The sequence below is a fragment of the Pteronotus mesoamericanus genome, unplaced genomic scaffold (assembly GCF_021234165.1).
Source record: "Pteronotus mesoamericanus isolate MK-2021 breed Mesoamerican mustached bat unplaced genomic scaffold, CSHL_Meso_final scaffold_31, whole genome shotgun sequence".
NCBI lineage: Eukaryota > Metazoa > Chordata > Mammalia > Chiroptera > Mormoopidae > Pteronotus > Pteronotus mesoamericanus.
In genome coordinates, this window is record NW_026555312.1 from 5,765,889 (window position 1) to 5,837,977 (window position 72,089).

Here is a 72,089-nt window from a genome sequence, read left to right on the forward strand (position 1 = left end):
AACATAATAATTGAACCTGAATGTAATAATCTTTTTCATATTTCTAACGCTCTTTCTACCTGCCTGTCAGTATGCTGAGCCTCCTCCCCAGAAAGGCATTTCTCTGTCCTATTGGATTTAACCCTTATTAGATAAGATCTGAAGTCCTCCATTCTACTAATCTTCTTGACAGATTTGCCACCTGTATGATGCAGCAATCACTACTGGCACCTGGGACCTCAGCACCTGGGACCTCAGACTCTGGACATCTATCACAGGCCAATGGAAGAACACTTTCCTCCATCTCCTCTGACTGACATACAGCATCCCTGACAGTCTCAGAAATTCTTCACCAACTCCCAGATAGAATAGGGTAAGAGTTTCATGACTCTCAATAGGCAGGGTCTACTGACCCACCCAAGCCTGAAACAGCTACAGAAGACGGACCTTCACCCAACCCAAAAAGGGAATTAGGGAACTTCTCTGAGAACCGTCTCTCAAGGAGAAATGAGGCAGAAGATAGCATAGGAAGAGCTCTGAGACTGCACTGCTGTTACTGGCCAGTGTCTAGCATCCTAGTTGACAGGCAACGCCTTTTATCACTTAGGTGGAATGAATAGTAAAGCAAGGCAGGGAGGGGAAGAGAGACATGTCTCACCCACTAGCTTAGCAGTCCTGAGCCTAGTCCAAAAATACTGCCAGGTGTTCCAACATCACAAGAAACACTATGTTAGCAAGAAAGGAGGGAAGTCCTTGAAATTCTGTGCAGTGTTTCCACTACCTGGGAAACAAGGCCTTGAAACTAGCTTTTATCCCGAGGCCTGAAATGAGGGAGAGGGTCCAAGGTACCCAAAAAAGCAGCTCATAAATAACTTTAGGTAATTTCCCCAACTTTAATTAAATGCCCTCTGATCATTGTAATTTTCTGTGGCTTGAGCTATATTTACGAATTGTTTTCCAGAAATCGTGTACATGAAAAGCATGTAGCAAGCGTCATTGGACTTACTACTTTGTCCACTTTACAAAGAAAAAAAGGGGAGATGTTGGGGACATCCCTTTGTGTATTGGGAACTATAGCCCCACGAAAGAATGCATTGTATCCACTGAAGCTTGCTCTGCTTTGTGTTGCCCTGACAAGGAAAAACCAGGTGTTTTACTTCACCAAAAGGAGATAATTTCTGAGCCCTGAAAACTGTGCCTTAATGAGCATCTGGTGCCAACTTGTCTGACAGACCTTGATTTAAGACAAACCTCTGTATTTCTTCAATTTATTATCTAAAGCCTTTTTGATGTTGATTGATAGGCTTTGGATGTATGCTGTATACCCCTGTACATATCTTTCTCAATAAAAACCACTTCAAGAGAAGGACTTGGGGCATTCTCCTCTAGAGGGAATTGAGGCGGAGGTCTGATTCTGTTCCACAGAGTATGCTCTGGGTCATCACAGATGGGGGAAATAAAATAAGTCATCCCAGACATACCTCTGTCTGCCAGGAGACGGGGTGGCACTTCCCTTTAGTGGAGATGCCCCCAAGCCCCTGTGTCCAAAGGCTTTTATTGAAAGGGTGATCAATGGGGCTAGGTAGTAGGAATGTACAGGTGATCTCATTACAGCAGTATGTTAATGTATACAGAGAGTAGATGATGTTTTGAAGAAAACAAATGGCAGGAATACACCAATTTCCATGGATCTGAGAGGGTACGAGTAAACATGAAAGCATACACATAAGAGCACCAAAGAGTTTAGGGTCAGGGTCTGTGAATAATGTAAATTTCCTTCCCAGTATGAGCTGGTTATCATAATTTTTGAGGGGAAAACAAAGCATGCTTCAAAGAATTTACTTCTAGCCCTGATTTTCCCTGGGAACCACCCAATAAAGTTTAGGGCTGTCTCCAGTATTGTTTCAAACCTGAGCCAGGCAGGGGATCAGAGCCACCAAGAGAAAGGAGACTTCTTCCAGATAGAATGAGGACTCCAGCAATATCAAATCCGACGGTTGAGGGTCTTTTTGCCCTTTCTCGGTGTCCTCCAAGTTCTTCCCTGATGCCCATGCATCTGTGCCTGTCTTAGGTTGCCCCTTCCATCGAGGGGCCTTACCCATCATTGACTAAGCAGTCTTCTTCCGGGGCCAAGCAGGGTGATGTGAGGGAGGCAGGGACTGCACCCCTGCAGGGGGACACGTTCTGTCTCCTCAGTGGCCTATTTTCCCAAGGCCTCCTTGATTAGCTCCAGCCTTGGGGCCCTCTCGCTGGCTACAGTTCCTGAAACCAGATGGGATGTTTCCCAACAGGGAATTGCCACCCCCTTTTCCTGGCAGACCAAAAGTGTCTGGAGTGACTTATTTCCCCATCTGGGGCAGCTTGGGGGAACTCTGTGGGAAACAGGATACCCCCCCCATCACTCCAAGACTTTCTTTATATATTTAGGTGCTCTTATATCGGGTGCATGTATGTTTACAATAGTTAAATCCACTTGCTGGACTGCCACCTTAAGTATTAGGCTGTGACCTTCTTTGTCTCTTGTCATGCCTTTGTTTTGAAGTCTGTTTTGTCTGATATAAGTATTGCTACAACAGCTTTTTTTCATGTTCATTTGCATGGAATACTTTTTTTCCTTCACTTTCAGATTGTATAAATCGTTTGTTCTGAGGTCGGTTTCTTGTAAATAGTATATTTGTGGGTTGTGTTTTCTCATCCATTCAGCTGCCCTATGTATTTTGATTGGAGCATTTTCAACTGGTTCTTATTCAAGTTTTCTATGTCCTTTTTCATGCTGATGTAGTTCCCACTAAGTTTCTTATAGTTCTCACTGAGTTCCTTGAGCATCCCTATAACCATTACTTTGAACACTATGTCTGATAAATTGCTTGCCTCAATTTCATTTAGCTCTTTTTCTGGAGATTCCTTCTTTTTTTTCATTTGGAGTTTCTTTCTTTGTTTCCCCATTTTAGTTGTCTCTTTGTGTTTGTTTCTGTGTATTAGATATATCTGTTTTGACTCTCTCTCTTGTGGAGTGGCCTTGTGTATTAGGGGTCCAGTGGGACCCTGTGGTGCAGACTCCTTGATTTCCTTATCTGGATGTTCTAGGAATGTCCTTTGTGTGGGTTATGTGGACTCTCCTGTTGTATCTGGGTCTTGATTATTATTGGCCCATTTGTTGGTGGGAGCTGCTTTCCAGCTGGCTGACCAAAGGGCCTAATCCCCATCATGTCTTGTATACTGTTGAATAGGTGCTGGCAGAACAAAGCAAAATAACATAAAAACAAGCAAAAACTGCCCCCCCCCGACCACAACAGCAATATCAAAGACAAGAGAGCAAAGAATAATAAAAGTGGAAAGAGAAATGGAATAATAGAGAAAGGGGAAAAGGAAAAAGAATATGAAAGGACCAAAGGAAAGAATAGTGATTATGAGGCGAAAGGGGAAGAGAACTAATACTAGTAATGAATTAAAAGAGGTGAATGGGGAAAAGGGACACAGAAAAAGTAACAAAAATAATAAAAGGAGAGAAGGAAACAATGGAGTAATCAAAGGTAAGAGTAAAATAGGAGATATGAAAGATAAATTAGAGCACCAAAAATAAAAGAAAAAGAAAAAATAGATTAAAAATAATAAAAAGGCTCTGAAAAAGGAAAAATAGCAAAAATAATGAGAAAAGAACCAAGTGGATCTGTCTCAGCAGAGTTTAGTGCTTGCCTGCTGGTTTCTCCCTTTGGTTACCACTCTGATGACTGAGTCTGCTGTAAGCCAATGTCAGGTGCTATCCACGTCTGGCCCTCAGCAGCCTTTTCAAAGTTACAAGTGATCCATATTTTGTGGCTGATTTCTCTGGACTTGGTTGCTCCCAGTGTGGGCCAACTGGTTCTGCAAAGCTGGCTTTTACCAGCACTGTGTCCATGGGTGTGTCAGCAAACATCCCAAGTCACCGCAAGATCCCCCTCTGCCTGTCTTTGCCTGCTGGCCTGCTGTCAATCTTAGACTAGTCACTGACCCAGCTATTTCTGAGAGGGCTTCTGGAGGAAATGGGGGCTATGATTCCTGGCTCTCCAGTGGCAGGTGCCTTTCAGACGTCAGGGAAGATGGTGTGTTCTCCCTCCCCAAAGCAATTAGTCTCAGTCTGTCCAGGATTATTTCCTTGTACCTAGCAGCACGGGGCCCCTGGTAGGCTTCCACAGCCCAGATTTTGGGTCTGCCGGATGCTGGGAGCGTGTTTCTGTGGCTCTCTACTGAGGGGGAAGCACCAGTCTATTTCCCAGGAAAGTGTATGGATTGGCTGTGTCCTACAGCCTCTCTCTGACAACGCTGTCTGTGTATGTTGGTGTCTCCTCAGCAAGGGTTAAGATGCAGGATGGGAGAAAAGTAAAAAAAAAAACAAACCCCACCAAGACAGAGCAAAACTGAAAAAAGAACAAAAAAGGTGCAGGGTAGAGTGGAAAGGATTTCAGAGGGTGTGGTGAGTATTATTCCAGAGGGTAGTAGGAGCAGTATCCCATAAATTAAGGTAATTGATTTTCCCCTGGGAGGGGCTAGCTCTTTTCAAGAAAGATGGCTGCTGTGGAGTCCAGGTATATCTTGGCCCTGAAAATCCCACAGCCACTCCCCCGCCTCTCTTCCCAGTGTCTGGATCCCACTCGTGCCTCTCCTTGCACAACTCCAGTCCATGCCATCCTCCTTCAACTGGGGCCCAAGGTAAGTAAACTCAAACACAAACCTGTGCTTTGTCCCTTTAAGGAAAAAAGAGATGGTGGATTTTTCTCCAGCAGTTTTCATCTCTTCCCCAACAGAGAGAGCCCTCACAGCTTTTCACTGCTGGATGCTATATGGTGGGCTGATCTCGCCACTGGCTCTCTATGCTTGGGAGCACAGTCTGTGGTCCTAGCTTCACTCCTCTCAAGGGGTAGCTCCCACAGCCACACTGCGGCCTTGAACCCCTGCCCTACTGCCTCTGCCCACCATCCTGATGCTTCTGCCTGCTGCCTGTGTGTGTGGGGCAGACCCTTTTAAGATGTCCCTGTCCTTCCTACCAGTCTAGCAGTTGTTTATTTTGCCATCTTTAGTTAAAAGTCTCTTTTTCCAATAGCCTTTTATTTAACTCAGGTGATTGTTCTCCTTTTTAGTTTTATTTCCAGTCTGGTTCTGGGAGGTGGTGCGCAATATATTCTCCTGCTCCACCACCATCTTGCCAGCCCCAAAGTATGCTCTATTTGATGCAATACACCTACTGAGACATTTTTTCCACTGCTCAAAACAGTTTTTGAACCCATCTATTTTGATGCCTTTTAGTGCTTCTGCTGTTTTTTATTTCCCCTCTCCCACATCAACAAAATGTTTCCCTTTGAGGACATTTTTCATCTGGAGAAACAAACAAACAAAAAGTCACTCTGGGGGAGACTGGGTGAATGGGGAGGCTGGGCATGGGGGTCATGCTATTTTTGGTCAAAAACTGCTGAACACTCAACGTGGTGTGAGCAGCTGCACTCGTAAATCACCCATCATGAAATGGGCAAATGTGTTAAGTCTTAAAAAAAATTCACTGAAGCCAAACTCAACCTCTCATGATAGTGCCAGCTGGTACACTGACACAGGTGGGTTCCTAGAACACTCACCTAGAAGGGGAGGTCTGTGATACATATAATTCTGGGGTTTTTTGAGTCTCTTCCTTGTAGTGATTTCTCTGAGTTCTCTTGACCTTCCTGTTCCAATTCCAGTTCTCCTGATGCCAGGCTGCTTACATTCCTGCCCTTGGCTCAGTGAAATATCCCTACTTTCTTAAAATTTCCCCTTTTCTACTTAAAATAGCTCAAGATTGTGCCTCCTACTTGTAAACATAAACATCTTAATGAATACTGAGGGTTAGGCATTCTGTCCCCACAAACCTGTCCTGTGAGAGAGTTGTTCCTCCAGAGTTACCCTATAGTGTACACACTGTGCCTTCCTTAATGATGTGTTCCACTCAGCAGTCCTCTTGGGCAAATCAGATGAGAAAAATGCATGAAGCAGAGTGGGAAGAACTGGATAGAACTGAATTAAAATCTAACCACATCATTTATTTGCTGTTTGACTTTATACAAGTTCTTTAAGTTCTTTGAACCTCCATTTATTAATAAATTAATGCCTGCTTTGCAGGGTTGATTAAATAAAATCAAGTATGTAAAAATTCTAGAGCAGTGTGAGGCACAGAGTAGGCACTCAAAGTCTAATGGCTACAGATAAAGCATGAAATGGTGACCTATAAATATTATGGTTCTTGGCCGAGTCGCTCTGGTGATATTGTTACTCTTTACCCAGGGACATATAAAGCATTCCTCCAGAGTAAACAATGAGATACTTACATGGCGTTCAGTTTTTCTACTATTAACATTACTCTACAATGAGCATTCCTACAACTAAATCTTCATGCACATACTTACTTTTTTAGGATAAATCACTCTTAAGTCAAAGCCTAGGTATATTGCCCTGGCTCTTAATGCATATTGCCAAAATTCTTTCCAATAAACAAAACCAAATTACACCTCCACCTCTAGTGTATGCCTACATGTCATTTGTCTCAAATCCCTTTTTTCTATACTTGAGTTGTAACTGAGTACATGGCTTCCCAGGTTGTCTATGTTTACCAGTTTCCCTTGCCATCAAGTGCAGCCATGAAATTAAGTTCTTACCATTGCATCAGGAGATTTGCAACTACAACATCATTTACTTAAAAGGAAACTGCTTGCCCTCCAGTGCTTCTCTTTTTTCTTTCCCATAGGCTGGGATTCAAACCCAGTTAGGATCTGTAAATGAGAACATTACCCTAGAAGATAGTAGAGGAAAAACACTGAAGGACCTTGGGACCCTGAAGAACTTCATGGAGCAGAAACCTACACCATCAGTAGACTGGAACACTTACCTCCAACCTGTTACAGAACTGACACTTTGCTACAGAATCTCAGCCTGTATATTTTTTTTCCAGTTTCATTGAAAAATAATTGATGCCTTGGCTAATGTGGCTCAGTGTATTGAGTGCTGGCCTGCAAACCAAAAGGTCATTGGTTTGATTCCCAGTCAGGGCACATACCTGAGTTGTGGGCCAGGTCCCCAGATGGGGGTATGCAAGAAGCAACCAATTGATGTTTCTTTCCTTCTCTCTCTTCCTCCCTTCCTCTCTTCTCTAAACATAAATAAATAAACTCTTAAAAATTGTTCACAAAAAGAAAAGTAATTAATATACATGACTTCATAAGTTTAAAGTGTGCAGCATCATGATTTAATTTACATATATTATGAAATGATTGCCACAATAGGTTAACATTCATCATCTCATATAGATACAATTAAAAGAAAAGAACAATTTCATCTTGGGATGTGAACTCTTAGGATCTATTCTTAACAACTTTCATATACATCATGCAGCAGTGTTACCTATAGTCATCATGTTGTACATTACATCCTTAGTACTTATTTCATAACCAGAAGTTTGTACCTTTTGACAACCTTCCTCCAATTCCCTCTTCCCCAAATCCCTGCCTCTGACAATCACAAATCTGATCTCTTTTTCTATGGTTTGATAAGGGTTTTTTTTGTTTGTTTTGGGTTTTTTTTTAGATTCCATATTTAAGTAAAATCATATGGTATTAGTCTTTGGCTTATTTCACTTAGTGTAATATCTTCAAGGTTGTTGCAAATGGTAGGATTTCCTTGTTTTTTATAGCTGAATGATAATTTGTTGTGTGTGTGTATGTGCATATATACTCATATATGTGCCAAGAAACTCTGCACAAGACTTGACACAGGAGCAGGCACATTGTCATGATGAAGCTGACAATTAGCCATTGCTCATAGCTGAGGCCTTCTGAATCATCCAAACAGTTTCTGCAGAGGAATGTTCAGGCTTAATGCAAAACTTAACGTAGATTTGTTGCTCTACTCACTTAGTCCTTTTGAAAGCGATGGCCACACAGTACACGTACTCACTCAGTGATGTCTATTGCCCCCACTGACTAGTACAGTGAAGTTGTCGTTGTTCACGCATGCTCATTCCAGTCCACTCACCTTGGCTGCCAGGCTACATTGATGACACGCAGACCATTCTGGTTATATTAACAATGGCTGGGCTTTTTCCAGACAGACCTTGTATTACATTGATGCACTATCATAATACATTAGAGTTGGATTACATATGAGAGCTTCTGTATTATATATATATGGATGATTCTAGAAATAAAGTGAATATTAAAAGGATTCATGCAAACTATTCCTAAATAGGTGTTTAACATTTTCTTTGCAATTACTCTGTAATTAATACCTTTTTTGTCCCCCATCTCTCAAGGATTACAGCTCTGTGTTATCTAATGCCTAATATCTGAAAACAGTTCCTTCATTTATTTCATCCAGTTTTGTTGTTATTTATTGTGGGAAGGTAAGTGCATTATTCTGTCATGGCCAAAGTAGAAGTCCCTATGAAACTTTGAATCCTATTTTTTCTTCCTTAATGCCATATGCTAAGGATTGTCTTACATTAAAAAAAAAACCCAGAAAACAAGACAGCCCTAAAACCTGGGTCATAGCACTGGCCCTTCTTCAGCTGTAGTTCATTAATCCTTCACTATGGGGGTAACCACAATTCTCTCCATTGTTCCTCCCTCTCTTGCTGCTACCATTATCTCCCTCTGTATCTCCTCTGTATAGGTACTGCAAAACTTCTCTTTTTTCATAACTTTGGTCCACTGAAGGCTTATAGTGGTCTCTCTCTATGAATCCTTTCAGCTTCAACTTTAGCTCCTACAATTGACTACTAAATCACCCTCTGTATCTCATGTTGGAACTAAAAAAATAAATAAATAAATCTGACTGCTACCCTGGCCCTCTCTGGGAGGAACTTTTTGAGCCAAGTCTTTTTTTCTAACTAAGGCAGGGAAAGCAATTGACAAAAGGAAGTGAGTTGATTACTCTGTGAAGAACATGGTCACTCAGGGCCGTTCATTCATCAGGGGCTATGGCCAGAGTTTGTCTAGGGAGCAGTGGGTATGGCAATGGCTGAAATTGGCTTGATAGCAGAGATTTATTTACAAATCTAACTCTCCTTCTAAATGTGAGATTTTGCGGGTAAGAGGCATGTTTTAAGTATTTTTTTTAATGCTTAACACCCTGCACATTGCTAGGGACATATAAGTTCTCAATAAATTTTACTGAATGAATGAGTGAATTGATGAATAGTTATGTTGGCTTCCCCACTAGACTGTAGGATCCCTTGCTTGGCCCAGAATTTAACATAGATCCTTAAAATTAACAAATTACAAGACTTCCTTGGGGATTATTTTAATAAATATTGTTTTTAAAAAGTTAATGAGGTACTAATAGAAGCATTTTTGCAATTTTTACTTTAATGATTTTAATTAGTATCCATATCAATTCTTAAACTGTACATAACAGTTCTGGAGTGACCTGGGATAAGAATTTTTCCTCTTATGCATCTTAAATACTGCCCAATTATAATTTTTAAAGTACTAATTTAGATTGTTTTTCTTTAAGTTCCCTGAATAATATTTTACAGTTCTCTGGGTAATGAAAATCACTCTGCGCAGATAGTAGGTATGCACTTTGGTCGTGTTGACTTCCCTGTGAGCTAGTGAGTCACTGACCCTGAACCTGGAATCGGGTTGGTTTGTACCATTGAAAACCTAGTCATCCCCATGGCAACACAGAGCCTTTTGCTTTCTAGTTCTTCCCACATCTTTGTTATGGTTATAGGAGGAAATCATTATTTACTTCAGATTTGTTATTCTGGCATGTTTTTTGGGACACAAATTCCTAACCTCAGCCATTATATATATAAAACATTGCCATAGTAACAACAAAAATAGTGATTATAAATACCTTATGAAATGAAAAATGATCTGCCAATTCTATAGCATTTTAGGATTCAAAAATAAAAAGTTTCCCTCAATTTTATATCACAATTATCAAGATGCTGGAATTAAAGCATATGTCACCAACTCGCTAACTGATGATTCATATATATTTTGAAAAGGCAACCACTAAATAACTTGTATGATTAATTTTTTAAGTTTTACATATCAAAAAGTTAATTACTGTTCATTGTAATGAAATTAGGAAATGATGACAGGCAAAAAGAAGAACATTTAACAATCTGGTAATCTCCCTTCCCCAGTTATGTTTTTCTAATACCTTTCCAGTAAGCATATATATTTGTGAGTGTAGGTGTATAGGTGGAGGTCAGAAGTGGGGAGGGAGTGAGGGAAAGAAAGAAAAGACTCTCCCCCAGTATATTATGCTCGGTATTCTGATTTTCCTTATTAATATATTGTGAACATCTTTTCAAATACATTTATTGTGGTGTCATTTTTATTGGTTACATAGTGTGGGTGTTTTGTTGAATAAATTTACCATACTTAATTTAACCAGTCCCCCTTTTTTAGACATTTTAATTTTTTCCCTTTTTCACCAATATCAAACATAGAGAAGACAGAAAGGAGCGGGGAGGAAGGAACGAAATTGCAGTTCAATCTGCAGTTTCTTATGATGTGTGCCAAAACATCTTATGGCACACATCATTAATTATTTTCTAAGCATTATTCTGAAGTGGAATGGCTCGTTAAAAAGCATGTACTTTTCAGATACTTTGTCAAAGAGCAATGGAGAACAGATGTAGTATTCTAACACAGGATATTATCTTTTAAAATAATTCCTACCAATTAGATAGGAAAGGTGGTGTTTTAATTTGCATTTTTTATTACTGATGAAAATATTTATATTTATTGACCTTTTTTATTCCTTCTTTTTTGACTTACCTGCATTAAGTCCTTTGCCCATTTTTCTATTTGGCCATTAATTTTTTTTTTATTGATTTGTAAGTCTTCTTATCCCTTTATCCCTTTCCCCCTTCCAGTTTGGCAATTGTCCTTTAACTTTTTGGTGACTTTTGTTCCCTTTCAATGTGGTATTTGCCACTTTTTCTGTGATTTTTTAAATCACTTTTTAGTTTTTTATGTTTTAAAAAAATTGTCCTTTTACTTTACATTTCATGGAATATAATTCCTACTCCCAAGATTATATATTTCTCTATATTTTATTTTAGTAATATTATGGCTTCATTTTTATATTAAACTCTTTAACCATCCAGGAGTTTATTTTGGTACATGGTGTATTTTTTTTTTCCTTCAAACAATTGGCCAGTGGCTCCTTCACTAACTTTATCATTAATACTTTCCTTCATGATCAGAAATGCCATTTTTTAATCTATCTACTTGGGTCTAGATAACACTGAATTTTAATGTGAAACTATAAAGCTGCCTGACAGATCTAACCATTTACTCACTCAGTCAGCAATTACGTAGAAGATGACAAGAAGATGTTCAAATGCCAAAAGGATACTGAATGAATCTCAGGCTTTTTTAAAATCAAAGAATGTTATAAATATTTTATAACAATATGTTAATTGATGTTGTTAGATATTTTGATCTAAATTTTTATTGCTGTGTTTCTGGGCAGTAATGGCATGTTTTATGATCATATTTTGCTCAGTAAGTCAATAAGCTATTGTTACTGTATTATTATGATATAGGTATAAATGTATATATTTATCATTCAGAAACTAAATATTATTTTGGAATTTGAAATACTCAAAAATGTCATATACATGACTAACTTTTTGTAACTAGCTATAGATCTTAAAGCTAAGTGTATTGTGTCATGTTTTTCCAATATAGTCAACATAATTACACCACTGAAATTGAAATAAACTTTATCCTTTAAATTGAAGCTGCAAACACATAAAAAAGGTATCTGCGTGAAAGATGGATTTATCTTTGTACTTTAGATGTCCCTTTAGCCTAAACAAAAAAATTCACAAAAATATGTATTTCTGACCTAAATAATAACCTTACATTTAATTTTAGTAAAGATGACAGATTTGATGATGAACACTGTAAATTGGGATTTACTTGGGAACAATTTTTGTCAACCACTTTGCCTGTAATTTAGCCACAGGTAAGCCATTTACCATTAGGTGCTCCTGAAAATACTATAATTGGTCAATTAATCTAGTTAATCCATGTACTATCTCATTATGGCAAATGTTGGCCTTAACCCTGACAATTATTTAGGTCAAATTACAAAATTATGTTCATAAGGAAAAATCTGCAGAATTTACATCACCCTTAGGATTGAAATATATATATGTTCATACATACACTCAATTTTCTTTCACTACATATATTCTAAGATTCTAAGACTATTTTAAAGATATTTGGTACATTGATAAATATTAAAAATAATACTTGCTATCAGAAACCAAGATTAAATCCTGTGAACTTTAATGAAAAAAAAAAGAGCTACATAGTGATTATGAAGAAAACAGTCTGTAAATTGCTTGGGCTGAATCTCTAAAGCCTGTTCTTTTCCCAGCCTGTGCTCATTTACAGTGAAGAAAACAAGCCAGGTAGCAGGGGAATTTAGCCTGAAAAAAGGCTTATTTTCCCCCACTGAGAGACAAATTTGATTTTATTTCTTGGTTCATATTATAAAGTGTGGCTGTTCTCCAAATCAGCACATGTGAATAATTTTCTTTCAATGTTTCTTCCCTTTAATCATGCTTTCTACAGTATATTGAGAATATCTACCACTCTGTCTCCACAGGCCTCTCACAGATTATTTCTCATTTCACCCACTAACTTTCTGTTCTATGACAAGAATCTGTTGATCAATTCCCTCCACTTTTCTTGTAAAATCCAGACTTACATGCTAGGCTTAGGAAAACTAGGTGATGGATAATATCCGGACTTCCAGCCAAGATGGAGGCATAGGTAGATAGATTTTACCTCCTCGCACAACTAAAAGAAGATCAACAACAAATATTAAAACAAACATAACCAGAACTGACAGAAAATTGAACTGTATGGAAGTCCAACAACCAAGGAGTTAAAGAAGAAACATTCATCCAGACCAGTAGAAGGGGCGGAGATGGGCAGCTGGGGATGGAGGGGGCGCACACCAAGGCAGCAGCTGGAAGACTGGGTGGGCAGGATGGCAGCTGGTGGTCCCACATTTGCATGTGGATAAACCAGGAGGAACAGCTGGAGAGCAAGACAGACCAAGCAATCCAGGGTTCCAGTGCAGGAAAAGAAAGCCTCAAAACCTCTGGAGGTTAAAACCTGTGGAGATTGTGGTGGAAGGAGAAACTTCCAGCCTCACAGGAGAGTCCATTTGAGAGACCCAAAGGGTCCTAGAATGTACACAAACTCACCCACATAGGGAATCAGCACTAGAAAGGCCCAGTTTGCTTGTGGGTAGCAGGGGAAGTGACTGACTGCCGGCTGAGAGCTGAGCAAGCTGCACTGTTCCCTCTTGGGTTCCTTCCCCACATACAGCACCATGACTGCAGCAAAGTGGGTTGGCCTGCCCTAATGAATGCCTAAGGCTCCGCCCCTTCCAATGTAACAGGAGCGCTGAGACAAAGAAATGTGGCCCAAATAAAAGAACAGATCAAAGCTCCAAAAATAGAACTAAATGGTGAAGAGATAGCTAACCTATCAGATGCACAGTTCAAAACACTGGTAATCAGGATGCTCACAGAAATGGTTGAGTATGGTTGCAAAATAGAGGAAAAAGTGAAGGCTATGCAAAGGGAAATAAAGAAAAATAAACAGGGAACCAACAGTAAATTGAAGGTAACCAGGACTCAAATCAACGACTTGGAACAGAAGGAAGAAATAAACATACAACCAGAACAGAATGAAGAAACAAGAATTCAAAAAAAATGAGGAGAGGCTTAGGAACCTCTGGGACAACTTTAAATGTAAACGTTCCAACATCCAAATCATAGGGATGCCAGAAGGAGAAGAGGAAGAGCAAGAAATTGAAAACTTATTTGAAAAAATATTGAAGGGGAACTTCCCCAATCTGGCCAAGGAAATAGACTTCCAGGAGACCCAGGAAGCTCAGAGTCCCAAAGAAGTTGGACCTAAGGAAGTACACACAAAGACATATCATAACTGTGTTACCCAAGATTAAAGATAAGGAAGAAATCTTAAGAGCAGCAAGAGAAAAGGAGATTGTTACCTACAAAAGCGTTCCATAAGACTATCAGCTGATTTCTCCAAAGAAACCTTGCAGGCAAGAAGGGGCTGGCAAGGAGTATTAAAAGCCATGCAAGGCAAGGACGTACATCCAAGATTACTCTATCCAGCAAAGCTATCATTTAAAATGGAAGGGCAGATAAAGTTCTTCCCAGATAAGGTAAAATTAAAGGAGTTCATGATCACCAAGCCCTTATTATATGAAATGTTAAAGGGACTTATCTAAGAAAAAGAAGAGCAAAAACTATGAACAGTAAAATGACAACAAATTCACAGCTATCAACAACTGAACCTAAAACAAAAAATAAAAGCAAACTAAGCAAACAACTAGAACAGAAACAGAATCACAGAAGTGGATATCAAAGGGGAGGAAAAGGGGGCGGGGGGAGAATGAGGGAAAAGGTACACAGAATAAGAAGCATAAATGGTAGGTATAAAAGAGACAGAGGGAGGTTAAGAATAATATAGGAAATGGAGAAGCCAAAGAAATTATATGTATGACACATAGACATGAACTAAGGAAGAGGAATGCTGATGGGGAGTGTGCGGGATGGAGGGGAATAAAGGGGAGAAAAAAATGGGACAACTGTAATAGCATAATCAATAAAATATACTTAAAATAAAATTAAATAATATTCCATCATAAAAAAGTAAAATAAGCGATAACTTCCCTTTTCCAACACACCTATGCTAATTATTTTACTTGTTTCTATAAGCCTTTACCAATGTGTATAAGTATTTTCAGAAGAGCTGAGGGAGGGAAGGAGGAAGGGGGCAAGGGAAAGTGGTGAGGGGGAGGCAGAGACAAATGTATTTGAAAAAATAAACTAAAATAAAATAAAAAAAATAAAAATTAAAAAAAAAGTATTTTCACAGTTCTAATAACAATGTTGTATTTTGCTTTAATATGAGTTGAAAAGTACCATGCTCATACATAATAATTTTAATGGCTATTTAATAGTTCTCCAATTACACTAAATAATTCTTCAAGTATAATTAATCATTTCTTTATTATTTGTTAGATTTTTATTTTTCCATTGTCAACAATGTGACAAAACACAGCTTCCCTCCCTGCGTCTTTAGGATTATTTCTTTACACGTGAAGTCCAGGATGGTGTCTTTCTTGTTTATTGCCATATCCCCAGTACCTAGCAAAGTATATGTTAGACACTCAGTAAACATTTGTTGAATGAAAGCAATGTGTAAATGAGTAAGTGGGATTTACAAAAGTAGGCTTCCTAGTTCCATCTGCTTCAAATGTTTTTAAAATGAATTAGCATGGTTGAATTAGATTCAAAATTGACGTCATTTGAAATAAATATTTATTTGCATCAGATGTTAAATGTATTACCTATAGACAAAGGGATTTATCATTTACCTTAACATTTTTGAGTTACTTGCAAAGTTGACTCATGGAAATTTGTCAACTTTAACTAAATAGACAAAAGAAGGAATTCCAAGGTTTTTGTTCACGAACTGCTTGTACTTATGTCACTGGAGAACACTATCCGTTCCCTACTTGGCTACACTTGACACTTTTGGCTACCTTTCTCAGTCTGTCACCCGGCGTATCAGTTTATAAGTGAGTTTATACAACTCTTGCTCTCTCTCTTTCTCTGATCACTCCTTTAAAGAATGGCCAGTGGTCATTCTCTAAAGATTCTCTTCCTCTTCTGCTCATCCCCTTTTGCCATCATTGTCTATAATCACTCGCCAATAATCTCCTCTTAAATCTCTGCTCTCTGTGAAGCATGCCCAGATCTGTGCATCTAATCCTGATGACTCCATCTGTGCTTTTCCAATCTCATCCACCTTCATTTCCTTAAGCTCATATTTTGCTTTTTTTTTTTCCAAACTACCCTACTCTGGACTTTTTTTCCTTGAACCTTTTTTTTCCTTGAACTACATGTGTCTTCTAGCTTGTGCAATTCTTCCTTGACCCTATTTCTTCCTCAAATTGTTGTCCCATTGCTTGCTTTCCTTTCACCACCAAACTTTTTAAAAGTATACTTTATGTTCCTCGGTTACAGTTCTTCCCCCATTGCTCTCTTAACTATTTGCATGTTGACATATGCTCTCTACTGTTGATATTTTACTTCAAGAACACCATGTTCGATCCCCTTCCAACAATGTCTCTCTGTGGCTTCTCATAGTCTTGCAACTCTCCCCTCAAAATTTCCTCTACACCTTTGCTTTCTTGGTTCCTATCAAGTACTCCTTAATGTATTTTCTTCTTTTTGCTTTTTGTCTTTGGACTTCTTTTTACTCTATCACCTTCAAAGATCCTCATCCACTTTCAGAGTTAACAAATATTTATTAAGGGCCTAAAATGTGCCTGGAACTCTGTTGGCCCCAGAGAGGCAGGGAGGGATAAACCAGTCACTGACTACACTCTGCAGTACTTGCTTCTCCTACCTCACTGCACATGCAATTAGGAGCTAAATCCTGTATGAGTAAATTCTTTTTCAAAATGCCTCTGATTTGTTCCCTCTATCTCATAATCACTGAGCTCTTTGTTCAGGTCCTCCTCATTGTCAACTTGCTTTTATAATAGCCTAATAACTTGTGTCCTTGTCTTTTTCCATTCTGGTCCATCCCACATGCTATCCCAGAGTAATCTTTTTAAACATATATGCCATTTCCCTTCTCCAAAAGTTCACTGGCTCTTTCTGCTGACTAAAGAACTCTGGACTCCTCAAAACGATGCTGGAGAGATCTGAAGCTTTGGAGTCAGAAAGCTTGGGTTGCATTCCCAATCTACCATTTGCTCACTCTGTGACCTTGCATAGTATTGCTGCATTTTGATTTCCCCATTACAAAAAGAGATTAAAGACTAGCAACAAAGGCCAAATACATGTGAAGTGCTTTATATTTTTAAGATGTTAAAATGAATATAACTTTTTTTTTTTTATTTCGAGATAGTTACCATTGAAAATAGCCTAAGCTTCAGAGTTAAACAACAATCTGGTTTCAAATTCTAGCTTCAATGCTATTATTTGTGAGACTTTGAACAAATTAGTAAACCTCTCTAAAACTGTTTTCCTAGTCATCAAAACACTCATTTTGTATGGTTATTAAATGATAAAGTAAATATGAATATTACTAGCAAGGGGTATAATTCACAATAGGCACTGATTTATTATGTTTTGAGCCTAATTTACCTTTCCTGTAGCTCATCCCACTGTAACTCTTTACAAACCCTATAGATAGAGTCACTCTAGGCTACTTGATTTTTCTGTATCATACAAAGTACTTTTATGTTTCTTCTTCAGCTGCATATTCTTTCCTTCTGTGTCAAAATTGTACTCAATCTTTAAGGCTCAGTTAAAATGTTGAGTCTTCCCTAAAGCCCTCTGTACCTCACAAGTTGTATGTTAATCAATCCTTCCTCTACATACTCTTAGTTTATGTGTTTATCATAGTATTTTATTTCCTTCTGGCTTATATTGTGATTCTCCCAACTGGTTGAAAACTAGGATGATATTATAGCCATCCTTATTTCTCTCATACCATACTCAGGACAGTAGACACTCAGGTGTTGAATGAATGTAGGAATAAGATGCTGTCTTCTCTTTTTACTGCCCATGTCACCTTCTTAAATGCCTATTGTTGCCTCAAACCCAAATGTACAAAAGCAAGCACCTTTCCTCTAAATTCCTCCCTTTCAGTTTTGCTGTTTTTGACACCACCCTAATCTCTAATCTCAAGTCTTATAATTGTATCTGGCTAGTCTTGTTTCCTTGATTATCTTGGGTCCAAACTGTAGGTTTTTTTCAATTCTTTCTGTGAAATAGTTTTTGAAATCACCTCTCTTTTCAAACTCTTTACTCCATTCCTAGGAGCAATATTAATCAGGGCAATAATGATTTTTTTTTAAACAACTACTATTATTTATTTACCATGTAAATTCTGGTTTAAATACTTTGTGTATATTACATAATTTGAGCTTTAAAATACCCTTTAAAGCAGGTATTCTTATCCTTATTTTATAGATGAAAAAGCAAGACACAACTTAAATACCCTACCCAAATTAGTTATGTGGCAGTCAGCATCAAGCCTTAATCTGAAGCCAAAGCCCTTGAATGAGTTGGGCTCTTTCAAGTTGTGTAGAACAAAAATGGGAATTCTAGAAGAGTATTACGAAGATACATAGGAAGTAAAGAAGCATAGGAAAATGTTTCATGGAGGTCTATGGTCCCTTTCAAAAGCAAAACACAGGCCTGACTGGTGTGGCTCAATGGATTGAGCACTGAGATCCACTGGCCTGTGGATCTAAGTTGTTAGTTCTATTCCCAGTCAGGGCACATGCCTGGGTTGCAGGCCAGGTCCCCAGCTGGAAATGGCCGTTTCTCCAGCGCTTTGATGTTTCTCTCCCTCCCTTCCCCTCTCTAAAAATAAATAACATCTTGGGGGAAAAAAAAAGAATGAAACAGCAGAACACACCAACACTCAGGTGATCCATTTTTTTTGAACTCTGACATGATTTTTTGAGGCCTAAAGAAAGCTTCTTACCTTTCTTCTATTGCTCTAGTTACAACTGACTTCTCTCTTCTCCCCTCTCTCTATTTCTTGGCTTCTATTACTTCATGACTTCTGCTGTCTCATGTATTTGGCTTTCTTACTTCTCTCTCACTACTGTAAACACAAATGCTTTAATTCAATTAAGGCGATCTCCTCACTGTTCCCAGAGCAATTTCTGTCTCCACAACTTTATATTATTTTGAACACAAATTATTTTCTTCCTTTCCAGCTGTCAAAAGCCTAAATTTCAAGGCACCTTCATTACTTCTTCCCAACAGTTCCAGTGGATTCTTTAGTGATTACTGTGTGATAAATCCTCTTGCAGACTCAGGATGAACCTATAAAATGAGTAAGAAATAAACCTTTTGAGATTTTGGGGTTATTTGTTCTTACAACATAATCTAGACTCCTGACTGCTATATTGATTTTAGGGAAGTTATTTAGCTTCTCCCAGCTTCACTTTTCTTATCTGTAAAATGGAGATTAAAACAGTATCTAGTAAATAAGGTTGCTATGAGTATCAAATAAAACTTAAGTACTTAAGTAAAAAACGAAGTACAGTGCTAATCATAAAAGAAGTACAAAATAGACGTTGGTTATTCTCAATTTGTATTACCAGCTAGCAACTGGTGTGTTAGCAATGATAAATGAACATAAAGACTACTATAATTTACTTTTTTTTAAATGTTAAGCTTCCAATTACAAATGTTATAACTTATTGTAAAAAAAAAAACTTGGGTTTAAATTTAGCAGCATTGAAGAACAAGAGTCTGCACCTTAGAAATTAAAGAACCCTCAAGTGTGCTAGAGAAAATGCTAAAAGAGGGGGGAGGCAGTGTGATTAACCAAGGTCTCCTTGAGGTGCCACATCTAGGGTCTTCCTTAAATAAAATGGTTTAAAGAAAACATTTCAAACAAGCCAGCTGCTGTCCAATACATGAGGAACAATGTAGCTGATTAACTAAAGTGCCATAACTGATTTAAACAGTACCTGACTTACTTTCTAGAAATTGCAACACCCCACTATTCAGGCTCTTCCTCCAAATGACACTATGACAAGCTTAATTTTTAAAAAATAATGCAATTTTTTGTGAAGAACTTTACACACATCGATATTACTAGTCACTCTGGACAGACGAAAAGCTCAGAGCTGCTTACTTTCACACTTTTTTCCCCTCTCCAGAAGCCAACGTGCAATACACCATTAATAATGGCTAAGTTGGAACCTCTTAATATGGCTCATTGTATGCTACGCATTATTTCCACTACGCTGTATCTTGTTTCTAGCTTTCGGTTTAGCCATTAGTAGTGACTGGGAACGCAAGGCACTTCTCTGCATGTTTTGTTTCCCATAACACGAAGCTCTGGAGGATCACTGAGAGCTTTGATCCCAATAACGTCTATTAGGTACCATCAGAAGCTTTTCCTCTAGACTGTGCAGGAACAGGCAGACAACACCGGCTTCTGCTTTCCCCAGAGCCAAGACCTTGTTCTTGTTTAATCCCAAGTCGGGCTCTTTGAGGAACAACAACAAAAAAATTTTTTTAACGAAATCCAGCGTTCCTTTGTCCCTGAACATGGCTGGGAGAGAGAGGGTCTCGAGGCCTCAGCTGTTGAGGCGATCCACCCACCCAAAGCAGTCTGGAGCCGCAGCCGAAGAGCAAGCGCGTGCTCGAGGTTTTCCGGTACGGCGAGGCGCGCGCTCGGCCGGCTACGGCCCCCATACAAGGGCAGGATCCGCGGGAGCGTGCCGCAACCGCGGCAGGAGAAAGCTGAGGGCCGCGAGGTCCAGCGGTTCCCGCCGGTGCGGGTGGGGGAAGGGTGGCAGTCACACCCGGAACTCGTTCGACGGGGGAGTGGGGACTAAGGGGGTGAGGCTTCCGGTAGCGCAAAGGGTGTCGGGACAGACTTCCCCCAAACCTCTTCTCTGGCCTCTTGAGGGACCACCGTTGCCGCGGTTTTGGCTTCCACGATCTGCGTTCGGGCTTAACGGCTACGGCGACCTCCAGTGCCGTTTCCCTTGTGCCTGACTGTCTGTATTCGTTCTCAGGCGCCCGCCTGGGTTCCAGCAGCTGCTGCGGCCATGTTGTGAGGCGGCGGCGTGGGTGTCTGAAGGATGGTTTGGCCGAAACGGCGGCAACGGCTGCTGGCGGCGGCGGCAGCCGGGGCTCCGGCTCAGTAGAGCCAAGTCCTCTGTGTGTCCGACTGGAACCAAAGCGGGGCCCGTGCCCCTGGACCTTGCTTGTGCTCCGGCGCCGTTGGGGACCGGTTAGGCGACAGCGCCCTCCTCTCTAAGGATACACGAAGGTGGTTCCCCGGTGCTCAAACTCCTAACCACCTTGCTTTCCTTTTCCGACCTCGGCAGTGCTGTCCCCAGAATCCTCGGCCCCTCGATTTTCCTCCCAGCCTCGCCCTAAATCTCACACTCGGGTGTTACCCGCCCTCTAGTGCCAGCCCCCTACCGCTTCATTTTCTACACCCTCTACTCATAGCGCCTCTGGGATCACCCCAAGGGCGGCCTTTTGAAAAATCTTTGTGGAGTAGTGGACCAGAACTGGGGAGTTTTTAAAAGTCGGAGCGCAGGAGGCAGGAAGATACGATGGCTTCCTCATCTGGCAACGATGATGATCTGACTATTCCCAGAGCTGCTATCAATAAGATGATCAAAGAGACTCTCCCCAATGTCCGGGTGGCCAACGATGCCCGGGAGCTGGTAGTGAACTGCTGCACTGAATTCATTCATCTTATATCTTCTGAAGCCAATGAAATTTGTAACAAATCGGAAAAAAAGACCATCTCGCCAGAGCATGTCATACAAGGTAAGTGTTATGTGTGGGATTTTGTTTAAATGGGGGTCTGGGGACAGCTTGCTCGTCGCATTACCCGTTCATGTCAAAACCTTGATTCCTCTCCCCAGCTCAGTACTGGGAAATAGCCACGAGGGCATGGAGGCAGCAGATGCCTTAAGAAAATCCCTGTGTAGTATATTCTCGTGGAACTTTTCATCCAGCGAGTACAAATAAGGATTGTAAACCTTTAAGTCAGCTAACATCCGCAAAGGTACAGTATTAGTAGTAGTCTTAATTTTCCTACAGCTAGGTAAGCCGAAGAAACAAGAATTTTGCCTGGTTAAAGTGGAACCTAGACATGACAACTGAGAAGTCGTTTGCCTAAAGTGAAACGTAGATCATGACAACTGAGAAAGGAACCCAGAAGTGCTCCCTCGGAAAATTAAAAATCTGACAGGAACTTCAAGCAGGAGTGGGGACGACAGTACCCCTTCCTCACCGAGGAAAAGTTGAATTTTCTCAACATACGAGTAAAACAATTCTTAACGTGAATGTGTTCAACGTTGTGAAGTTTGTTGGTGTTGAACAGAGTATATTTCCTGCTTTAAAAATGGTTTTAATGGCCCTGACCGGGTATTTCAGTTGATAGAGCACCCTCCTGGATACACCAGGGTTTCGAGTTCATCCCGGGTCAGGGCACATACACACTACAAGAATCAACCCATGAATGTATCAATAAGTGAACCAACAAGTCGATTACTCTGTCTGTCTGTCTTTGTCTCTTGTGTGTCTCTCCCCTCTCCCTCCGCCCCTCCCTCCATCTCCTTCCTCTTCCTCTCTCTTTTTAAAATCAATCAATAAAATTTTTTTAATAAAAATGTTTTAATGATCCTTGTTACCAAAAGCACTCCAGTTCTATTATGTAAAAAAAGGGTGAATATCCTTTTTCTCTTTCTCTCTCTCTCTTTTTCTTTTCCTTCTCTGTAGCGTCCCTTGTTCTATGTAGATAAGTTTTTAAAGCTTATTACTAGATTGTAAGATATATCATGGAATATTCTTGTTCTTTCCTGATGCCATTATTATTTAGATGTATACACTTAGGCTTTTATTGAACAGCACTTCTGAAATTTTCAACAATTTCTTCTCTCTTATATTGGAAAGGATTTAGTCCAGTAATAGAGACTTGAAGACTACATTCTGATGTTTTGTTTTAGGTATGGGGAGACAGAGTTCCTAGTCATAATGTTTTGGGAGGCACTTATGTGTACTCTTATAAAAAAAGTATCATTCAACTTGAGGTGATAACTTGTTTCTTGTAATCAATTAAAATTCTGTCAGTTTCTTGATTGCTTTTGAAGAAATACAGTCATTTTATCATTTTGGTAGGCATGTAGCTGTCTGCCATTTTACTTTTTATAGTTTAACTTTTTAAAGGGTGACTTTTCCTGTTCTGAAGTAGAAAACACATCTGCTCATATTCCCCATATCCAATACTTTACTGTCAATATTGACAAAAGGATTAAGTGATTCATTGTTAGTCCTTAATTATGTGTGGAAGGTAGATTTAAAATATACTCTTACATTTCCATTTTAGTACATAAGGAGAACATAAATCCCTAGGAAAAAGCATATTTGATTTTTAAACTTCTACTTTTTTTGTATGCTGAATACTCTGGCAGTAAAATGAAAGTCAAATTGTCTAATTTTCCTCTTGTGTTTTTAGTTTTACGTTGTATGTGTGATTGTTGTTGTAAGTCCTTCACAAGATTACCCAATACAGATAGCTATAATTTCCTTTTACAACTCATAAAAAAGAAAAAGATTCTTTTTATCAACATTGCCTTTCTAATGTAAATTGCAAAAAAAAATTTCTAAAGGATCTGCCTAAACATTTATTTATACCACAGAAGTGGGGATCATTCCAAAAACCTAATAACACACTACAATCTGTCTTCTTGGGTAGAGTTTTCTTTTCTAGGATATATTTAGATTTCTGATTGACATGATGGTATAAAAGTGCAGCTGTAGCAAGCAGTGGTTAAATGCCTCAACTTGGAGTATGATAAATTCAGTTTACAGGATTAGTTGGGAAGTTCCAGTAAAAGCATTTCCTTTGTGTACTGAATATGATTTATTAACTTAAAAAAATCATGTATTTATTTGTTTTAGTCTTATAAATTTACCTTTTCTCCACCTTGTAACATTGACATTGTTTAGTGGGTAAGGTACCATTTTTGCCCAAAATTCTCCCCAGTTAGAGGAATAGATTTTAGGTTTCATATTAGTCTCATGTTAATTTTTTAAAGATTTTTTTTTTTTTTTTTTTTTTTTGTCTTGAGTGCTTAAAATTTTTTTAAAGAAATGTTTAAGCTCTGGCTGGTGTGGCTCAGTGGATTGAGCATCAACCTATGAACCGAAAGGTTGCAAAAGGCTGCCAGGTCAATTTCCAGTCAGGACCTAGGGCTGGTTTGCAGGCCAGGTCCCCAGTTGGAGGTGTGCAAGAGGCTACCCATCCATATGTGTCTCACCCATCGATGTTTCTTTCCCTTTTTCCCTCCCTTCCATTCTCTCTCTAAAAAAAATAAATAAATAAAGTCTTTTTTTAAAAAAAAGTGTAATATGCGTATATTTTAGATCTTTTAAAATATGTCTTTATAGACTTACTCTGGAAAGCTAGGTAAATCATGGTAGAAATAACATTTTTTATACTTTCTGTCAGCATTGGTTATTTAGGAATGTAGTATATATCCAAGTGGAATAATAATGTTCATTTTAAAATAGTATGGAGGGCTTTTTTTGTTTGTTTGCTTTTTAAATTTTACTTATTTTTAGAGAAAGGGGAAGGGAGGGAGAAAGAGAGGGAGAGACACATGGATGTTAGAGAAACATTGATCGGTTGCCTCTCAGTGGCCTGCAACCCAGGCATGTGCCCTGACCAGGAATCAGACCCAACTGAGCCACACCAGTCAGGTCTGAAGTTTAGAGATTTAAATAATAAGTTTAATGAGCTAGACTTTGCATCAGGACATTTCGCTTGTTCATTTGCCACTTTATCTTATGAGAGCAAATTAAGCATTTGAGTCAGTTCTGTAATATTCAAGTTAAAGTTGAGGTAATTTTATTGCCAGTAAATCTGTGAAATACTATAACTATAAGGTTAAATTTAAAAAAATTTTCTAAATGTCTTGCTTATTTTGAGTTTAAGAAAATAGACTTAATATTGACAATCACAGATACACAAATAGAAGTTCTAAAGTGTTCCTTTTGTTCCATTGCTGGTTTCAATGAACATTGAAATGAGTTCTATGAGTTTTAACATTTTCTGCTACATTATGGAGAGAATTGACATTAAGAGTGAAGAGCTGCAAGTTGTGCAACTGGAAAGTCTTTCACCTTAGGCATATCTGTTAAATGTTACCCCATTTATGTATAAATAATACTTAATGGTTTCAGGTACAGCTTGTAATCTATTGAGAATCAGGGTTGAGAACCTCACAGGAAATACATTACAATAAATAATAATTTTTCCTACGAGTTTATTTTCTTACCTTTAGAGAGAGGGGAAGGGAGGGAGAAAGGAGAGAAATACCAGTGTGGGAGACATATCAGTTGCCTCTCACAAGGCCCCCAACCAGGAACCTGGCCCACAACCCAGGCATGTGCTCCAACCGGGAATTGAACCAGCAACCCTTCAGTTCACAAGCCAGCAATCACTCCACTGAGCCACGCCAACGAGGGCATAAATAATAATTTTTAAAACTCATATAGTGTTTCTGATTAAAATACAAAGCTGAAAGTTTATGTTTAACCTTAAAGTGTAAGAATATATTGATATTATTTTCTTTCTGCACTTTAAACCTCTTGCTACACTTTTTTTCACATTTATGAGAATAGTAACTGAAAATAGTGAAAGTTTGAAAAAGTCTTTGAGGATTTGCTTATGTAGCAGTTGAGTGCTCCAAGTTATCTATGTTGAGTGCCTTTTTAAAAATTTTAGTCCCTCTCATACTGGTTCTTTTGTAAATATAATAATGACTCATTAGAAAAATAAGAAAAAAGGCATAAACAAACATATTTTCTGTTGTTATACTTAATAAACATAAAATCACTCTGTCAAATTGCTATAAAGGTTTTTCCCCCTTTATTGAGATATAAGTGACATATAACATTGTGTAAGTTTAAGCTGTACAATGTAATGATTTGATATATGTATATATTGTGAAATGATTACCACAACAAGGCTATTTAACACATCTATCACCTCATATAGTTACAGTTTTGCTGTGAAGTCTCTTAAATGCTTACACAGAACATTACAAGCAATTCTGACACAAGTCTATAGACTATAGTTTGAGTAACTTTGCTCTCGCCTAAACCACAGTCTGTTTTCAAAAGTGGATGTAAAGTAGTTTTGAAATCAGAGGAGCTAAGTGATTGCTGAGTTGTAATAATAATGAGAATGAGAATGATACTATGTTGCCTAAATAATCATCCATACTGATATTTTTTTCCAGAGAGACACATGTAATTTGCACTGCACAATTTATCACATAATCAGTATTATTTCAAGTTAGGATTTTTACTATTTTTCTTAAAATTGATATGTCTTTTGTTTCTCTCTTGCTATCCAAGAATTACTTTTAGATACTACTATGTAGTTGGCACTGTGCTGGGTACAGCTAAGGATGTAAAGATGAGTGATACTTGATTCCTGCTCCGTTATCAGTCTCTTTTCCCAAATTTCCAGGAGTAGTAATACCATAGAGGACATGGTTCTTAGGGTCTTCAGAAACCTTGCCAGGCTAATGAGCCAAAAAGTCAGTTTAGCCTGCATCCTTTTAATGTATTTTAAGTGAACTACATCACACCCCTCCCTTCCCAACATACAAACAAAATAAAATAAGAGAAATTAGAGAATGTTATTTTATATATGTTTTTTAATGAAAAACATGCATTATATTTTGAAGTAAAAAGTTCATAATTCAAATTCTTGTTATAACAGAACTTTTCAGGATTACATCATTTTTGTATGGTAAGATAAGCCTGCATTACAAATATTATTGCTTGTGGAAGTTATTTTTCCCCCCCTAAGTAGGTCTCTTGTCAGCATCGCTCTTTCAGATTGAAAAATGTGCTAAGTAATTTTTCCCCCTAATATACCATTTATTTTTGTGGATATAGTTTTAAGATAAATGGCAGAGGGTAGCAGCCAAACCTCTGAGGAACAAGTGATGTGTGTGTTTTACCCACAAATTTTTAAAAAATTATTTTTATTTTTTGGCTTTTACTCCAAGGTCCTTAGAGCCAGTGCCATTAACAGTCCATTAAGTCCCTTTGTACATATTAGAAAAAGGCACTCCTTCCTTAAAAACCTTTATTACCATCTGCCAGAAAAAGCGCAGATTTTAACATACAAATTATAACATTATATTGTAACCATACAAATCCATGATGTTTACAGTGTGAATGGCCTTCCTTAGATATGGTACTGTTGTGCATTGAATAACCTGCATAAAAGTAAACAATGACCCTTCTTAAAGGCCATTTCCCTTATCCTTTAAGATTCTCCTTTGTATAAAATGGGAACGATTACTATCACATAGTAAGAAATGATGTAAAATACCTCCCTGTTTAGAAGTTAGTATATCCAGTTGTTAATATGTTAGCCAAAGTGTATTTAAAATCTGGATTAAAGTCAATTCAGTTTTTTAATTTAAACTTATGGCTGCTCCTGTGAAACCATTTTATTAAGAATACAGTACTTGTGTATAGTAGATCATTGAATAATATTAACTGGATTAACTTGCATATTTTTTTGAAAGCAGTGCTCTTAACCTTAAATGTTTTTAAAGGTGAGTTGTTTTTAATTTTTAACCCACATCCTCTATGATTAAAGGTAGTTTGGTATGAATTTTTAAAAATATTTAGTCTAGTAATTCATAATATTTTGAAGAGGTATCTCTCCACTGAGTTCATTTGTTAATTTTGTAAATTTAATATTTTGTATTATAAATATACTCATTCAACTTGAGTATAGGTGTGATAATGCATAGCTATATATTTATTTAGATCCTGTATCCTTATTAGGGTAGTCTTTTAAATGTAAGAGAAAAACAAATATGAATAATACATAGCCTAAGTTAGTTAAGCTCCTCCTATGTACTAAACACTATATTAAATTTCTTAAATTAATTGTTGATTCCTATAACCCTAGAACTAATACAAATATAATAATATTTTATTTGGTTCCTTCTACGGGCCACCCTCTGTTATAAGTTCTTTATTTATATTAATTTATTCTTCACAGCAACCTGATCTGAAGAGATGTAGGTACTGTTATTCTTGTTTTAGAGGCAAAGGTGAAGGGACTTATGTGGGGTCACACAGCTAATATGAGGTAGAGCTGGGGGTCAGTCCTTGGCAGCCTTAGGGCCTTCTTGCTTAACCACTATACTGTTTCTGGTTGTAGGGAGATATTATGGAATAAATGCTATTCTCATTTTGGAGATGGAAAATTGAAGCTTAGAGATGTTAAGCAGCATAACCAAGGTCCTCCAATACGAATGCAGTGACAACCAAGTTTGAAATTCTGCATTATCTTATTTCAACAGGGGGCAATTACTTCTATCTAGGATGATCAGGCAAGCTTAATTTGAAGATGGAGTTTGATCTGGGCCTTGAATGCATTATCATCAGCATGAATGTGGGGAACTGGTGCCTGCTGGAAAACACTGAGCAGGGAGATTTAGCAGAAGTATGCAGGGATTTAATAATGGCAGACATAAATGCTGGAAAGATTGGTGGAGCTAGATCCTGGGGAACTGTGGTACAGGGCTAAGGAAGTAAGATTTTTTTTTTTTTAGAATGTGGTGGGAAATCCTGAACCATTCACTTGGTTTTTTTTGGTATTGTCTCCAGTCAAAATTACTGAAAATACACTATAATGCTTGTGCCTTTAAAAAAGAAAAAAGACAAAAACATTGGCATCTAACATTGATACTTAAAAAATAATCATCTATTAATTCAAGTAAAAAATACAGACTGTCTGACCTTCACTTAATTTCCTACTATACCCCAAGCTCATTCAGGCCAAGAATTATACAGTAGTTAATTTGGTGTACAGAAATCAGAATAATGATTTTCTGAAATTTATGTTTCTCTTATGTTACCTACTTACAAAATACTGAAGCTTTCTGGGTTTCAAGGTAGGGTCAGTAAGCTAACTTAAAGTTCCAATAATAGTACTTTGCTTTATGGCATCAGATTATTTCTAAAGAAGATTGATTAAACTGTTTTAACATTTGAAGTAATTAAAGTTGAAGTCATTTATAATGTCTTTTTTAAAAAAAGACTTTATTTGTTTTTAGAGAGAGGGGAAGGGAGAGAGAAAGAGAGGGAGAGAAACATCACTCAGTGGCATCTTGCATGCCTACAAATGGGGATCTGGCCCACAACCCAGGCATGTGCCCTGACTGGGAATCAAACCAGTGACCTTTTGGTTCATAGGCCGGCACTCAGTCACTGAGCCACACCAGCCAGGGCTATAATGTCTTAAAACCACAGCTCACAGTGGGAATGTGGATTTGTAAAGGTACATTTGGTATTCTCCCTGAAGAGCAAATCCCTGAAGTTAGAATTTAGGGCATCGTTACTGGGGGCAGTCTGGTTCATCATAATTGTTAAAAGAAGACAAGAATTGATGAACTAAATTAAGTTCATTTACTGTGTTTCTCACTACCTTTATTTCATCGTTGGCTCAGAAAACAAAATATGCCTTTAGGGTCTTAGTCAACATGTAGAGCTATACAACATAATTTTGAGTACTATGAACCAAAAGGAAATTTTATGCCTTGCTTTTCTCAATTATAGAAAGCATTTAGATAGTGCATTTTCTTTTAAAAATATTGTTCAAAATGTGAAAAAAAAATTTTTTTATTAACGTTTCTTCTATCCTTATAATTGTCCTTTAACCCAGTTTTTCTGCCACAACACTTGAAATGTTTTAATAGTGTTTCCTGTTAAGTTTTATTTTCAAGAGAAACTTGTTGGCTGAATATAAGTGCTGAATTTCATAAGTTATTTCCACCAGTATTTCTTAACTTGGCAATTTGAGTGTCTTTGCTAAAAATAGTTCCTCTTGGTATATTGAACAAAAGAACTTATCTATTCTTTCATCCTCCTGTCCTCCTGACATTTAGAGCATGTGTTACCAAAGCCTACTTTTTCTAAGTCAAAAGGCACAAAATGTGTTATTAACAAATATATTCCAAATATTTGCTTTTTTTATATTTTTTGAGAAAATGACTGACTTAATGATGTTTGATTTATTATGAATGGTATAGGAAAAGAGTTTTCTTACGAAAACCACATGTTCTTACATTGGACTTTTTTTTCCCCCTCACAGGACGTGCTTTGGTTTTTTAAAAATTAGTCAGAAAGAAAGGGGAAAATGAAGGAGGCTTGTGCCTTCAAATGTTTCTTAAGTTTTAACTAATTTTCAATCTAATATTAAGAAAGTTAACAAAATATTTTGTCATAGCCATCCAGATAATTGCTCTGCAACTAGAATGTAGTTAAAATTATTAGAAAACAACAATCTCCTAAAAAAAAAACCCTACAAAAACTTTTAAGTTCCATATGTAGAGGATAAGCTGTGTTCTATCATTCTTTCATGTTTTCATACTTTCCTTTTCCTAGCCCTAGAAAGTTTGGGCTTTGGCTCTTATATTAGTGAAGTAAAAGAAGTTTTACAAGAATGCAAGACTGTAGCATTAAAAAGAAGAAAGGCCAGTTCTCGTTTGGAAAACCTTGGCATTCCTGAAGAAGAGTTATTGAGGCAGCAACAGGAATTATTTGCAAAAGTAAGTGATGTATTTTACATTATTTTCATTTGAATCCTACCCTGTTTGCCAATAGAAATAAGAATGGTTTCTTAAGTAATTTCCTAAATCAGCATACTCCAGAGGATTTTCTTTCTGTGGCTGATTATTTGATCACAGAGACTGATGTCTAGAGATGGCCAGTTTGACTCTATTAGGCCAGTTTTTTACTTCATGTAAAAGTAAATATTTGTAGCTATCTGTTTTCTAAGGAGAACGACTCCAAATAACTACTGAGATTTTACTTTGATTTTTTTTCCCAGACAGAATGATTATTTACAAGAATGAAAAGTATACCTAAATATTCTTAAGATTTAAAATGATGGGTTGGTGAGAAAATACTGTCAAAATTTGTGATGAGTGGCATGTAAGGAACATTTGATTACCATCTACTTTGTATTTAAATTAGATCTTAAATACCCCTTTAAAATGCTCTAATCTTAAAATTATTTTTGAAGAGCCATTGGAGCAGAGAAAGGAAGAAAACTTCTTCATTGCTTTATACAGTTCAGTAAAGGATTAGTACCCAAGTACCGATATTCCCCCTATTTAAAAAAAGCGGGGGGAGGGGGCGGAGATGAGGCTGTTTTTTTGTCTACTAAGATCTGGCCTCTCATTTGAAATTGTAAAGCAGTTTTGGGTTGAATAGAAGTAAGATTTCCTACCAGTTACTGTAAGTTACCATTAGAACTGGGAAGTGTCACTTTAGGTAATCTATTCTGGATTGGCACTGTAATAAAATAAAAGTTTACTAACATTTATTGAGTTCTAACCATGTGTTTATTATATTACCAAGTAATTTAACTGTATTATTTTATTTAGTCCTCACAATAAGATGTGGGATAATTTATGAATGTACATGGTTAAGTCTATAAGCATTTGAGGCAGTTGTGAACACATCCAAACAGTGTTATAACCCATATGAATACAAAGTAACAAAGAAGAAGTAATGATTAAAAAAAAAACCCTTAATGAGTATCATTTATTGATTCTTTACTATTGCAAATCACTTATAGGGTGCCAAATTATATATTTGATGAAAGGAAAAAGATGCTCTGCTAGATACTTAAAATACTTTTGCAGAGGCTTTGTTTTTGTTTTTGTTTTTTTAATCCTTACCCAAGGATATGCTTATTGATTTTTTTTTTTTTAAGAGAGAGGAAGGTGGCTGGGAGAGGGGTGTGGAGGTGTGGGAGGAGGGAGAGAAAGATAGAGACATCAATCGGTTGCCTACTGTATGCACCCCAACCAGGGATTGAACCTGTAACCTTTTGATGACATGCCAACTGAGTCACCTGGCCAGGGCACTTTGTAGAGTTTTTATGTATAATATAAATTTTATTATATCCATTTATACATTAAGAAACAGACTCAGAGATGGAGAAACTTGCATGAGATTATTCATTCGTTTTACAGATACTTACTAAAGTCTTCACTATTTACCAGACATAGTGCTAAATGCAAGGCTTGTAACATTATACAAGAGACATAGTTCCTGTCATTATGCAGCTTAGTTTACTAGGAAGGATTGAGTTAAACAAACAAAACGGGGAAGTCCATACAGTTAGAAAGTGTTAGAGTCTTGATTCAGACTCATATTTTCTGTCTCCAAAACCTGTGCTCTTTCTACAATACCATGCTAATGCTCTAGCCACCGTTTTATCTACTGAAATTTATTTTGGTATTTTTAAGTGGATCATGCTTTATCCTTTCCAGAGTAAAAAGATGAATGAAAGAAATAATTGACGGCCTGACAAATTTATGTTCCCCTCTGTTTCTTTGTCATCTGCTTTTTATTTCCCCCTCCTTGTGACCCTTTTTTTCTTTCCCTGATCTATGGGTGAAGATTCTTTGGTCTAGTGAGGGAAATTAGCAGAGGTAAAATTTTAGCAGCTGCCTAGGACTTCCCTAGAGCACAAAGTACTTAAGTCCTAAATATGAAAGGAACTGGTAAGTAAATACAGCGTCTTTTTCATCATTTTTATTTCATTTCTTCTTTTAGACTTTATTTTAAATACACAATTAGCTGTCTTTCATTGCTAGAGGCAATTAATTGAGAAGGGGGGTACATAAAAAATCAAGATTGAAGTTAACTATAAATTATAAATGAGTCATTTTAGTAAGTGAAAGTGAGAATCTTAAAACAGTGAAAACTTCCAAAAGAAGAAATGAATTAGGAAGTGTATGCCTGCTTACCTCTCATACTTCCATTTTAGAGAGAAAACACTTGGGATGGACTGGGTAAGAGGCAGGAGGGGGGAAGGAAATTAGAATAAATACTATTGAATTTTAATTTGTGGAGATGAATACAAATATAATTTATCAATCAACCATGATTTTAAAGGTGTAAGAATGCTTTCATGTTTGGAGATAAAAGTATAGAAGCTGATATGGGGCCATGGTACCTAAAAGTCAGTTAAATTTTAGATATAACCAGTACATGCCTTTGCAGATCATTGAATAAACTGTGAGATCATGTACTTTTGCAATAAAACCTGTGTAGAGACTTGATATTATTTGAGTTTTTTCTGTGCTATGAAATTACATGTATTTATAATTGATTAGGCCACAGAGTAGGCATTCTTAAGTTGATAATTTCACATATTTGTTTTGCCCTACAATTTTCTCATGAAGTCTTTAAATGTTTTTTGTGAAGCACTCTTAGTCTATTTTGAACTCTGGGCACTCCTGTCATAAAAGTAAATATGCCTGTGTGTTAGAATAGCTATTTTCCATAACTACTTCTCCATTTCATACAAATGGGGAAAGTAGTTATTAGAGACGATACCTGGTTTGTAATTTCCTAAACAAAAGAAGTTTTTGCAGAGGAGGTATAATAGAGGTACACTAACAACTGCATTATGAGGCTGACTATTCTCATGAGGAAGATATAAAGAGAATCCAAGTACAGAGACATCATACTCAATTTTGGTGGTATCAGTGTGTGCCAATTCCTAAGCAGTTGTCTCAGCCTGAAATCCACCTTTCTGTGCTCCACTTTGTGACAGGGCTTAGTACTCCCCAAACCATATTTCCATTTTTTCTAGCTGACTACTGTTAGACTCTAATGCCAGCTGCAGAGGCTCTAGAGGGCGATTGCCAGGCTGGAGGAAGACAGCACTTGGGCTTCTTTCTTTTACTTCCAGTTAATTTTGCATTCCTTTCAGCAAGCTAGCAATGCATCTTCATTCTGGCTGCATCAATTTTTTCCTGCGGCAGGAATTGAATCTAGTTTGCAGTTTCTCTAATACTTATAGAACCAGCCTGAACATTCATTTCCTTCCTCAGGGATGAGACTCAAACTTTGGGGCTCTCCTCCAAGCTCAGATTCTAGTATCAGTCCATCTAGGCTCTTTTTTCAGAGGTCTGAATTTTAGTTCCATGGGTTGCTCCTCTAAGCTCCTAAGTTTTAAAAACTCCAGGCTTTTCCCTTGTTCCCCCTGTTTTAGGGTTGGTGGGTGCTCTCTGTAGTTGCTGCCTGCATGACATGTTAGTGTTTTTTTCTTGCCTTTTCACTTTCCTAGTTAACAACTTTATACTTGGTTAACAAATACTACATTCTTTCTGTTTTCCTAACTAGTGTTACTTCTGTCTCCTGATTAGATTCTGAATATTACTGGAAGGAATCAGGAAAAAGCTTAATGGGAAAATAGTATTTTGGTTTGACCTGAAGGAAGAGTGGAATTTTAGTAGGTGAAAATCAGGAAATTTCAAATGCATGAGTAAAGTTAGGGAAAATGTGAGGGGATGGTGTATGTTTGGGAAATATTTTATGTTCTAGTGTTTTGTTTTTTGTACAAGGTACATGTTACAAAAAAAGATTAGAGCAATAGATAGGAGCAGGCAGTAATTTGGAGTACCTTGAACTACAGGCTGAGAAATTTAGACTTAAATGGTAACAATTAAATGATTTTTTTTTAAAGTATGATAATGACCTGAATAGAATTCTCTAAAAATGTTTGGGTAATAAACTCATGACAGATTATTAAGAAAAGTTAAGAGTGTAGAGCATACACTGTACATCATGGTTTTTTCATGAAGCATTCACTCAGAAAATACTGGTAGCCTATCTATTGGGAATCCAAGAATGAATATGAAAACAGTTTCTGTTCTTAAGTCTAGTGGAGAAAAAAAGACATATACTTAGATAATTAGAGAACAAACTATGGAAATACATAGAGAATTATGGCATATGTGAAATAGAGCAAGGCTTTCTGATTTGTGTTTTAAATGATGACTAGGAATTGGCCATGCATAAAGGAGGATAGGAGCCTGGCTTAAGGAATGATTGTGAGAAAAGTCAAAGAGGGAGAAACAGCATTGTTTTGATAGCAGTTAATGGGAAATTATATGATCTTTTTAAGAACATTTATTTTTTTCCTTTCTTCATGTGGTGTTTCTGCTAATGGATGAAATTAAATTGGGAAGGAGTCTCAGCTCATGCCACAGTGCATGTATTGCATATGTATGCATCTTCATTTCTAAAATACTGTGGTTTTTATAGAGGATAGATATATCAAATGAATGGATTTTAACTATCCCATTTAAATTCAGTCCTTGGTAAGTGCCTTTTCACTAATGTGTATATGGGAAGGGTGTATGTGTCTGTGAGCTATGCACATGGGTGTATTTACAGAGGAAGAAGAGGAGGAAGAGGTAAAAAAAAGATGTATTATCACTATAGCTGTGATAGAAACTCAAAAGAAATATCAATATAGCTCTAGTATTCATGTATTGTACTTTTCCCTAAGACTTAAGGGTACTGTAGTAGAGAGCGTCTAAACTACAGAAAAAATTGTGGATAGAAAAATGTTTACATCAAAATTGTAAGTTGAGAGAACAGAAGAATGAAGTGAAACAAAGCAAAGAGAGAAACACAGGTAAAGGAACCAAAGAGAGAATATTGTAATTTTTCTGTCAACTTTTTCAGCTTCTTCAGTTGAACCAAAGGTCATAAATTATGTGACATAAAGGGGCACTGTCCGTAAGAGAACCAATCTCGTAGAGTTCCTGTTCTTCAGATGTACAACATTATACAGGGTGGGGCAAAAGTAGGTTTACAGTTCATACAGAAAATGATATCATAATTAATAAGTAATACAATAATAAACTCAGTTTTGTCTACTTAAACTGTAAACCTTCTTTTGCCCTACCCTGTATAGTAGTTGGGAAATACCCAGATTTGATGACTCAGTCTGCAATTGGCTTAATCTACATTTAACCAAAGTGTGTATGTTGTGGGCTTTTAAAAAATTATTTGTTTTTATGTTTTTGGTGTTTAGGCCAGACAGCAACAAGCAGAACTGGCCCAGCAGGAATGGCTTCAAATGCAGCAAGCTGCCCAACAAGCACAGCTTGCTGCTGCCTCAGCCAGTGCATCTAACCAGGCAGGATCTTCTCAGGATGAAGAAGATGATGATGACATCTGAAATTCACCAGCTGAGGTTCTGTTTCCTCTATAAATGTTTTTCCCTGCACAAGAAAACAGTGAAAGAAATACTTATCTGTAATTTTGTATGCATCTTGGTGGACTTGCCACTGGTATTCTAGGGATGTCTGCTGTTAACTTTCATCTATTGTGTGCTATTCATGTAAAAACTGTCTCTTTGAACTGTTGAAAATTTAAGGTTCAGTATATCAATTTTGAATTTTTAATGGTGTTTATGAGATTTTAGATAGCAGTAAGTCCTTTATTGATCAATAAACAGTGTTACAGAAAACTCCAAGTTTATAAAAATATAGTGAAATTTATACAGAAACTCTAAATCTGCATTCATTTCCTCTGCCCTTTTAACTAAACTAAAAATTGGGAATTTTAAATTATTAGGTTGGGAGGTGCTGTGCAATGCAGTAGACATTAGATCAAATTGGTGAAAAAAACACAGACTTCAGTTCTGTAATACCTGATTTTTTTGTCTTTTAAAATGAGTATATCTACACGCTATATATGTACACACACATATATACACATCTGTGTGTGTGTATATATATATCTACAAGCTGTATATGTACACACACATATATACACATCTGTGTGTGTGTATATATGTGTGATATACAAATATGTGTGTGTGTATATATACACATACATACACACTCAGATAAATATACTTGTTTGAAAGAATTTCAAAACAAGACATTCAGAAACTAGGAAGCGGTGTGTTCGATACTATTTGTATACATCTGGTGGGTTATATTTCCGATTTTGTTTTTGTTTTATGTAGAGGTAAAAATTACTGTTTTATTATTGCATAATTCATCCTGAGCTATACTATCACATTTCAAAGACTGTCCAGTTTTGAGGACTGGCGTGATTCTTACTATTTCACTCCAATAATTGTCATAGTATTACTTGCTTAGTCTATCCATGTTTATTGGAATTTGTGAAACAGTTGCCTAGGTTCCATCAGTTTAACTGAGGTTAATGAATATTCAGGCTTTTGCTGGGGGTAAGAAATGAAAGTTGATGAGCACGCTTGCAATAAAGAGGGATTTTTTTTTTGTAATTTAACTTAACAGTTATAGTTTACTTATTGTTTGTTTTTAGCATTACTCTTACATTTTCTTGACTAGATGCCCTACAGTGTCCAATGCTTCCTTTAAAATGGCATCATTGTCTCCATCATAGAGCGGTAACTTTAAAAAATGATTTGTTTTGTTTTAAAAAGCATGTAATAACTTATCAGCCCTATATGAAACATAAAAAGTAGTTTCAACCTGCTCATTAAAAGGGAGGAAACTTTAATTTGGTTCTAATAAAGTATGGTAGTGATTTTTATAAAAATCCAGTGTGTTGAAGAAATGGCATCTTGTTTGTATTTTGGAAACAGAATGGAAAAGCCACTTAAGATAGTATGACATAATCTGAATTTCTTTGTCAGTTGCCAAATCATTTAAACTTCTATATTCACCAGGCCCAAGGATAGTTTGTGGCTGCCAGGATTCCAATTTTAATTGGAGAGGTAAATAAGTAAAGTTTACAAGTATTAGATTTCTTAATGATCATATTTTGCAGTTTTAGAAAAAGTGAAATATTATTATACATTTATTAAATACAGTTTTCCCATGCCACAAAAAGATTAATTTTGCTGAATGTGTTAAGTTGAAGTTAATACTGTATCTATGAAGTATTGTGGACAAGAAAGAAGGGATTTTTTTTTTTTTTTAAGTTTAAGTACCAAAGGTAGTCTAGTCTAAGAAACAGTAAGTTAATGAGTGTTGGCTTTTCTAATTTGTACTGTAACATCCTTATACTTGCTATTTTAAGTATATCTGTTTCTTAAGTAAACAACGTAGATATTTTTCCACACCTTTTTTTTTTGATGCAGAGTTCAGGTTAATTAATATTTTACTGCATCTGATAATGTATTATATGTTTGAAGCCTAGTGACTTTGCATTTGGACATTCTTGTGATTTCATATGCTGTATTCTTCAAGCAATAAAATTCTGATGTGTTTTATAAATTGTTTTTACATTTAATGATCTATGTAGATTAATGGCAGACTTCTGTTACTAACATTTTTGCTAGTTTCAAGAATCTTAGACCCAAATGACATTTTGATCATTTGGTATGTAGTGCCTGACTTTTTCCTTTGTTTACTGTTATTTTAGAAAATGTGGTTTACATGTATTTTTATAATTTACAGTCCTAGGGTCCAGGTATAACAAAGCAATTAAGCAATGTTTTACTGTTAGCTTGTTTTTTTTAGCATTTAAAAGTCACTATTCTGTCGGGATTTTTTTTTAGTCATTTAGAGAGAGAAACAGATCTTTAGCATTCTTGAGAAATAAAGTTACTGTTCAGTGAGTGTTTTTCCCACCTCTTTGAATATATATCTGTCTTTTTTTAGCAGACTCTCAGATTGCTAAGTGTTGAAAAGGCACCAATTTTAAAACTGCATATACCATACTTATAGAAGAATACACATATAAGAGTTTTCACAAATTCAGCATACCCATATTTCCAGCCCTGAGACCAACACACAGCATTATGAGCATCCCAGAAGCCTTCCTCTTGCCCCTATCTTAAATATTGTCTTCTTCCTCCCCAGAAGTAGCTACTATTCACACTAATAAAACAATAGGTTAGGTTCATCTATCATTTAATTTATGTAAATGGAATCATGTATAATATAGTATTTTTTTGCTCATTATATTTGTGTGTGTACTGGTTCTCTGATGCCACTGTAGCAGATTACCACAAACTTAATGACTTAAAACACTGATTTATTTTCTTACAGTCCTGGAAATCAAAAGCCCAAGTGAGTTTTCATTAGGCCAAAGTCAACACATAAGCACAGCTGTTCCTGAATCTGGAGGTTGTGAGTGGAACATCTGTTTTCTTGCCTTTTTTCAGCTTCCAGTGACTACGTGTCGTCTTGGCTTGTGGCCCCTTCTTCCATGTTCAAAGCCTCTGTTTTCCTCATCACATCATCTCTTCTGTAGTCAAGTCTTCTGTCTCTACATTTAGGGCCCACCTCTGTAATCCAGGATAACCTGCCCATTTCAAGATCCTTGATTTAAATCCCATCTGCAGTTTTCTTTGCCATATAAAGTAGCATCCACAGGTTCCAGTGATTAGGTTGTGGGTATATTTAGAGGTCATTATTCAACTTCCAGAGTGATATTCATTTACATTGTTGCATGTATTTGTAGTTCGTTCATTTTAATTGCTGAATAGTATTCTATTAATTTACCCATTTTTTAATATCCAAAATTTATTCATTCTACCATTGATGGGCACTTGAAGAATTTCTAGTTCTGAGTTATTATGAATAATGTTGTGAATAAGATTCTTATATATGTCTTTTGGTGAGTGTATATATGCATTTCTGTTGGTATATGCCTGGGAGTGGAATTACTGGGTTATGGGATGTGCATGTATTCAGTTTTAGTATGTACTTGTCAGTTTTCCAAAATGTTTGTAAGAAGGCACCATTTTAATGTGTACCATAATAATGAATTCCTAATGGTCTCATGGCCTTAATGTTAATGGATTTCTTAAAATAGTTAAATTATATCAAATGCATTATACTTGCTACAGCAAGTCTATTATTTAATATCATACAAGAGGAAAATAAAAGCAAAAGTATTTGTTCTTGATACTGATACAGTAGTATTATGTACTTAATAGGTTATCGCTCCTTAGATGAAATGCAAGCTTTAGATAATCATAAATAGTATGTTGAGTTTATAAGTAGTACGCTTAGTTGTGGAAAATTCATGACTTAAATTTTTAATTGAATTAAAATATTTTTGTTAAAACTTTTTTTAGGTATATAGATAAACCCTCGTACCCAAAATGGCCTCCATGAAGAATTACCCAATTCAGATAGCATAGGCACTGCCTTCACTAGCTTCACATGGAATTTTTTTTTTATTTGTTTTCTTCTCTGTACACAGCTGCTTGGCCCCCTCAGTGTGTCACTTTGCCCCATGACATAGAGTATCATGGGTGGGATTGGCCAGGGTGAAGAAAATGGTAGCATAGTCTCCTCTTGCTGACCCCCCATTTGTCATCAAAGCATCAACATTGAGCCTCGTCCTATTTCCTCAAAATAAAAGACCTACCCTTAGCACATGTGCTTAGATTTGCTTTTCCTATAAAAGATGTAAATAAAAAAGAAAAAAATAGGGAAGTGAAAGCAATAATTTGTGATCAATTTCTACCAGAAATTAGGTAACTTAGTAAAATCCTAGAACAGGATTTTTCAACCTCAACGTTATTGGCATTTTGGACCAGGTAATTTGTTGTTGTGAAAGGCTATCCTGTGCCTTGTGTGAAGTTTAACAGCATCCTGGTTTACACCAACTAGATGTCTGTAGCACATCCTACCCACCTTGTGGCAACCCGAAAATGTTTCCAGACATTGCTAGGTGTCCCCTGAGGGGCAAGATCACCCTCTCCTGAGAAACCCTGCCTTAGAACATCTAAGTTTTTACTTTTAGAATAGGGGCTTGGGGGAAAGACTATATTGAACCTCTTTTGGAAGGAACATGTGTCAGAAGAAAAAGACAAAAAGAAACGGTGTATTGGAGAGAATAGGCCCAGGTTTAATATGTATTTTCCACAGAGTCAGATCTTAAAGTGGCTCTCAATTTTACATCTATTCCCTTTACCCCATAACACCCCAGTCCAGTTCCTAAATGTCTCATTGCTTTTCTTTCACCAGAGATCCTAGCCACACCCAGTTGAAGATAGATCAGGTGTACTGTGTCATTGCTATGTACATCTTTTAACAAGTGTGCTACTTTAAAAAATTGTTTTTAATTGTGGTTTAATGTAAAATTTATCACTTTAACTATTTTTAAAGTTCTGTTCAGTGGCATTAGGTACATTAATTTTGCGCAGCCATCACCACTTTCTCCAGAACTGCTTCATCATCCCAAATAGAAACACTGTTCCCGTTAAACAGCTCCTCATTCTTCTCTCTCTCCCAGCTTCTGGTAACCGCTATTCTACTTTCTGTCTCTATGAATTACATTATTCTAGGTACCTTATATAACTGGAATCATGCAGTATCTGTCCTTTTGCATCTGGCTTACTTTACTTAGCACAGTGCTTTCAAGGTCCATCCATGTTGTAGCATCTATCAGAACTTCATTCCTGCCCAGGCTGGTGTGGCTCAGTAGAGTGAGTGCTGGCCTGCAAATCAAAGAGTCATTGGTTCAATTCCCAGTTAGGGCACATGCCTGGGTTGCGGGTCAGGACCCCAGTAGGGGGCATATGAGGGGCAACCACACATTGATGTTTCTCTCCCTGTCTTTCTCCCCCGCCTCTCTCTAAAAAAATAAATGAATAAAATCTTTTTAAAAAAGAACAACTTCATTCCTTTTTAAGGCTGAATAATATTCTTTAGTATGTATATGCCACATTTTATTTACCTATTTATCATGTCGGTGAATGAGTTACTTCTACCTTTTGGCTGTTGTGAGTAATGCTGCTGTAAACATGGGTGTACAAATATGCGTTTGGTCCCTAACAATCATGTCTTTTTGAGTGCACAGATTTATTTTTTAAATTATATTTTATTGATTATGCTATTACAATTGTCCCAATTTTTCCCCCCTTTGCCACCTCAACCCAACACTCTCTACTCCCTCAAGCAATCCTCATACCATTGTTCATGTTCATGGGTCATATGTGTAAGTTCTTTCGCTACTCCATTTCCTATACTGTACTTAATATCGCCGTGGCTATTCTGTAACTACCTACTTGTACTTCTTAATCCCCTTACCTCTTCACCCATTCCTCTACACTCCGCCTCCCATCTGGCAACCATCAAAATACGCTGCGTATCCATGATTCTGTCTCTCTTCTTGCTTGATATTAGTATTAGTATTAGTTCATTTTTTAGATTCAATTGTTGATAGACATGCATTTGTTGCCATTTTATTGTTCATAGTTTTTGATCTTTTTTTCCTTAAATAAACCCCTTTAACATTTAAAACAGTAATGATTTGGTGATGATGAACTCCTTCAGTTTGTGAAGCTCTCTGTCTGCCCTTCGATTGTAAATGATACCTTTACTGAGTAGAGCAATCTTGGCTGTAGATCTCTGCTTTATATGACTTTGAATATTTCTTGCCAATCCCTCCCAGCCTGCAAAGTTTCTTTTGAGAAATCAGCTGACAGTCTTATGGGAACTCTCCTGTAGGTAACTAACTGCTTTTCTCTTGATGCTTTTAAGATTGTTTCTTTACCTTTAACCTTTGGCATTTTAATTATGATGTATCTTGGGGTGAACCTCTTTGCATCCATCTTGTTTGGGACTCTCTGTGCTTCCAGGACTTGGCATGTCTATTTCCTTCACCAAATTAGGGAAGTTTTCTTTCATTATTTTTCAAATAGATTCCCAATTTCTTGGTCTTTCTCTTCTCCTCCTGGCAGCCTTATGATGAGAATGTTGGAATGCTTGAAGTTGTCCCAGAGTCTGCTTACATGATCCTTGTGTTTTTGTATTCTTTTTTTCTTCTTGTTCTGATTAGTGGTTTTTTGGTTCCTTATATTCCAAATCATTGATTTGATTCTTGGCTCTATCCAGTCTACTGTTGTTTCCCTGCAAATTGTTCTTTATTTCAATTAGTGCATCCTTTGTTTCGGACTAGATCTTTTTTTATGCTGCTGAGATCCTCATTAAGTTCCTTGAGCATCCTTATAACCAGTGTTTTGAGTTCTGCATCTGCTAGATTGCACATCTCCATTTTGTTTAGTTCTTTTTCTGGAGTTTTGATTTGTTCTTTCATTTGGGCCATGTTTCTTTGTTTGCTCATTTTGGCAGCCTCCCTGTGTTTGTTTCTGTGTATTAGGTAGAGGTTCTATGACTCCCTGTCTTGGTAGCATGCCCTAATGTAGTAGGTATCCCAAAGGGTCTGGTGGCATAGTCTCCCATATCACCCAGGCTGGGTACTTGAGGTGTGCCCTTTGTGTGGGGTGAGTATACACTTCTATAGTTGGGCGTTGATTGCTGTTGGCAGGTCAATGTGAGGGATTTACCCAGACCAGTCAGTTGCAATGACTCTCTGTGACCACTATCAACTTCTGCACTCTGTGGAGGATGAACTGTGTAGGGGCAGAGTGATGGTGCAGGAAAACAGCTCTGAATCCTTCACCCAGACATACATGGCTGGGCTTCTCTCCATGGCTCTGTTTCCATATCAAACATACCGATGTATATACTGAGAACTGAAACAAGAAAAGAAGTATAGTGTGAGTATACATATAAAGACGTAATATGTAATAAATGTGACGTAAGCAAAGGTGACCAACACTTTGTACTAGATCTTTACATATGTTATTTCATTTCCTCCTCACCTCTGTGAGGTAGGTATTTTTAGCCTAGGGTTGCAGACTGGCAACAAATAATTCCATTTAATATAATATTTATACAAGATACAATATTTTATTTTATTTATGAAATTTTATATCTTATGCATAATGTAGTAAGTTACAAAATAATATGGTCCGTGGCTATTTCCTTTCAATTTCATATTATCTAATATGTTTGCTTTTCTATACTATATGAATATCATTTGCTTGTCACTCACATTGGAGTTAGTAGTGGAGCTAGAAGAAGGCGATTTCGCTGGAAAAAATTTAGTAGAATTGAGAAATTTTGGGGGGAAGATTAGAGGTGGAGAGGGAGAGAGATAGTATCAGAAAGCCTATATCTAGTGATGGAAGAAGAAACCACGCTTGATGCTATGGCAGCTAAAGATCCTTGACTACTAGGGAAAAATGTAGCAGGCTCAAAATTATTTTGTTAATGCAAGTATCTTATAAATAAGTCTGTTTCCTTTAGTGTGCCTATAAAAGATACCATTAACTTCATATTTATGTCATTAATAAACTTCTAGGATCTATGTGGTAAGGTGTAGTAGTATAGTTAAGGTAAGGAGAGACAACAATGGTAATTATTTCCTAAGCATTTATTTGGTGTATTGTATAGAATGGGATATGTTCTATAAGTCTAATAGCATTAGGTTAAAATGTGCTGATGAGCTATACATATAATAGTAACCTCTATAAAATTTGGTCTCTTTTCATTACAAACACTTTATAAATGAGGAAACAATTTAAGAGAAATTAACTAATACCATAACCTCTAACGATTGGAGGCATCAGAATTTGAACCTCAAGCTAAATAATTCTAAGAACTGTGTTTTTTGTACTACATCATTCTGCTTTTCCTCCAAAAGTACTCTGAAAACACTGGGATGAATCTTTACACCTTTATTTGAAGGTCATTTTAAAAATTATAAGTCTGCCTGAGGATAGCAAAATTGTGTGCTATTGCAAGATAATTGTAGAGCTCACTCTGAGGAAGCAGAGGTAATGTCTGGTAATATTTTTAGCTTCCTATTTCTGCCCACTTGTTCAAATGAGTCACTAGTCACTCTGTTATGCAGAATATGAACTGTAGTTACAGAAGCTATTTCATAAGGTTTATTTATTGTATAGGCTTTATATATGACTTTTCTTTTGGTCAAAATGCTTGAAAGCTTATTGAAAAAAAGTGACGTAGAGCAATATCTCACCCTGCTCAGTCCAAGAAGACTTTGGAATACATGAATTAGAGGTGTAGGCCAGCAGAGAAACAAGTGATCCTTACAGGCTCATCTGGTATGAAACAGAAGGTAAATTATTTTGCATCGAGAAAACAAAAAACTTCAAGTCTATTTCCTCCCCCCATCCTTACCTGTAATAAAGTTGAGAAAACACACATACACACACAGAAGTGACCTGGCATTAGGTTTCTAGAATGTTATCTCATCCAAATGTGGCAGAATTTTTGAATTTTTTTGGAGTAAGCTTTCAAAAACCAAGGCCAAATTAAAAATTTTATTTGCAAGACCCTTATTTCTTCATATCCCAATAACAAACTGTTATGCAAATGGGAATCAAGATCTGGTAGCTGTGGCTCATTATTTAGAATTTTGAAATTAAAGATCATGTTCTTAATGGTACTGATAAGTCAGCAGCTATTAACATATGAGGATAACCCTTGAAGAAAGTGCTGCTTCCGCTTTTCACATTATTATTCCAGTCATGCTGCCTTGGAGGTGGGGCAACTACAACCCCTCACTTCACAGCCTATTGATATTCTCACCTGAATCTTCCTCTAGACTCCTCACTGGTCTTGCTGCCTCTTCCTTTTTCTGTTCCATCCTTCACATAGCTACCATTGTTACTTTTCTAAAATACAAATGTGAATATGAGATTCCTCTGCTCCTTGGTGATCATAATGTAAAGTGCAAGCTCCTTCCCTGGCTGGTGTAGCTCAGTAGATTGAGTACCAGCCTGTGAACCAAAGGGTTACTTGTTCAATTCCGAGTCAGGGCACACGCCTGGGTTGTGGGCAGGGTTTCTGGCTTAGGGGCATGTGAGGGGGCAACCACACAAAGAAAGAAACATCAGTGTGTTTCTCTCTTCGCCCTCCCTTCCCCTTTCTCTAAAAATAAAATCTTAAAAAAAAAAAGTCCAAGCTCCTAAGGATTACGTAAAGTGTCCTTCACAACACAATTCAACTTTTTAATACTTTGTCAATTGCACTGAAATAATGGCTGAATATTGCCATCTCTTTTACAGTTTACTACCTTTGCATGTGCTTCTTCCCTACTCTGGAATGACTTTTTCCTTTCTTTACCTGGCAAACTTCTAACATTACAGCACAATCCAGCTAAAATTTTAGCTCCTATGTAAAGTTTTCCCTGATGCCTCCATGTGCCACCCTTTTCAGACTATCTGTGCCTGTGGTACATATTTCTTTTTTTCTTTCTCTTTTTAAAAAATTGTTCAATTGCAGTTGTCCCCATTATTCTCCTCCACCCTACCCACCCCCACCTCCCACATTCAATCCTCCCTACCCCAACCCCTGCCGTTGTCTGCCCATGGGTCTTTTATATGTGTCCCTTGGTGACCCTTCCCCTTTTTTGCTCCTTTATCCTCGGCCCCCCTCCTATATTTCTGTTTTTGAATCTGTCATACCATGTTATAATTTACTTGTTTACAGTGTACTTCTGTAAGAATAGGAGCTCCTAGAGGACAGAAACCATTATCATTATCTCAGCATCCCTAGCAACTAGCATAGTAAAGATTTTTCCAGTTGAAATATAAATACCTGCTTGTGGGCAGCCCTTCATTTGGTATTCCATACCTTCTGTTCCTAGAGCTATACTATACAACAGGTATTCAGTAAATATTTGATGGTAATGATAATGGAAAAGAAGAAAAAAATTATACTTTCATGTGCTTTCTTTAAGAAGAAAGGTCCATGTATAAATCATTTAAGAAAAACTTTTAGATATTTCAATACTGAAAGGGTTGAAATTATCGGAAAACCTCCCCCCATCTTTGGAGACTGGCTACTGTGCTTGTCTTTGTACATGCTGCTTCTCTGCTGTAGCGTCTTTTTTTCTTTTCCTTGCAAATTTTTATTCATACTGCAAGTATAGTTTATATTTTAGCCCACGTTTACAGCCTTTCCCAATGTCCCCAATGCATAATCAGTAACCCCTCCCTTTGAATAGGGTGAGCCTGTAATATGCATTTCTATTTTTATAGTTATCATTCCTTATTATAATTTATTTGCTTACATATTTTTCTGTGAGAGTGTCTAGGGGAAAGCAATCATACCATCTCTGTATCTCTAGTAACTTATACAGGATGTGGCAAAAGTAGGTTTATAGTTGTGCATGTGGAAAATAATACAATAATTAGTAAATACAAGAATAAACTGTTTCATGTACTCACAACTGTAAACCTACTTTTGCCTCACACTGTATATAAAGGTTTTTGCTTGTGGTCAATACTAGTTTAGCTTGGTGTCCCATATCATGTTTCTTGAGCTTCAATGTGAAGTCTAAACCAAGAGAGATACTCAGTGAATATTCAGTGGTGATGCTAATAGAAAAGGGGGAAAATTGCATTTCAAGTACCCTGTTTAGGAAGGAAGGACCATGTATGAATACATTTAGTAGAAATGTTTAGGGAAATTGGTATTTTAGTCCTGAAAATTTTAAACTTATCTGGAAAAATAATTTTCACAACATGGCCATTCTTTGGTTCTAGGAATGCCAGATAAAATGTTATACCATATAATTAGAAAAATGGAAGTTAATGGAGGTACAATAAGTACAGAGGGATTTAATATAGGAAATTAGATTAAATTGGAAAGACTGGAAGAGCAAAAGGAGGTGATGTTGCCAAGAGATGAGGACTATAGGACACTGCTTCTTCTGGAACCTTCGTTTGCAGAACTCAGCTCATGCAAGAACCCATATAGCCCATGACTTAAAGGAATTGTGGTCCTCTGTCCCCATACTCCTGATGTACTCACTACAAGGAGCCCATGTTTAGCTACCTGGGTGCCATGGGAACCTGCTCTTACAAGAAGGTGCAAATATCTCTGGTGCCACCACTGCCAGAGCTAGAAGATAGCTTCTGTCTTTCTTCAGCTTTCTAACCTCTTGCACATGCCCACAGTTGACTGAACCCTAAATAGGAAGCTTGCTGGGAAAGGAGTCTGAGGAAATTTCTAGGTTTCCCCTCTCTTGCAATACAATAAAAGGATGAGAATGATGCTTGAACACATTCCAGCATCTAGAGCATGGCATTATAAATGTAGCTTAAAAAGGAATGTAGTAATCATAGCTGCCGCCAAAGTTCTGTCTAGGCTGGAACTTTAGAAGAGTCTCCATCTCATGCTTTAAAATATTTAATACAATAAATACGTGTTTTTAAAACCAATGTCTAGAATTGCTTCTGGTTTTGGAGTACTAGGTGATGTTATTGAAATTTTCAGCCTTATTTCTTACCGGTAAATTAGAAAACCTATCTGACTTGGCAGTCTTTCAGAGGTACAGTGGTAAGACTATTAGGGGAAAAATTATGGATGTGTACATATAAATATATGTTTTTGTGTAAATGTATAGTATTTTGTATGACAAAAAGAATACTGGAGTTTGTGGAAATGGAATTTTTTTTTGGGGGGGTGCTGGGGGCTACCAAGTTAACTGTATGATTTTGGTAGTATATTGGCCAAAGGTTGAAATACAGCTTCACTTCACTAAAGGCATTGGCACTGTGCTGTGAGCTAGAAACACAAAGATGCATATTCTGCACCCCAGTGCAGTAAATATTTATTGAATATCTAGCCACTAGGTATTGGATCTACCAAGATGAATAAGGCCAGATTTTTTTTTTTTTTCCCTATGAAATCCTCATAGTCCATGGATAAAGACTGATAAGCAACCATGGCAAGATTGTGGTGTGTTGATAAGAAATTGGAAGTATGACCAAAAAAATTGGTGAAATTTTAAAATTTAATTCACAGTAATAAAATTGGAGTTTATTTAAAATTACTCAAGAAGATGTCATGTCCAGGGGAAAAATACTGGATCTGGAATGAAAAACATCTCAAGCAGTTAGAATTGAGTTTTGGTCTTTAAATGTGTGTAAAGTGCTCATTTTGAGAAATACTGAAAAGTAGTCTTTAAAAGTCATACATAATCTTACCACAGAGTCAGTGGTAACATTTTGATGTATTCCTTTTTAATTCAAGGGCACGTTTTCAGAAAAATAAATAAAACCCCCAAATGGAGGCATACAAGTACTCAAATTATGAGAGACTGCATGTAAATTAGGGGAGAGAGAGAGGGAGAGGGAGGGAGGGAAAAATACCCCCACCTGGGCCAGGTATTTCACCACCATCTACCTCATCACTCAGTAAGAAACATCCAACTACTGTCTGAGTAATCCTTCTTCAACAATCTTAATTTGATCATTCCTTTGATTGAAAGAAATCCTTCAATTGCTCTCCTTAGATTTGGGGATTGAGTGTCATTTTCTTATTCCAGCATACACAGCCCTTTATTATCTAGCTCCCACTCACCGCACTAGCTGGACCTGCTCTCCTGCTACCCATGCATTTTCTGCTCTAACTACATTAAAATGTTCATAGTTCCACAAAGGGGTGGCGATGTTCTCCAACGGTCATTGTCTTTCTACATTGTCTTTTCTAGAACACCTATTCTTTGTTTAACTGCTTCTCAAAAACTCAAAAGTTGCCTTTCAAGATCCTGCAATCTATTCTGTTCTCCCACTGCACCATGCATAATCTCTCTAACACCATTTGTCATGCTGTCTTGAAATTATTGGTGTGTTTATCTCTTATTCAACTCAACCAAGCATTCCTTGAGGACAGGGACTATATATCATGAGGGTTCTGCTTCTATCAACATTTAATAGTTGTTACAGATAATGGGTGGAAGAATTGATGTAAATTAGTGGGTAAAAGGCCTGGTGAGTGTGTTTGGTTTTTTTTTTAAATTAGTAATCTTAAGGAAACACATTTTGGAATTATATGTTGTTAGTTGTGCCCTGACTGGTATTGCTGAGTTGTTTGGGCATAGTCCCACAAAGTGAAAGGTCAAGGCACGTGCCTGGGTTGTGGGTTCGGTCACTGGTTGGGGCATGTATGAGAGGCAACCAGTGGATGTTTCTCTCTCACATCGATGTTTCTTTCTCTTACTCCCTCCATCTCTCTCTAAAGATAAATAAAATCTTTATAAAAAAAGTTGATAGTTGCCTTCCCAACTGCAATTTCCTCTTCTTTTTTGTTATCAAAACTCAGGTTTCAATGTAGCAATGCACCCCAGAACATGTGTCTTGATAGATCTAAGGCAGTCCTGGCATCTCCATTCTCCTTTGCCAATAATACATCTGCTCTGGGCATGACAGAGCGCAGAAGGAAGTTGCAGAGGCTTCAGGGAGAGGTCTTCCTCCCTAAAAGGAGAAAGTCTTTTCCTCTTCTTCCTTTCTGCCTTGTTTACTGTTCTATAAGGGATAGAACCTGCAGCTGGGGCAAAAAAATAAAATGCTGATAATTGTGGAGGGGGAAAGACAGAGTGTCTGGGTCTTTGATGAGATTATTGAGCCACACCAATCCTATACTGCCTATTACATACAGACTTTTATATATCATAAGTTAATTAAAATGGCTTCATTGTTTAAACCAATGTATGGTTGAATGGTGGCCCCAAGAAGATATATCTGTGTTCTAACCCCCCAGAACCTGTTAATGTGACCATATTTGGAAAAAGGGTCTATGCAGGTGTAATTAAAGATCTTAGGACTATCATGGCTTATCTGGGTGGGCCCTAAATCCAATGACAACTGCCTTCATGAGAGACACACAAAGGAGAGATGCCCAGAGAAGAAGAGAAAATAGACACAGAGGAGAAGGCAATGTGAAGACGGAGGCAATGACCAGAATTATGCAGTGACAATCCGAGGGACACCAAGAGCCACCAGAAGCTGGAAAAGGTAAGGAAAGATTCACCCTAGAGACTCTGGAGGGATAACGGCCCTGCCGACACTCTGATTTTGGGTTCCTAGGGCCTCCAGAACTGGGAGAAAGTTAATTCATGTTTCTTTTTAATCCTCACCCAAGGATATGTTCACTGATTTTAGAGATGGGGGTTTGGGAGAGGAGAGAAACATTGATGCGGGGAAGAAACATTAATGGGTTGCTTCCCATATATGCCACGAATGGGATCAACCTGTAACCTACATATGTGCCCTGACCCAGAAATTGACCCTCAGCCTTTATTGGTGCATGGGATGACGCTCCAACCAACTGAGCAACCCAGCCAGAGCTAATTCTTTTTTTAAAAATTTTTTTATTTGTTTATTTTAGAGAGGGAAATGGAGGAAGAAAGAGGGAGAAAAACATCCGCACGCCCCGAACCAGGGGCCTAGCCCTTAACCCAGATATATGTCCTGACTGAGAATTGATCTGGTGACATTTTGGTTTGTAGGAATACATCCAGCCCACTGAACTATACCAGTCATGGCTAATTCCTGTTGTTTTAAGCCACCCAGTTTGTGGTAGGTTGTTATGGCAGCCTCAGGAAATAATACAAACTGAAGGTCAATTCTTCTGTTGGTTACAGCCACAGATACTACTGCACATAATTATCCTCTGTGTGTATGTGTGTGTGATAATAACTTTTAAGATCTTAACAACTTTCTTAACTTTCAGGTACAGTTGACCCTTGAACAACATGAGGGTTGGGGGTGCTAACCCCTTTTGTGGTCAAAAATCTGTGTGCGACTTTTGATTCCGCCAAAACTTCAGTTCTCCAGTGTCTGCGAGGGATTAGTTCCAGACCTCCCATAGATACTGCAATCCTCACATGCTGAAGTCCCTTATGTAAGATGGTGTGGAACAGTGTGTGCAGTTGGCTCTTTGCATCTGCGGATTTCCAACCAAGGCTCAAAAATACTGTCTTTGATCAGAAGTTTGTTAAATCTGTGGATGCAAAACACGCAAATGAGGTCCAGCTGTATATTTATTGAAATAAATTCATGTATAAGAGGACACATAGAGTTCATACCCACGTTGTTCAAGGGTTAGCTACACAGAGTACAGTATTATTTATTATAGTCATCATATTATATATTAGATCACGAGAACTTTCTCATTGCTGAAATTTGATAACATTTTGGCGATATCTTCCCACTGTCCCCACCCCTAGCCCCTGGCAACCACTGTTCTACTCTATTTCTTTGAGTTCAGATTTTTTTAGATTCCACATATAGTAAGAACATACAGTATTTGTCTTTCTCTATCTGACTTCTCACTTAGCATAGAGTCCTCAAGATTTATCCACAAACTTATGTAATTAATTCAAACCTTGTTGACAACAAAAGGTAAGTGTTTTTCTTTTTTTATGGTTGGATGATATTTTATTGTATCTGTATACCACATTTTCTTTATCCATTTGCCCATCAGTGGACAATAAGGCTGTTTCCATATCTTGTGCTATGCCAGCTTTTAAAAGTGGAAAATCATTGCTGACATTATTTGTAATTTATTCTTGAGAGAGAAAAAACAAGATGAAGAACAGAATGTATATCATGACCCTCTTTTTGTATTAAAAAACCCTAAAATCCATATATGCACAGGATGAAAAGGTCAATAAGGCCTAACAATTGTTAACATTTCGAAGAATTGGGGGTGCAAAGGAAGACACTTCCCTTTCTACATTCTTGCATTTGCATCTTGTTGGTTTTTTTTTTTTTAATGTACATTGCCTTTATGATTAAGTAAAACCATAGAGTATCAACACCTACAACATTTTGTGTGGTCTGGTCTCCACAGATGGAAGGACACTGGGGAAAAGCCGTAGAATCGAAGCCTGGAGAAATCAATTAGGACAACAATAGAGCAAGAGAAACAGCTTTACAATGAATGGTTTAAGGGCACTAGTGCCTTTAGCCAGAAGAGGTATGAACCCAAACTCAAAGTTTTAAACATTATATATCAGTATTTGACAGTGTATGTCAAATTTACTAAAGCCCAAAGTACTAGAATGAGAGGAATACTTTTTGAAGAGAAAATATGATAAGGATTCTTTTGGGGAAGTACTGCTTGGCACAGTGAAAAATGAACTTACATAATTAATTCAGATCTTGTTGACAACAAATAAGCTCAATGAAGGTTTTAGCAAATTGATAAATGAGAACCTTCAATAGCAACCAAGAATGAATGCTGTATACTAATGTATAATGTTGATTGTAAGCTCTGTGTGCTGGATATTGATTTGGACATTTTATATACATTATTATTGTTTAATAATTTTTTATGCTTGCTTTATTTATTTTTAGAGAGAGGGGAAGGGAAGGAGAAAGAGAGGGAGAGAACCATCAATGTATGGTTGTCCCTCGTGTACCCCTTACTGGGGACCTGGCCGGCACCCCAGGCATGTGCCCTGACTGGGAATCGAACCAGTTACCCTTTGGTTTGCAAATTGGCACTCAATCCACTGAGCCAGCCAGCCAGGGCTATATACATTGTTTATGTAGTCGTCATAATTCCCTATAATGTAGATGTTATCTCCACTTAGGAGATGAGGAAACTGGTTAAGCTTAGGTTAACTGACTTGCCCAGATTTTATAGGTAGAGAGTGGCAGATCTGGGATATAAGCAAATCTCTGACTCAAATTTCTCCACAGTACTCTCCCTCAGGGAATAATGGCTGATAGCAGTGATGAAAGATATGCCCTATTTAAGAACATTTTTGATAATAGTGTCCAAGGTTAGATTTATCCACAGTCTAGTTCAATATGGGAGTTTTTGTTCCTGTTTTTAAATATAACCAAAAGAGATTGGGATTTGAGGTGGCTTCAAAAATACATATAATTTGAAACAAAAAATACAGGGGTAGACAAAAAGTAGGTTTACAGTTGTAAGTATGTGACGCAGAGTGTATTCTTATTATTTATTATTGTGTTTGTCTTCTTATTGTTGTTATTATTTCATATCCTTTCTTGTGATTTATCTTGTAGGTAATGATGCCTGGTAATTTAACCTACTTTTGCCCACCTCCTTATTTAAACATTTAAAAATCAGAAAAAGATTGCCTTGACCAGTGTGGCTCAGTTGGCTGGACGTCCTCCTGTAAAGCTAAAGGTCACCGGTTTGATTTCCCACATGTCTGGGTTGTGGGTTTGGGTTCAGTCCCCAGTTGGGGCACGTGCAAGAGGCAACTGATTGATGTTTTTTCTCTTACACTGATGTTTCTGTCCTCCTTTCTCCATCCCTTCTCCCCTCTAAAAGTGAATAAATAAAATCTTAAAAAAAAAATATTGAGAAGAACATCAAGATCAGGAAGAAATTTGGAATGAAGATATGCAGACTATCAGGCCTGCATAATTAGAGTTAAGTTGCAACATTGAAATTATAAGGGTCCAAAGCAAAAGAGAGTTAATTATGTGATTAATACTATCCTTAAGAAGAAACATGGTAATTTCAAGAAAAGGAAAGCTTTATTTTTCCTGCCACTTACTCTCTAAGAAATTACCTTTCAGGTTTCAATTTAGATATCACTTCCTCTAAGAAGTCTTCCCTAAGGGGCAGGGGCTGGGTGGAGGTAGGCAAAGGAAGGTAGGAGGAGGGGATGGGGGCATTTGTACTAGTATCAACAATAAAAAGAAAGTAAAAAAAAAGAAGTCTTACCTGATGACCAACTCCCTCCAAATTATGTACCACTACTATGTGTTTACCATTGTATCACTAATAAGATTCCTGTAAGACTGTAAACTCTCGGAGGGCAAGGACTGTGATTAGCTTACCCCCCATCCTCAGTATTTTGCCTGGCACATTGCAGTATTCAGTATTTGTTGAATAAATGGATTCATGAGGCCTCAAGTGTGGTGGGGGGAGTCTGGTTCCTATTCTAACAATACACTGAATTATGATCCAAGTTGCAAGTGAGAACAGTTTGCCTTAAAACATAGTTTGGGGTCTGTTCCAAGACATGCAATTTCATGCTTGAAGACTTTAACATTTAAAGTGTGTTTAAAATTATTTTACTCTCCAAAATATTCAAAATGAACTTAGTAGCTGCCCTCTGAAGTCATGGAAAAGTCTCAGTAATGTACACATGGAATATGGTTTTTAGCAGCATAGTTTCCTGTTGAAGCCACTCTGATATGAACAAGCTGAACCTGCTTGTCAATCTTAGTATCATTTAAAGTAAGAAAACCAGGCAATATGTTTCTCCTAAAGTGATCAATATGATGCTGACAATGCTACCTATGAAGTATTATTTTATTTTAAAAATTGATTTGAGAGGCATGTTCATTTGTTCCAATTATTTATGCATTCATTAGTTGATTCTTGTATGTGCTCTGACTGGGGATTGAACCCGCAACCTTAGCATATCAGGATGACTCTCTAAGCAACGCAACTCCCCAGCCAGGGCCCTAGGAAATATTCTTGCCTCCCAAAACTTGAATCTGAAAGTTTTTAAAGTTAACTTTGGTTACAGGAAATAGTGGAGATAAAGGAACACAAGGAAGCAAACAGACAAATCCAGAATGTAGGAGATTGTATAGGAAAACTAATCTGGCCTCTGCAATCAAGTCAATGGCATGAAAAAAGAGGTGAGGGAGAAGAGAGTGCTCCAGATTAAAAGAGGCTTAAGAAACAACCAAATGCAATTTGTTTAAAAACCCCGTTTCAGCAAACCAACTATTAAAAGATGACTTTGATACAATCAGGAAAATCTGAATATTAGATCTGGGTATTAGGTGACACCAAGGACCAACTGTAAATTTTGTTAGGTGGGTTTCTCAGTTTAGGTTCTCCCAGATACGGAGACAAAGATTCAAATGCAAGTAGTATATTTGAGAGGGGAATTCCAGGAAACACTGGAAGAGGATGAGGAAGAAATGAAAGCCAAGAAAAACATCACTCTTAAGCAAATTAACCACTGTGGGCAAGTGGAGCTTTATCTCACTGATGGACTTTGGGAAATACTGTAGAATACACCTCAGAGCTAATCTGCACCTTCCAGGGCAAGGGAGCTGGAGCAGTTGTACACCACCTCCCATCAGGCGTTGGTTAAGTGCTGCTCCTGGCAGGGAGAGAGGGTGTGCAGGCAGAGTGGGCTCTTGTGGCCAGAGTAAGCCCTCAGGCAAAGAGCATACGCAGAAATGGTAATGGCCAAGGTGATACGAGAGAAATCACTGACACCATTTTCCACAATGTGATTATAGTATTGTGGTCATTTAAAAGCATGGCCTTTCTTTAAAAATGTACACTGAGCCCCAGCCGGGTGTCTCAATTGGTGGGAGCGTTGTCCTTCCACTGAAAGGTGGTGTATTTGATTGCCAGTCAGGGCACATAACTAGGATGCTCAGGGTGCGTGTGGGAGGCAATGGATCGATGTTTCTCTTTTACGTTGATGTTTCTTTCCCTCTCTCCCTTCCTCTCTAAAAATTAATAAACATATTCTTGGGTGAGGATTTTTTAAAAATATATACTGAAGTATGTGAGCATGAAATGATTTCTGAGATTTGTCTTAAAATACTTTAGCAATGAAAGTAATAAAAGAGAGAGATGAAACAAAATGGTAAAATGATAAACATTTAAATTGGTGATGGGTATGTGGGAGTTAATTATACTAACCTCTCTACTATGTGTGTGGAAATATTTTGTAATAATAAAAGTATTTTCAATGTACATATGAATAATTCAAATATATCAGTTGAGGTGCCTAGAGTAATTAGATATAAATCATTTTATTTTAGAGGATATCTATCAAAAATAATGTTTGCAGTTTTAAAATATTTCACCTTAAGCTATTCTTTCTAGTCATAGGTTTAGCCTAAAGTGTTTTCCCAGTAGGCAAGCTGCCTGGGATCTGGAAGCTAACCATATATTGCTCTTTTGAGATAGAGTCAATCAGTGGACCAGACCAAACACATTTTACAGATGGTCCAGCAGCCCAGGATTGCTACGGCCTCAACAGCCTAGTGTGTCAGGAGCCCCCGACCCTGTGTAATTGAGCCTCCCAGCATCTGTGGGCTACTTCCTTGTCTTAGCTGCAAACACAAACCTGCAAAATGTCTTGCCTGCTTACATACAAAAGGAAGCATAATGCCAGCTCAACAGCTGAATCCTTCAGTCCTTTTGTCCCTACTGACACTCCTGGGTTTGGACTCTTGCTTTCCTGGACTTCTGACCTTGTATGCATGGATCTGGTGATAGACTGACTACTCAGACACTTCCCCCAGGGTCAGCAAGTCACTGAACCTCAAACTTTGCTTGCCTAGATTAGGAATATCTGCTATACCCAGCTACTTCATCAGACTTACAGGCTTGGTCTTCTTATATGCTCCACAATGCCACTTGGCATTGTTTATAATTATTTCTTCATATCTGTTACCTTCTGTAGGAAGGACTATAGTAGACCACTTCTGTTTGCATGTGACAATCCCTGACAAGACTATCATAGGCAAAAAGAAGAATCTATTGTTTCATGAAACTAAATCAACAAGGACACAGGAGTAGTTAGAATTATGAACAGAAGGGACTAGGATTATAAATTTGTTCTTTTTGAAACAAAGATATGGGGGTTAACCTAGCTTGCCTTTTTAAAAAAAAATATTTATTTTTAGAGAGAGCAGAAAGGAGGGAGGAAGAGGAGGAGAGAAATGAAACCTCAATGTGTGGTTGCCTCCTATGCACCCCACATTGGGGACATGGCCCGCAACTCAGGCATGTGCCCTGAATGGGAGTCGAACCAGCGACCCTTTGGTTTGTAGGCCAGCGATCAATACACTGAGCCACACCAGCCAGGGCCCTAGCTTGCCTTTTACCATGATATCAGCATGCCCTCCCCCAACACCTCTACACTACTCTCACTTCAGCCCCAATCAAGTACAGTCCTGCTCCTTTAAATTGGCCTTGGTGAATAGATTTTCAAGTGAGCAACTAGGTTTAGCTGAACTCAGTACTTCAAATATTTACAATGTGCCAATAATATGTCAGGTGCTGTTAGCTTCTGGGGTGAGAATATATAAAGGATGTGGTTTCTGTTCTCAATGAGAACCTCACTGCTCATATCACCCCAGCTACCACTTTGAGGAATCATTGAATTAATCTGTTCTCGACAATTCTGTTCCATCTCAGCTCTTTGTAGACTGAAGATCATAGCTATTTTTAATGTACTTTGCAATGGAGTGCAACTCCAGCCCGGCTTTAAGTATTAAGGTTATGACGTTTCCTAAAATATTCATTGCAAACTCTAAGGTCTAAAATGTACAGAAGGTTTTCTAATTTTCTACAGGAATTGTGTTTCCAGGTACTTAGCCAAATTTTCAAAAGAAAATTTATTTTAAAGATTGTCACTTTTAGATTTTCTTCTTTTAAATATTTGCTTTTCTGCTCTGGTGGGTGAGGCTCAGTGGATTGAGCTCTGGCCTGCAAACCAAAGGGTCACTGGTTCAATTCCAGTCAGGGTACATCCCTGGGTTGTGGGCCAGGTCCCAAAGGATTAATGTTTCTCTCCCTCTCTCCCTCCCTTCCACTCTCCCTAAAAATAAATAAAAATCTAAAAATAAATAAATATTTGCATTTCTTTCTTTTTTCAGTTGAAGAAGAGCTGTTTTCTGTTTACCTGTTTTGTTTCTGTGGTAGTCAGGATAGGTTAGATATAGATTATGCTACGTTAACATCCTCAAAAATTTAGTGGCTTAAAACAAGAGTGTATTTCTCACTAATGCTATATATTCATCTTGGGTTATCAGGGGATCTGCTGCATGTCATCCTCTTTAAAAGATACAGGTTTACAAAGCTTCGTTGTCAAACATCACTGGGAACCATGGCAAGGAAAGGGAGAATAGCAAGTTGTACAACAGCTCTTAAAGGCTTCCTTCTGGGAGTGACAGTCACCACTTCTACTCAGTTTTACCAGCCCAAACATGACCAATTCTAGCCTCTAGATGGCAGGGAAGTTTAGCCCTTTCATATGTCTAGGAAGAAGAAAATCAGAAAGATTGGAAATAGCAATATTTCCTTTTGCCTTTTTTGTCACCAGTCATTCTGCTTGTATGCAAAATGTACTGACCCCTTCCCCAAGGAAGACAAGCCAAAAGCTCTAGTCAGGACATCCGGGTCAAAACCCAGAATTGCTAAGTGATGTGCAGCAATCTACATTTGCTACAGGTGTGGCTTTTGATCTAAAGACTTCCTGAAAAGACAAGTTATTTGTCCCCATGGACAGGATAACCACAATAAAGATTCCCATTTGGAAGGCAGCACGTAGCAGAGACAAACCCTCAGCTGTAGCAGTTCTGAAACCCTGTTGGGCAGCTATTTTGAGGACCCTCTATCACCCTGGAGAGTAGGGAATGTTTCTTCATTGGCCCTCACTCTGCTCTCTGGAAGTGACTCTTTGTTCATTGTTTTCCATTGCTCCAGATTGTTTTGGTTCATGTTTCCTTTTCCATTCTTTTCCTTGGCCACATCTTGAATGAGTGTTATGGGGAATATGCTCTCCTTAGGGGCTGAGCAGCTTTCTTAGTCTGCTTTTTTGCCCATAGATGGTTGGAGGTCTAACGGTGAACAGTCATGATCTCTTTTAGTCCAGGCTAGTAGTTATTTTGGAAATGCAGCTTGCTCAGAAACTCAGAAACTCAGAAAGCAGCTCAGAGGAGGAAAAAACCCAAACTAGTCATTTTTATCAGCTTCATTAGCCAGTAGCCACCACTATGCTTCCCTCCTAGATATGTTTATTTGGTATAATTCTTTGTTTTCTAGCCCCTATTCATTCTCTCCATACCGCCCTCCCTCCCCCTACCCTCAGCTCTCTCCCTCCCCATAGTAATTCCATATGCTTTTCAGGTTTTGATGGGGAAATCACTTTTTTTAAAGATTTTATTTATTTATTTTTAGAGAGGGGAAGGGAGGGAGCAAAAGAGGGACAGAAACATGAATGTGTGGTTGCCTCTCATGCACCCCCTACTGGGGACCTGGCCTGCAACCCAGGCATGTGCCCTGACTGGAAATCAAACCGGCAACCCTTTGGTTGGTAGGCCAGCGGTCAGTCCACTGAGCCACACCAACTGGGGCGAATCACTTTCCCTTAGTCTCTTTCCCTAAGGTATTGTGTTCAAACAGCCTTATTTGATTGGACCTTTGATATGGACCTATTCCGAAAATCCATTTGGAGTTTTTCAAAAGTTGGTAAAACAGCCATTCTCTTGAATTAATGCATTGCCTCCAGGCTAAGTTTTGGTTATCCTTTGGCATTTCAAAAGTGTCTTAATTTTATCTTTAACTCTTTATTTCTTTATCTATTTATTTTTTTAGAGAGAAGGATAAGGAGGCAGAGAGAGGGAGAGAAACATCGGTGTGAGAGAGAAACATCAATCAGTTGCCTCTTGGATGTGCCCCAACTGGGGACCGAACCTGCAACCCAGGCTTGTGCCCTGACCAGGAATCAAACCCATGGCTTTTTGGCCCATGGACGATGCTCCAACCAACTGAGCCACACCATATTTTATTTATTTATTTATTTTTAGAGAGAGGGGAAGGGAGGGGAAAGAGGGAGAGAAACACTAATGTGAGAGAGAGACATTAACCAGCTGCCTATCCTGCAGGCCCTGACTGGGGACCAAACCTGCAACCTAGGCATGTGCCCCATGGAGAATCAAACTGGCAACTTTTGCTTTGCAGGATGGTGCCCAACCAACTGAGCCACACTGGTCAGGGCAACTAAATTGGTGGACTCTTTATTCCGTTTATTCTTCATTGCATATTGGCCAATTATTTTTTCACTTCATCTCTTTTTTAATAATATCTTGCCAAATACAGCCAATAGCAATGAACATATGATAATCCGTTTTTCAGTCTTCTCTGTAAGCTACAAATACATTACATGACCTGTCTTCCAAATTAACTGTGGTAATAGTTTTATGAAATATTTTACCACTGCATAACATGGATTGCTCTTTCCATCCTCTGAAAACAGTTTTTCCTTGCTACCTGTCATCTGTCTCTTAATGTATTTTAGGTTTTTATATGGCAGCACCTCACTTTAGATAACAATTTCTTCCTTAAGTGAGGATGATAGAGATTTCGATGTGGTAACAACCCTAAATTCTCCTAAATTCTCAGTGGCTCAAAACAATAAAAACTTACCACTTATCTTGTCTTTACAATATGGAGCAGAGCCCTTCAATTACTCAAAATAGGTGTGTAATGTACCTCTCAAAGACATGAATGCTTACCTTTTGAGAGACCTCAAGACTTTCTCAGGACAGAGGAAGGATCATTTTTAAGGAGTCGATTTTTAGTTCCTCACTTAACATAAACTCTTTTAAAAAATTGATCTGCCTGACTATGAACCTGTGATGGAAGTGCAGATTCTCCTTTCTCACATCCTCTTTCACTTTCGTTCTTTTCCCATTTTTTTTTCTTTAAAAGATTTTATTTATTTATTTTTATAGGCAAGGGAAAGGAGGAAGAAAGAAGGGGAGAGAAACATTGGTATGTGAGAGAAACATCAGATCAATCTAGTGCCTCTCATGCGCCCACAGCTAGAGAGCTAGCCTGCAACTCAGCTATGTGCCCTGACCAGGAACTGAACAGGCAGCTCCTTGGTTCACAGGCCAGCACTCAATCCACTGAGGCACACTAATCAGGGCTGTTCTTTTCCCATTCTATAAAAGTAAACTTCTCTCACATTCCAAATTCTTCTAGATGCATTTCTTCAGGTGTTAAAAATTTCCATGTGATAGGAAAGCATAATTTGAATATTGTTGATGTAGAGAAAGTAAATGACTAGGTAGCAAATTCTTTTGCAATTCAGGTGGTTTTAGTCATTTTTCTTTCAAGGAGAGCCTACTTGAGTTGTCTTTGTGAAATTAGTAAAAATTATTTTTGATGATAGATCATTATGTGATTTTCTTTTTTTACATAACTTGGAACTTCAAAGAATTGAGTGACATTACAATCACAAGACTCTTTTCATTCCCAACTGCTTACTTATGTGAACAGGTTTCTCGGAGTTTACTTCTATTAAAACAAAACCAGGAATAGAATTGATGCTGAATCCTCTCTCATTCTAGCATTAAATTATATTCATCCATAAAAAAATGAAAACAGGCCTATCCAACTTACTAAGCAATGCATTTCTAATGTAATTCAACTTGCATACTTAATAATTATTGAAATGTGCAAGCTGGCTGGGTAGCTCAGTTGGTTAGAGCATTGTCCCAATATTCCAAGGTTGTGGGTTCAGTCCCTAGTGTGGCACATACAAAAGTCAACCAGTTAATGTAAAAATAAGTGGAACAACAAATCGATGTTTCTCTCTCCCTAAAATCGATCAATTAAAAAATTTAAATAAAGAAAGTGTAACATTTTTATTATCTTAATAAATTTTATACTGATGATGATTGGAATGATATATACATACAAAAGAAAAATTTTAAAATATTTAGAGCCTATGGTCAGGTGAAACAATGCCTTTTGTAATGAAAGGTTATATGCTTATTTTTGTTTCAGAAAAGTATGATAGGAGAACCATGAATGTCTTTCAATCATAAAATACGTTAACATACTATAAGAGAAATGGAATACAGATGAGTTCAAAGAGAAAAAATGATCTAAAATGTATGTTACATTTTTAAAATGGGTGATGAGTAGTTAAGGGACTCTTAGCTCCTGAAGCAGACATATCATTAAATCTCAATGGCTTAAATACAAATTCCTGACTCATGTAAAAATCTAATAGTTGGTGGGGAGAGAGGTAATGGGAGGGCACTTATTGGAAGATCTTTGCTTAGTGTAGTCATTCAACATCCAGCTGGTAGAATGGGGAAGAAAGAGCTGCATGCAGATCTTGCATTGGTAGTTTTTATGGGCCAGATTGGGAGGTGACGTAAATCACTTCCATCCACAGTCTGTTGTCCAGAATTGAGTCTACACAGCCACATCTGACCTCAAGGGATGCTTTATGCCCAATGAGGAAGGGGAAGCATGTTGGGTTTGTGACATAATGGTGGATATCAAATTGCTAAGATATGTACATTCATTTTTTTGTACAATTAAAAAAATTACAGGTATATTTTTAAATGCGACAATTTGAAATACCATCAAAAATACATCTTTTACAATTATTTTATCTTAAGATGAAAATTTTTACAACATTGACTTTAAAATGAGCAAAAGCTAGTAGCAACGAGTACTCCTAACACCCAGATCTTAGTTTCTAAATACCATTCTTTACTAAAAGGAATCAGAGCTCCTTGGAGAAATCACTTATTCTAGGACTGGGGCAGAGAAGCACAAGATGAGCCTGGAGCACCTTGTAGTACCAGAAAGTATGGAAGTGCTGGAAAAAAAATAAAATAATGGGGCATGTCAAAGTGACACAGGAGTCAAACCGAAGGATCTCCCAATGGCGAAAGCTGGGAACAACCTGAGCAACAAAATGATGTGGTATTAGATTATAACCCAAAGTATAAAACACATGTTTGAGTCTATTGATATAGAAAAATGACTGAAATGAACAAACATTTCAGATGGGGCGGGGGGGGGGGGAGAAACAAATGTTTCTTAACAGAAGAATTCTAAATAATTTATGTGAATACTGCTTCTTTCAGGAAGTGGACCTTAGTCACCAGCTCCCCTCCTTTGGATGTGGGCTGGACTTAGGGACTCTCTTCCAAAGGATACAGTCTGGAATGGAAAACAAAAATAACTTCAGCCCTGGCTGGTGTGGCTCAGTGGATTTGGCGCCAGCCTGCGAACCAAAGGGTCGCCAGTTCAAGTGCCAGTCAGAGGCACATGCCTGTGTTTCAGGCTAGGTCCCCAGTAGGGGGCGCACAAGAGGCAACCACACATTGATGTTTCTCTCCCTCTCTTCTTCCTTCCTCTCTGTCTAAAAATAAATAAGTAACATCTTTTTTTTTTTTTTAAGTAACTTTACAGTGGAGAAACCTGGCGGCTACCACCTTAACCAAGTGACTAAGGTTAACATCACCAGTAAATATCATGTACACCCTAATATGATGTAATGAGAAGCTTCTGCCAATTCTTTCCCCGCCCCCCAAACCCCATAACCCTCGTTTAATCATGAGAAAAACCTCAGACAAATCTAAATTGAGAGACGTTCTACAGAAACATCTTACCTCAAAATTACCATGGTTGTCAGAAATAAGGAATGTCTGGAAAACTGTCACAGAGAAGACTAAAGGGAAATAACAACTAAATGCAGTGTGGTATCCTGAATGGATCTTGCAACAGAAAGAGGACATTAAAGGAAAAACTAGTGAAATCTGAAAAAGTGTGTAGTTTTGTTAATAGTGCAAATATTCTTCATTTTGGTTTCTTCATTTTGACAAATACACCACGGTGATCATCCTGAAACTGGATGATGGGTATACAAGAACTCTCTACTATCTTTGCATTTTTCTGTAAATCTAAAATAGCGTCAAACGACTGTTTACTCTTCAAGATTTGTTTGTAAACTCCTCATTTTATCCACCACTCCTAACTTGCCCAGTCTGAATTAAGTCACAACTTGCCCAAACCTTATAAATACATTTTCTGCCTTTCCCCTACCTTCTCTGAGATGCTATTAAAAATTGGTCTTGGAAGTAGTGATCTTCTTTCTCAGTAAGCAGTAAACTCTGCTGAGCTTTCTCACTAGGTTCTTTTGGTAGTTCTTTGGAGGGACCCATTGTTTGAAAGAGCTAACACTGAAGGTATTTCTTGAGGAAAATGAATGTAAATGAGATATTAGAATGATATCATGAAATTATTAATAATCTTCCTTGGTATGGTAACAGGGTTATATGTAAGAACATTCTTATTCTTAGAACATGCTTGGTGAACTATTTAGGAGTAAAGTAAATTGGTTCAGAAAAAAATATGCACACACAAAGTATGACAGTGTTGAGTCTGTTCTAGGTAGATGCTAATGGATGATACATGTGCAGTTGCTTGTTTCACTTTTCTGTATATGTCTGAAATGGATCTCACTGGACCAAAATTGAAGTGTTTGCAGAACAATTTAGGAGACAATCTGTTTCCTTGCTTTTTCTAGGTTGTGAGGCTAGAAAACTGGCTTACTCATTCATTAGCTTATGGCTATCCTAAAAGACAGCTCTGCTTCTGTCATTACATCTTCTCTGACTCTAACTCTCCTGCATCTTATTTCACTTATACGTACTCCTGTTATGCCCTTGTTAATTAGCCTATGTTAACTAGAGCACAGGGTTTCCAATGGTGAGCCACAGTTCAACAAGAGACCACAAAAGGAACTGAAATAGAAAATTTTATTACCCGTAGATCCTGGGAAAAGTACACCGAGTAAAAGGACCCAGACAATATAGAGTACATATATCATGGTTTCTTTTATACAAAATTCTAGAACAAATTTATAATGAAGAGAAGCAAATCGGTGACTGTCTAGGGATGGAGCAGGATGGCAGGGAAGGTTTGGGTTACAAGGGTTGCAAGGGCACTTTTGGGCGTGATGAATATATTCATTATCTTTGTCGTGATGATTTAATGCATATATTCATTTAAATATGTAGTTTATTATATGTCAGTTATACTTCAATACTGTCAATACAACAGAAACAATTGATCTATTATAAGAGTTGGGGCATTTTGCTGGAGGATGAAACTATATTCATCTTGATTACTTGGTAATCAAACTGGATTTGATAAGGAGTAGGCGTCTAGAGGAAATACAACCAAGACTTCCTCTTTTCCAATTTGCTCTTCATTTTTTGGTTTTCCATAGAAATGGTTGAAATCCACCAAAAAGACTGCTACTTATTTATCTTAAAGATTCTTTTTAAAAATATTTTATTTATTTATTTTTAGAGAGAGGGAAAGAGAGGGAGAGAATCTTTGATGTGCAACAGAAACATCAATTGGCTGCCTCTCGCACAACCCCAACTGGGGACCACAACCCAGGCATGTGCCCTGACCAGGAATTGAACCAGCGCCCTTTCATTGTGCAGGCTGGTGCTCAGCCAACTGAGCCACACTGGCAAGGGCTTAAAGATTCTTTTCAGAGGCTTCTACCTAGGAAAATTCTTCTTTGCTTCAAAAAAATTTCTAGTTAAGCCCTTGCCAGTGTGGCTCAGTTGGTTGGAGCTACGTCCCATATAGCAAAAGGTTGAAGGTTCCATTCTCGGTTGGGGCACATACCGAGGTTTTGGTTCGATCTTTGGTTGGAGCATATATGGGAGGCAACCAATCAGTGTTTCTCTCTCTCTCCCCTTTCCTCTCTTTCTAAAATCAATAAACATATTTTAAAAAAATCTAGTTAATACCTGAGGCGCAAAAATGCTTATTCTCACCTAGAATTCTCACCTCTGAACTCTACACCCTTCCTTTTCAGTTGTAGGTTTCATTATAGTGCATGTTAGTTCTAGGTTAAATATTAGCAACATGCCACATAGTACCTCCTCTTAAAATCCCATGGAAAAGCTACAAAGTAGATTGCTTTAATTCAGTGCTTTGTACTGAGCACTGCTTATATTGTATTCAAGGCACTGAGTTACACATGCTAAGTCTAGTTCTCATTTTGGATGTTCATGGTAACAGGGATATATATTGTATTGTTGACTGATATTTGATGTACTCAACAGACGTAATCCGTAAGGATTGTAATGTATGTTTAAGAGAAAGAATAAAAGTTAAATAGGGTTATGAACTTCTTACACAAAGAAATAGAAAATTCTATTTTATTTCATACTTAAAAACCTAAATGAATGTTTATGTTGTGTCAAAATATTTATGTAATATTTGCAGATGATAAGTTCTACAGAAAAGCAGTTCTGCAAATTGCAGCAAAGTCAGTATTTTACTCACTGCAGAGACACATTCTGTTTGTTTCTGTATAGTGTAGCATTCTTGCCATTAGATGGCAGTCAAAACTAATACAATGATTAAACTCCCTTACTTTGTGCTTAATACTGGTTTGTACAGATACAGCTTACGTTATTCAATAGACATGTTTCTGAAAAGTTTCATGAATATTGAAAGATATAAATGATCCCAATTGCCATCAGCTGTCCTGTTGTATTTTCTTGAATCTCATCGATGGTCTGAAATCTCTTCCCTTTCAAAGGTGATTTTAGTTTTGGGCAAATCAGACATCACAGGGCACCAAAACTGGGCTGTAGGGGGGCTGAGTCACCTGGGTGATTTCATGTTTCACCAGAAAAACTCTGCACAAGACATTATGCATGAATGGGTGCGTGGTCATGATCAAGTTGCCAATCACCAGTTGCCCATAGCTGCGGCCTTCTGAATCATCTAGGTAGTTTCTGTAGAGGAATGTTCAAGCGTAATGCAAAATTGGATGCAGATTCATTGCTCTACTTGCTCAGTCATTGTGAGTGCAACGGCCACGCAGTGCACATGGGCACTCAATGGCTTCTATCTCCCCCACTAACTAGTACAATGAGGTTGTATTGTCCCGCATGCGGGTTCCAGTCCACTCTCCTTAGCTGCCAGGTTACATCAATGTAGTACAAACTGTTCTCATTATGTTAATAATAGATGGACTTTTTCTGGACAGACCTCATATACAAAATGCACAAAACTAAGTACTACAAGTTTGAAGTATCATCAAAAAGTGAGCCCTGGCTGGTGTGGCTCAGTGGATTTAGTTCAAACCTGCGAACCAAAAGGTTGCTGATTAGATTCCCAGTCAGGGCACATACCTAGGTTGTGGGCCAGGTCCCAATTTGGGGGTGTGTGAGAGGCAAGAAATTGATGCATCTCTTGCACATTGATGCTTTGTTCCCTCTCTTTTTCCCTCCCTCCCCCTCTCTCTAAAAATAAATGAATAAAATCATTTTTAAAAAAGTGAAAACACATGTAAACATCACCTAGATGAAATGGAAAAACATTACCGTTATCTCAGAAGACCCCTGTGTGCTCCCTTCCAATTATTACCCCTTTCTGCCTCACTAGAGATAAATATTATCCTCACTTCTGATACTATAATTTAGATTTCTCATTTTGAGAAATTTTATAAACAAAACTATGCGCATTATACATTCTTGTGTATGGCTTCTTTCACTCAATATTTTACTTTTGCTTGTAGATATATTTTATTCTTTTGCTTCATGGTAATATATTTTATTATGTGAATGTACCTCTATTTATCCTTTTTACTACTGAAGGAAATATGAGTTGTTCCCAGTATTTAGCTATTATAAATAATTGTTGCTATGAACATTCTTGCACATGTACATATGAATATATTGCTTTTGGGTATATCGCTAGAAGTAGAATTTTGGGGTCATGTAGTATGTGATATTGTCAAAGAGTTCTTCAATATTACAGCAATTGCCATTTTCACCAGCAGTGTGTGAGAATTTCCATTGTCTGTATTTTCACCAATACTTGGTATTGCCAATCTTTTGAACTTTAGCCATTCTGATAGACCTGAAACAATATTTCTTTGAGGGCTTTAATGGGCATTTCTCTGATATCTAATAAGTTTAAACACTTTTTAAATATATTTGTAGACTGTTTGTATATTTTCTTAGGCAACGTGTGATTCTTGTGTTTGCCAATTTTCTATCATGCAGTCCATCTTACTGTTTTGTAAGAGCTCTTTACATATTCTAGACATGAGTCCTTTGTTAGGGATATGAATTGCTAATATATTCCCTCATTCTTGGCTTGCCTTTTCATTCTCTTAAAAGTGCTTTTTGATGAACTTTAATGTCTTCCAATTTATCAATTTTTTCCTTGATGGCTAATGCTCTTTGTATCTTGTTTAAAAAATTTCTGTGTACAGCAAGTCATGAAGATAATTTCATATGGTTTGTTCTATAAACTTCACTGCATTAATTTTTGCATTTAGGTCTAAAGTCTACCTGGAATTGAATTTAGTGTATCATATAATGTAGGGATTGAGGTTCTTTTTTTTTTCCATATGGGCTTCCAGTTGATGTAGCACAGTTTGTTAAAGAGGCTATAGCTTTCCTACTCTCCAGTACCAACATGAGGTTTTATGATCAGATTTTTAAAAGCTGTATCAGGTTTGTGTAAAGTAGAACATAACCATATTTAGCAAAGTTCATCATTTGGTAGAGCTTTTCTGGAAGAAAATGCCTATAAAAATCCCATTAAAATTCTTTAATATGTTGACAGTTGCATGAGTTTAACAAAACCCAAACACATTTGTCTATAATAGGGGTTAGTTTCATCCAAAATGTATTGCATTTCTGGGGAGTTTAAAGACTCTCCTTTCTTGGGGGAATTTGAGGTAGAGGATAAACAAAAATTTGCTTGAGATCAAGCAGATTACATAGGCTTAGAGATGATCCTGCTGATACTTTACAATCAATTAATCAACCTCAAAGCTTGTATTAGTCTGCCTTGTGATTGACCAGATCCAAAATGAAGATATTACCATGAAGCTGGGCAAACATGAACACAATCAACCTTTAGAAAACAAACCCAAGAATATAAAATCAAATGTTCCTATTCCTACTGCTTCATAGTAGGCTTGGTAAAAGGTGAAAAAATATATGAATCCTGCCCCCAGATATTAAGAAAAAATTGATGATTTTAAAAGTCTGTGCAGATTTTAAAAAGAGAGGTTGTATTCCAAAAATTATTTCTGTACTTTATAACTTTTATACTTGAATGTAGATTACCTTGCTTACTATAGTTTTAAGTTTATGATTATGTATTTTCACTGATGGCCTTATCTTCCTATCTTTCTTTGTAAGCCTTGCCAAATTATCTGTTGTACTTAAATATATTTGAATGTATTATTTGATTAATTATATATTTGCAAGTATAATTCTTTAGGAAAGCAACAGTAGAAAAAGATAATATTTATAGTAGAAGTTTGGGAGTCATAGTTGAATTGACTTTCTTCACACTTAAAAAAATTAGCCTTAGATTTGCATCTTTTTGTGGATTATTCACTCTTTAAGCACTTAACTTAGCACTGATGATTTTTTGCTGGGAATATAAAAGTCATGCTCACTTTGGTCTTTTTGAATTCCTTTTTTTAATTTTAAAGAGTTTCTTTTAACCTGGAATTCTGAACAGTTCTTAAAATGGTAACTAACTGATACCATTTTTATGTGCAATTTCAAAATAAAAATTTTAACTTTTGAGTGGATTTATTCATTTTTTAAAATCTACAAAAATTAGCTATTGACAATTGTTTTCCTGTACAAAAAGAGTCCAATTAAGAACATTGTCGTGCTTTTCATTTTAAGATTTCTTTTAAATCACATTTCATTTCTAGTGTATTAGTAATTTGACAGCAAATAAGTTAAGAATGGGGAAATAGGTGTTTGAGGTAAAACAATCTGAAAATCAACCCCAGAAATATAATTTACCTACCTCACTTTAAAGCTATATAGAAGGTGAATTTTGATTTTTTATTTGAGAACATTTGATATTTATTAAGCATTAATTGAGTACCTATTCTGTGCCAGGAATAGTGCTGTCCTCAAAGGAGACAGGCAAATTAAAAGACTATTGGACTTGCTCTCTGCTTAGAAGGGGGTACCAAGAATGATAAGAACATACAAGGGAGCACAAAGTTCAAAGTCAGGGGAGAAATGAAGAGGGAGATTCATGGGAGGCTTCCCAAAGTCATTACCTGTGAGGGGAGTCCTTGAGAACTCTTAGAGTTAACCAGATGGAGAGGAGCACATGCACAGAGGCATGAGAGCGTATCCAGGCAGTCATGGAATAAGTGCATTTGGTATGGCTGGAGTTCAAGAACAATGGCAGGGAGTGGTAGGAGATAGGAGAAGAGATTAGAGGCTGTATTGTGAAGGTTTTTAAATGTTGACATTCTAGAGAAAACACATTCACAGTTCTGTAACATTTTTTTTTCCTTAAAAATACCAACTTAAAAATTTTAGGGTCACCATTCTAGATCCTTTTAACCAAGAAAATATTCAGGATTATCAAAGGATATTTTGGAGTACTGTCTTTCAAAGAATAAGTGAAATACCTCAGAAATGATTGAATTTGGAGGCTGAAGAAGGATCTCTAAGAATCCCAGGACTATTGTCAATAGAGGAGTATCAGACCCTATTTTGTAAGACAGAGGTCTATAATAATGTCCAGAAGTTTTTGTGAAATCAAATGCATTGCACATATCGTGGTGCAGTCTAGAAATTTGTGGCATTCCTTTTCTCTGGACACAATGGACCAGAAATAGAATAATTCTAAGAAAAGGGAATAAAAAACTTTTTTTCCTCAGTGGTATGTTTGCCTATGAAGAAATTCTTTCCTGCCAATTTTGCTGAAATGAAGGGATGCATGAAAGAATAAAGAAGAGACACTTTTGTTAGGGTGACTTCAGAAGAATTGCCTTGGTAGTGCTCTCAGCTGGGTGTGTGTTTTCTCTTTGTAGGTTTATTCATGAAGAGTTGTAGTCATTCCTTGATCAATGAATCATATTTGCTGGGTAGTGGGTAGGATGAGGTAAATTGTGATCGAGTGGGGCTGTCTCCTTGGACCAGCCTGGACAAATTCCTATGAAACCAGGACACAGGGGACAGTTTCCAGGAGTGTTAGGTCATTCCTAATCCTTGCCCCACCCACTAGAAGTGCAGAAAAACAGAGATAGAAGCAAGTGTGTACTCAATTACTCCACAGCGTAACATAGTGGCCAGAAACATTAATTAGGAGACCACTCTCCTGAGCCTTCAACTTAAACACTGAGCAGTTTCCTGTCTCGCCACCCTTGTGTGTGAACTGGTTAGACTCATCCCCTGTCAGTTCTACACGGAACTTCTCCAGAGAAGCTGATGTAACTCATTTATTTTCTGGGTCTTCCTTGGGAAATACAGGGAATGATATGTAAGTGTGGTATGTGTGTTTGGCAAATGCCATCAAACGGTGTGTAAGGGATTTTTGATGTATAATCAAAATACACTATGGAGTTAAAAACAACAATAACAACAACAAAACCCTTGGAAACACACACAGACATTATGGCCCCACCACTAAAAATTTAGAAATTCTGACTTAAGAGACCCAGAGTGGGGCCTAGGTACTGCTGTTATTTTTTTCATTTTTAAATAGATAAAACATGGACAATGTCATAAAATTAAGTGTTACAAAAGAGTAATAGTAAAAAGTAAGACTTCTCATCCCAGCCTCCTACTTCCCTTCTCCAGAGGTAACCACGACTTCCAGTTTCTTATGTGTCCTGGAGGTATTCTGTACATGAAAATGCATAGTAAAAAGTTCCTCCCTCTATTAAACAAAAGTAAGAGCATTCTCTACCCACTGTTCTCAGCTTTGTCAGGCACAACTTTTTTACAACCTCTCTAAGAGATTTTGAAGCAAACTCTTCATTAAGAGTCACTGAAAAAAGCTGTGCTTTTGTTTCCCAGAAAAAGCTACAGACACATCTATTAAAAATCTTTTACATCCAATTTCATGTGTTCACCAGCTTCTTCAAACCTATGGTCTAATTCTTCTGGTTTAGAATCCTTGACTGAGGGTGTTTAACCTAAGATCGCCCGGGGAAATTAGTGTTGCCAGATAAAATACAGGATGCCCAGTAGAATTGAATTTCAGATGGACAACAAGTAATTTTTTTTGTATAAGTATGTACCATGTAATATTTGCAAATTGAAATTCAAATTTAACTGGGAGTTCTTTATTTTTATTTGCTAACTATGGCAACATTCAGAAATTTTTGATTCATTGGAAGTTATTCCAAATAATTCTCTTTAGAATGCCATTTAGTACAGAGGACCTAGACCACAATGATAAGACCAGTCTCTTCAGGCTAAAGCCAAATAATGAGTTTAACCCGAAATGGAGTATCAGTTGTCTTATTTCAGAATAAGTGACTTTAACTTGCTATTCCATCTAATGGATAAAACTGTTTTGATACTGTGAAGTGGTAACTGAAATAAAAAATATCTTGAATTTATATAAAGCAGATTAACTTACTTTCAAAGAACTTAAAGTATCTAAAGTCTGAGCTATTTTGGTCTTTAAAATGAGCA

General features: G+C 37.4%; 2 protein-coding genes across 2 annotated transcripts; one reads left to right on the plus strand and one right to left on the minus strand.

Annotated features, from left to right (window-relative positions):
- Nucleotides 1-18,441: 18,441 nt before the first annotated feature.
- LOC129085763 (serine/arginine repetitive matrix protein 1-like) lies at nt 18,442-21,045 on the minus strand. Its single transcript, XM_054592184.1, has 3 exons — nt 21,038-21,045; nt 20,207-20,864; nt 18,442-18,913 (listed from the first exon to the last, which is right to left on the minus strand). The coding sequence occupies exons 1-3, from the start codon at nt 21,043-21,045 to the stop codon at nt 18,875-18,877; spliced, it is 705 nt and encodes a 234-aa protein (XP_054448159.1). The 3' UTR covers nt 18,442-18,874.
- DR1 (down-regulator of transcription 1) lies at nt 20,150-39,324 on the plus strand. The gene is made up of 4 exons (XM_054592151.1): nt 20,150-20,260; nt 20,626-21,394; nt 30,062-30,225; nt 35,526-39,324. The coding sequence occupies exons 2-4, from the start codon at nt 21,175-21,177 to the stop codon at nt 35,670-35,672; spliced, it is 531 nt and encodes a 176-aa protein (XP_054448126.1). The 5' UTR covers nt 20,150-20,260; nt 20,626-21,174; the 3' UTR covers nt 35,673-39,324.
- Nucleotides 39,325-72,089: the final 32,765 nt, after the last annotated feature.

Excerpts from the sequence above, each read along its gene's own strand:
- LOC129085763 (XM_054592184.1), bottom strand. Across the intron at positions 18,914-20,206 it reads GCGGCTCCAGACTGCTTTGG|GTTCATCCTGAGTCTGCAAG; the intron begins GTGGGTGGATCG and ends CTCATTTTATAG.
- DR1 (XM_054592151.1), top strand. The coding sequence starts at position 21,175 with ATGGCTTCCTCATCTGGCAACGATGATGATCTGACTATTCCCAGAGCT. Across the intron at positions 21,395-30,061 it reads GCCAGAGCATGTCATACAAG|CCCTAGAAAGTTTGGGCTTT; the intron begins GTAAGTGTTATG and ends TCCTTTTCCTAG. Across the intron at positions 30,226-35,525 it reads AACAGGAATTATTTGCAAAA|GCCAGACAGCAACAAGCAGA; the intron begins GTAAGTGATGTA and ends TTTGGTGTTTAG.